Source organism: Miscanthus floridulus, chromosome 18 (assembly GCF_019320115.1).
Source record: "Miscanthus floridulus cultivar M001 chromosome 18, ASM1932011v1, whole genome shotgun sequence".
Taxonomy (NCBI): Eukaryota; Viridiplantae; Streptophyta; class Magnoliopsida; order Poales; family Poaceae; genus Miscanthus; species Miscanthus floridulus.
The window spans coordinates 121,994,669-122,066,757 of record NC_089597.1 but is presented as its reverse complement, the minus strand read 5'-3'; the positions used below and the strand labels follow the sequence as shown (position 1 = coordinate 122,066,757).

The 72,089-nt window shown below is 45.6% G+C and overlaps 1 protein-coding gene and 5 pseudogenes across 2 annotated transcripts; 2 read left to right on the top strand and 4 right to left on the bottom strand.

The window, feature by feature from the left end:
- Positions 1–16,856: 16,856 nt before the first annotated feature.
- Positions 16,857–18,580, bottom strand: LOC136524519 (uncharacterized; annotated as a pseudogene).
- On the top strand, positions 17,878–19,957 carry LOC136521239 (probable mediator of RNA polymerase II transcription subunit 26c). Of its 2 annotated transcripts, none has more exons than XM_066514941.1 (2): positions 17,878–18,813; positions 18,879–19,957. In XM_066514941.1, the coding sequence occupies exons 1-2, from the start codon at positions 18,684–18,686 to the stop codon at positions 19,811–19,813; spliced, it is 1,065 nt and encodes a 354-aa protein (XP_066371038.1). In that variant the 5' UTR covers positions 17,878–18,683; the 3' UTR covers positions 19,814–19,957. The 2 variants fall into 2 exon arrangements, with proteins under 2 accessions (XP_066371038.1, XP_066371039.1); XM_066514942.1 differs by having other exon boundaries at positions 17,885–18,803.
- A 26-nt stretch (positions 19,958–19,983) lies between these two features.
- Positions 19,984–24,528, bottom strand: LOC136524518 (pentatricopeptide repeat-containing protein At5g61990, mitochondrial-like; annotated as a pseudogene).
- A 6,401-nt stretch (positions 24,529–30,929) lies between these two features.
- On the top strand, positions 30,930–33,217 carry LOC136524517 (uncharacterized; annotated as a pseudogene).
- Positions 33,218–48,056: 14,839 nt separating this feature from the next.
- LOC136524516 (large ribosomal subunit protein uL16z-like) lies at positions 48,057–49,693 on the bottom strand (annotated as a pseudogene).
- On the bottom strand, positions 49,554–53,339 carry LOC136520857 (protein WVD2-like 5; annotated as a pseudogene).
- Between the last annotated feature and the right edge of the window lie 18,750 nt (positions 53,340–72,089).

The following is a 72,089-nucleotide window of genomic DNA, read 5'->3' as shown; positions in this document are numbered from 1 at the left end:
TTCCTGTCCAGAGCCAGGTTTCGATCCTGGGATCAATATACCACCATCTCCATGTCATCACCACATCACCCCAATACCATCGCTCAGTCGACAGGCCAACTCCCTCTCGGCACTGTCTCAAGGCCCGTAGCCCCTGGCTACGACCGACACTCTCTCACAGGGGAAGAAGAGAAGGACTCAGCTCATTATCTAGTTTAAGCGAAACCCAGGAAAGGTACATAGCCGACAAGTCAGCACATGTATCGATCGATCAACCATACACTCTGCAGAGGTTTTACATAACCACAAGATCTGCCTTCTTCGTTGACCGTCGTAAACTAGGCTGATTCCAGCCGCTTGCTAGCCTAGGATAATGCCACTCTACCATTCAGCCCTAGTTCACCCCAAGTCTAGTCTGGGGTGGCTGAAACTGTGAGTCATGAGCCAAGTCCACAAGGTCTAAATGAAGTCTTGGAAGGGTGTGGGGGAAATCCTCCGCACCCCATACCTCCTTACACTGTCCGTTATCAACCTAGCAGTAGTGGCAATATCCTACCAAGTAGTCCGGCCGTCCCGCACCATATAGGGCGAGTGGTACGTAAGGCTTTCCGGTGAATCTGAGTACTAGTAAGTCCTTAGGGGTGACCAAGCCAGAATGTCTTCATCAGGGTTTCCATTTACCGTGCCACCACAGCACCTCCATCCCGGGCTCCTCCCATCACAGGTTCACACCTAGGACCACCTTATATACCATTTCCCACCATAGGTATCCATTTCAGGGGTGCCCAGGTAGCACCCCATGGCAAGACTTGCCCCAGGCTTGTCGTATACTCCAACTTGGTCGACACAACCCTCACCCTCCACACACCCAAGTCACACACGTAGCACTCTCCCCATAGTCCAGATAACACCAGTTCCCACCACGCATTAATGTAGTATAAGCGTAGTAGAAGTATGAGCAATGAAATATAGCAGTAAGCGTGTGTCTAGCCTAATAGCAGGGTATGTAGGGGTAAGGTTGCATCAAGGTAAAGGCCATCAAGTAAGCATACTACCATGCAAGTCCTATCATAGTATGATTATAATAGTAAAGTAAAGCAATAACAGTTCTATATTAGCCATGCGTAATAGGTGCTACAAGATTTGGTGGGATGTGGCACCTTCAGTGTAGTCGTCTCCGTTCTCCTCACGGTACTCATGATCCTCGTCCGTCTGGTTCTCCTCCGAGTCTGCAACGATCGCATTATAGTCGCATTAGCGACGTCTATAGAATAGCACAAAGAACCAATGAAAAATCAAAAGAGCCAAATGCACTCAAACATGGGTTCATTGCGTAAAGCTCGATTTTAGATGAATTTTGGTCCTAGTTTCGTATTTTTCTGAGGTCGTATAAATTAGTTATGAATTTCCGAAGTTTAATTCATCTCTGAAAATGGAAAAGGGCCGAATTAATCCTGGGCTGACACGTGTCACGCTGTGACTAGTCCACGTGGCATGCTGACGTCAGCATCTTGATTTCGCGCTGACAGGTGGGGTCCTGCTGACGTTAGCTTGACATCAGCATGACGTCATCAACGTCATCCTTTCCGACAGGTGGGGCCAGGGTCTCTTGGGTCAGTGACCTATGGGTCCGGTCAGAGTCAACGTCAAGTCAACGGGCGAGTCAACGGTCAACGGTTCGTAGTCACTGACATGTGGGGCCAGGGCTGCTGATGTCAGCAGCTGATGTCATCGTGATGTCAGTATGACGTCACCTCGGCTGTGTTGATACTAACAGGTGGGACCCACGTGACGTCGTCATGACGTCAGCATGATGTCACTTACTGACATGTGGGTCCTGAGTCTCTGTGACGCTGACATGTGGGGCCAAGTCAACCATCAATGTTGACCGGTCAACGGTCAACACAGACCGGTCTGAACTGGGCCGGTTGGGCCTGGGTATGGGCTGGGCTCAGCCCGCCACGTGGCCTCATCACAGAGTGCCACGTCGCCTTCCGGGTTTTAGGTCAGGCTCGAGTCTACGGCTCACGGTCCATGGTGGACGGCGTAGTCAAGGCCCATGGACCGCAGACATAGTCTATGGTGGACCGTGTCCACGCTACTGTCTCCTTCGTCTGGTTCATGGTGGACCAAGCGCAGGGCTACGCTGCCCATCTCACCCCTTTCCTCTATTCTCCCACGGTGGCTTACACACTAGTGGCGAGCACCCAGTGAGCCTCGCCAGCGGCGCTAGTGCACGATCGATGTGGGTGAAAGCTCTGCCGAGCCTCGGTGTCCTCATCGGTGGGGTTAACGTGGCGTGTAGGGTCCCGTAGAGTGCCGGCCACAGCGGCGGTCTTACGAGCACGACGGTGGCGGCGGTGAGGTGGCTATGGCCTCGGAGAGGCGACTCGGTGGTGCGTGTGAGCTTCACGAGGCCATTGCGGGCATAGCGGTGCTCTTGTGCTGCCCCGTCGGCCTCCAGTGGCGGCTAGCCACGGCGAGGACTATGGTTGACACAGCGGCGTCGCAGTGGAGATCGGTGCGGCCTGGCATTCTCGAGCCGATTGGCTTGATGTCGCCCTCCTCTTGACTCCTTGTGTGCGCGTGGGACTGGCTTCGATTTCAAGATCATGTTTGGCTCTGCAAATCAGTCATGGCGATCTTCTATGGTACTCGAGTGGCTAGGCTAAGTGCTCAGAGGCAATGGCAGGGTCTCAACGGCGGTGAGCTCGTGCCGATTGGTTGGGGAGAGGTCTCAGTAAGGTGCTCACCGCACTGTGCTAGGCGAGGCTAGGCGATGCAGCGTGTGGTTGACGCAGTGATGATCACGACGACACCAGCTCACGGTACGCTCTGACTTGATCCACGGCAGAGCTCTGAACTTCGGCGTGCTCCCGGTCCTCCTCCTGGTAGCGGCTCTGCCCTCCTTGTTCCTCTCCTCCCCTCTACCCTCGTGCTGGGTGGTCTCGCGGATACTGCATGGCAGCGGCGTGGTTGAGAGGGAGAGGCTAAGGCTCCGGGGTCTTTTTATAGCCAAGCTCCATGCCTCCAATGGCGATCGGCATCGTGTGGTGGGAAGGCACGTGACGCATCCGACGGTGGCGTGAGGTTGCGTGGGCGTGACGCAAGGGGGAACAAGGGCCATGCCCCGGGCGTGACCCCCTGGCCCGCTCCTGCCAACGCTGTCGGCCTCCGGTCGTGCGGGCGGTTGATGCATGGGTGCAAAGAAGATGAATAGGAAAACCGACAGGTGGGGCCTGGCGGGCAGTGAGAGCAGCTCAGCGTCGCAATGCATGGGCGTGGTGCAAGGCTGGGCCGGCATGCTGGGCCTGCGCGAGCTCGTGGGCCACGCGCGTGGGTGGGAAAAAGGGAAGGGGTTGGCAGGCCGGCTGGGCTGGGTAGCTTGGGCCGAGCGGCTGGCTACGAGGCCCTCTCTCTTCATCTCTCTTTTTCCTTTTCTTTTGTTCTTTGTTTGTTTGCTTAAGGCATTTGCCCATCAAAGGATTAATTAGCAAGCTTAATAGTTGTTTGGTGATTTTTAATTAGCACAACATAAGGCAAAAGAAGAATCCAACTCACAAGTGGTATTAATATGCATGCAAGGTTCATTTATTTAGGGAACTTAATCACTTGTTTATGCCAAGAGTTATGCCATGCTTATGTGTTGACTTAGGTTGGGGTTAGACCTAATGCATCTCTTAGGTTGGGTTTCTATATATGACACTCATCAACACATGGGAGTTTTAAGAAAAAATTTATAGTTGATATTTTTGGTGTATGGATTTTTGGGTTGTTACAGGTGCCACCTACCAACGGTGCATGCAGCGATGCTTCACCGACCAAATTGACTCGCCTGACCAACTTGACCAAGTCGAGCGGCCAAAACCAAGAATCGTCGTCTATGTAGATAACATAGTGGTCAAAACGGCTCAAGCTAGCAACCTAATCGCAAACTTGGCCGCCACATTCGCGAACCTCCGAAGGTTCAGCGTCAAATTGAATCCCGAAAAATATATTTTTGGGGTTCCGAAGGGGAAGCTGCTCGAAGACATCGTGTCCGAGCGTGGCATCGTAGCCAACCCTAAAAAAATCATAGCCATTCCAACATAGGCCCTATACGCAATGTCAAGGGCATGCAGAGGCTCATCGGTTGTTGGCCGCTTTGAGCTAGTTCTTCGCCCGACTAGGCAAACAAGGGATGCCTATCTACAAACTTCTCAAGAAGACAGACGCATTCATCTGGACAAAGGAGGCACGGTAGGCTTTGGAAAGCCTCAATGCGTCGCTGATGTCGGCCCCAATCCTTGTTGCTCCCAAACAGGGAGAACCTCTCCTCTACACCACGACAATCAACCACGTGGTAGGCGCCGCCCTCATTGTCGAGAGGGAGGAGCTGGGACACCCCCTAAAGGTCCAATGATCGATGTACTTCATCAATGAGGTACTCGTTGATGCCAAGGTTCGCTACCCCTAGGTCCAGAAGCTTCTATACGCCATTTTGATGGCGACCCAAAAGCTCTAGCACTACTTCACCGATCACGAGGTCATCATCATCACTTCGTACCTGCTGGGAGACATCATCCACAACTATGACGCCGTGGGACGAATCTCCAAATGGGCACTTGAGCTCATGGGCCATGACATCAGGTATGTCCCACGCACCGCTATTAAGTCTCAGGCTCTTGTCGACTTCATTGCCGAATGGACGGAAGTACAGCTCCTAACCCCGTACATCACCCACGAGTATTGGATGATGTACTTCGATGGGTCGGTCATGGCATCCGGCTTGGGGGCTGGAGTGGTTCTGATCGCCCTAGATGGGAGCAGGCTCCGCTACCCAATCCATCTCCATTTTTTATCCTCCAACAATGCCATGGAGTATGAGGCCCTCTTCAATTGGCTACCCATCGCCATCGAGCTCGACGCAACGTAGCTATATGTCTGCGGTGACTTAGAGCTAGTTGTTGACCAAGTCATGAAGGAATCCTCCTGCAAAAGCCTTCTCATGGTGGCGTACTACCAAGAGGTGTGAAAGCTTGAGGGTAAGTTCTGAGGGATCGAGCTGCATCATGTCCCCTGAAAGGACAACGATGCCGCTGACTTCCTCGTGAAATTGGCTGCTAGGCGAGTTTCGTCTCTAGATGGGGTCTTCATCAATAATCTCCACGAGCCATCTGCTCATGTTCTAGAGGATCCGACTTTGTTGCGGCTCAACCCCGACCAAGCGTTCAGAGGCTCTAGCGCTCTGACGCGATCTGACCCCGACTAGGAGCTCGGGGGCTCAGGTCCTGACATTCCTATCGCAACATCGATAGGCGACACCACTGTGATGACGCTTGACCTGGCTGATTGGAGAGCACCACTGCTCGCCTACATCCTCGAAGAAGTCCTCCCACTAGAAAAGATTGAAGCACAATGATTCGCTCGATGCAACAAGACGTTTGTCGCCATCGGTGACAAACTTTACAAACGAAGTCCATCGGGAGTACTCATGAAGTGCATCCCGACCGACCAGGGGAAACAACTCCTCCTCAAGGTCCACGCTGGAATCTATGGACATCACGTGGCCCTAAGGTCGCTGGTTAGGAAAGCCTTTTGACAAGGTTTCTACTAGCCCACTTCACTCTGAGACGTAGAGGAGGTTGTCCGTAGGTGTGAAGGATGCCATTTCTATGCTCGACAAACTCACTTGCCAACACAGGAGCTGCAAACCATCCCCACCACCTTGCCATTCGTGGTCTGGGGCCTCAACATGGTTGGGCCCCTCAAAAAGGTCCTAGGTGATTGTGATAGTGATGATGATGAATTTGAATCACCTTCATATGATGAACTTGTCAAATTGCTAAACAAATATACTAGGATCATTAGAAAGACTAGAGCTAAGAATGACAAGCTAGAAGCTAAGAATGATTCTCTTTTAGCTAAATGTGATATAGTCAAAAAGGCTAGTGTTGAGCTTAGAGAAGCAAATGATGCTATATCATCCAAACTCAAGGAGCTCAAATCTTCTAAGAAAGATCTTAAAGATAAACATGATAAACTTGAGAGGATACACAATGAGCTCATCACTAACCACAAGTTAAAAGAAGAATATACTACTCTTAAGATTAATCATGATAATCTTGTCATTGCTCAAGAATTTCTATCCAATAAGCCACATGATGCTACTAACAATGTTGTTAAGATTGATATAGCTATATCATGTGATGATTTGATCATTGAGAGCATTGAGCAAAGTTCTAGCAAGGGCAAGCAAGTGGTTGAGGCCGATGATTATGATGAGTTTGTCAAGCCTAAGAATGACAATGAAAAGCTCAAGAAAGATCTTGAAGAGATCAAAAGCCACAACACTGTTGTGCTAGAAACTCTTGATCATGATAGTGATTTGATTCTTGAGAATGAGAAGCTCAAAGAAGAGAAAAAGAAGCTCAAGGAAGAGAAAAATAATGATGCTCTTAAGGAAGAGAACAAGAAGCTCAAGTTGGAGAAAGAGCATCTCAAGATTGGATTGAGCAAGTTCACAAGAGGCAAGCATCTTCAAAGTGAGCTACTAATGAACACCTTCATAAAGATGGATAGAAGTGGCATTGGGTACATGGCAAACAAAGAGAAGAAGGCTCAAGCTCAACAAAAACAAAAGCCAAAGCCAAAGAAGTGTTTTGAGTGTGGACAAGAAGGCCACTTTGCCCATGAGTGCCAAACTCCACCACCACAACCCTTGCCCAAGCATGCTAGATCTTTTGCCTTCAATGCTCATTATATGCTTAGAAAGGATTCTAGTGGAAAGATGAAAGTCATGTTCTTAGGACCTCCAAACAAGAATAGGCCTAAGAAAATTTGGGTTGCAAAGTCACTTGTTGAGAAGATGAAGGGCCCTCAACAAGTTTGGGTTCCTAAAGCTTGATCTCTTGTATGTAGATGAACTACAAGACCGGTGGAAGTCATTGGGTTATTGATAGTGGTTGCACACAACATATGACCGGTGATCCTCGTATGTTCACATCACTAGATAAAGAAGTAGATGGACAAGAAAGAATCACATTTGGAGATAATTCAAATGGCAAGGTTAAAAGATTGGGTAAAGTGGCAATATCAAATGATCATTCTATCTCAAATGTGTTATATGTTGCTTCATTGAGCTTCAACTTGCTATCCGTTGGACACTTGTGTGATCTTGGCTTGCAATGCTTGTTTACTAAGAAGAAAGTTGTTGTATCTAAGAAGGATGGTGATCAAGTGATATTCAAAGGATTTAGATACAACAACCTATATCTAGTGGACTTTACCTCCGAAGATGCTAACTTGAAGACATGCCTATTCACCAAAACAACTATTGGGTGGCTATAGCATAGAAGACTTGCTCATGTTGGGATGAGCTCACTCAAGAAGCTAATGAAGAATGATTTGGTGAGAGGGTTGAAGGATGTGAAGTTTTAGAAGGACAAGCTTTGTTGTGCATGTCATGTTGGCAAGCAAGTTGCAAATACTCATCCAACAAAAGCTTTCATGTCAACCACAAGAGTGCTAAAACTCCTTCACATGAACTTATTTGGACCAACTACATACAAGAGTTTGGTAAGAAATCTTTATTGTCTTGTGATTGTTGATGACTATTCAAGATACACACGGGTATTCTTCCTTCATGACAAATCCGAAGTTGCATCTTGCTTCAAGAAGTTTGCCAAGAGAGCACAAAATGAGTTTGAAGTGAAGCTCAAAAAGATTAGAAGTGACAACGGTAAAGAATTTGACAACATAAACATAGAAGCCTATTGTGATGAAGTTGGGATCAAGCATGAGGTCTCCGCAACATATACTCCTAAATAAAATGTTGTAGTTGAGAGAAAGAATCGGACATTGATCACTCTTGCAAGAACAATGCTAGATGAGTACAACACCCCCAAAGCTCTATGGGTGGAAGCTATCAACACCGCATGCTATGCATCCAACCGCCTATTCCTTCAAAAGTTTCTTGGCAAGACACCTTATAAGTTGCTCAATGGGAAGAAGCCGAATGTGTCCTTCTTTAGGGTGTTTGGTTGCAAATGCTATATCTACAAGAAGCGACAACACCTAGAAAAGATTCAAAGACGTTGTGATATTGGTTTTCTTGTTGGTTACTCATCAAAGTCCAAAGCATATAGAGTATTTAATCATGCCACCGGCTTGGTTGAAGAAACATATGATGTGGAATTTGATGAATCTAACAGCTCCCAAGGAGCACATGAGAATCTTGATGATGTAGGTGATGAACCATTGAGGAAGGCTATGAAGAACATTTCGGTTGGAGACATCAAGCCTAAAGATGATGAAGATGATATACAAGTAATTGATCCACCTTCTTCATCAAATGTGCCATAAGATGGTGATAAAGATGGGAGAGTAAAAAATGAAGATACTCATGTCTCCCATGATCAAATGGTGATGCAAGCACAAGATGTTGATGCTCCACAACCTCCCCCTCAAGTGGTCAATAGAAGAAATACACCTCTACTACAAGATCATCCACAAGATCTCATCATAGGGAGTCCATCAAAGGGTGTAATGACTCGCTCACAAAAAACTTGCTTCATTTATTGCACATCACTCTTTTGTCTCTTGCTTTGAGCCTACTAAGGTAGAAGAAGCTCTTCAAGATCCAGATTGGATAAATGCCATGCACGAAGAGTTGAACAACTTCACCTGCAATTAAGTTTGGACTCTTGAAGAGCGGTCAAAAGGTGCAAGAGTTATTGGAATAAAATGGGTGTTCCGCAACAAGCAAGATGATCAAGGCGTAGTTGTGAGGAACAAGACAAGACTAGTTGCAAAGGGGTTCTCTCAAGTTGAAGGTTTGGATTTTGGAGAGACCTTTGCACCGGTTGCAAGACTAGAAGCCATTCGTATCCTCCTTGCATATGCATCACATCATGAAATGAAATTATATCAAATGGATGTGAAAAGTGCATTTTTAAATGGCTTTATTAATGAACTAGTCTATGTTGATCAACCTCTCGGATTTGAGGACCCTAGATATCCTAATCATGTTTATAGGTTGTCCAAGGTGTTATATGGACTTAAGCAAGCCCAAGAGCTTGGTATGAGCACCTTCGGGACTTCCTCATTAAGAAGGGTTTCACCATTGGGAAGGTCGACACCACACTATTCACCAAAAAGCTTGATGGACATATCTTCATTTGTCAAGTGTATGTTGATGATATCATCTTTGGATCATCAAATGAAGATTCTTGCAAAGAGTTTGGTGAATTGATGTTGAAAGAGTTCGAGATGTCAATGATTGGAGAGCTTACATTCTTTCTTGGTTTTCAAATCAAGCAAATGAGAGAAGGGATTTTCATCTCTCAAGAGAAATATACAAATGATCTTCTTAAGAGATTCAAGATGGATGAATGTAAGCCAATCAAGACACTAATGCCAACTAATGGACATCTCAACCTAGATAAGGGAGGTAACACAGTTGATCAAACTCTCTACCGTTCTATGATTGGTAGCTTGTTATATTTAACCGCATCTAGGCCCGACATCATGTTTAGTGTGTGTATGTGTACTAGATTTCAAGCTAATCCTAAGGAAATTCATTTGATTGCCGTTAAAAGAATCCTTAGGTATCTTAAGCACACACCAAGCATTGGCCTTTGATATCCCAAAGGAGCTATATTTGAATTAGTTGGCTATTCCGATTCAGATTATGACAGTTACAAAGTGGATAGAAAAAGCACATCCGGAGGGTGCTATTTGCTTGGTAGATCACTTGTGTCTTGGTCCTCTAAGAAATAAAATAGTGTGGCTTTGTCCACTGCCGAAGTGGAATACATTGCCGCGGTTGCTTGTTGTGCACAAATTCTTTATATGAAACAAACTTTGCTAGACTATGGTGTAGTTCTAGAAAAAGTACATCTTTTGTGCGACAATGAAAGTGCGGTAAAACTTGTAAATAATCCGGTTCAACACTCTCACACCAAGCACATAGATATCCGCCATCACTTTCTTAGAGATCATGTTGCAAAGAATGATATTTCATTAGAAGGTGTAAGGACAGAGGATCAATTGGTGGATATCTTCACTAAACCGCTAGATGATGCGACTTTTTGTCGATTGCGGAATGAGCTCAATGTTCTTGATTTTAGCAACTTCACTAAAAAATGAGCTTATGTTATCCCTTGCATTGCATTGTAATATACAACATGTTTACTTTATGATAATGCATACAGGGCTTGTCTAACATGGTTAAGATAACTGCCAAAAAGCGTGTGAAGAAGCTTAACCTTGGATCAAACTTGACAAGCAACTAGATTTACTTTCAAGTATTGCATTGCATATGCATGAATGTTGCTTTATCGTTTATCTTCAATTGCCCTCTTATTGCCTATTTTCTTAAAAAGAATTATAGCCTAAGGCAAAATATTTTGAAAAAATTGAGGGTTTGAGAGAGGTCACTCACATCAGTCCCAATTAGTGTTTATTTGGATCTTATTGAAGTTAGAACTTGATTGAGAACAGGCAGCACGAAGGACTTTGAAGATTTGCTGGAAAAAGAGTGACCGAACGCTGCACCGAACTCTGAAGTCCAGTGTCCAGTCAGTTCACAGGAGGTGAACCTGCTGCGATGGAGTGACCGTACTCTGTTGTTTAGCGTTCGGTCAGATGGTGGTTCAGCGTCCGATCGATCGAAGACGAAGGAGACAGCTTGCACCGGACTCTGGCTGCGTCCGGACGGGGTTCACCGTACGTGTCCGGTCGCGATTCCAGGGGTTTTGGACCTCTCTGGAATCGATCGGATGCTGGGTGGCAGCGTCCGGTCGCTGCCACCGGAGCATCCGGTCAATAGATAATGTGTGGTTTTTGGATTCTTTTCTCCGTTTCCTTTTCCATCACATGTGGACCACCATATAACCGCCGTACGCATCATGACCTAACCCCGCCTTGCTCCTACCCGCGCCGCCCTACTCCAACGCCCGTACACCGCCGTCGCTCGCTGCACCGCCCTGCTTGCGCCACCACACCCACGCCGTCCACACTCCCCGCGCCGCCGTGCAGCACAGCCCCATGCGCCACCACATCCGCACCACCGCACCTCTGCTCTGCGCGCCGAGCCCATGCCGCCAGCAACACTTTCGCGCCGTGCCCTAGCACCGCTCTGCTCCGCCATCCACGTGCTAGTGCTGCCACTAGACTCACCGGAACCCTAGATGTCCTCCACGTTGGAGACCCTACTACCATCCTTGCGCTCGTGTCCTCATTGCATTGCTCGGCCGTCGAACTTTGCCACAACCCTAACCCTAGACGTCCAGTTGCCAACCCGGTGGTTCCCCGATTCGTTCCTCTTCTCATCGATTCGCCGGTTCGTAAGGTAGCAAGCCCTCGTTTCCAATTTTGTATCTATTGCTTGCTTTCTTAGGGTTTTGTATATCAAGATATATTGTATTTATTTGTATATCCTATCTATTCTATTGTGCAGCGGGTCGGTGCCGTTGTGGTCCCTTTGGTAGTTGTTAGTTAACTCGGGGCCAAGCTTGCGAGTACGGATCGAGGCCAAGCCTCGAAAGTGATAGTTGACAGTTGATTCTTGTTAGGGTAGTTGTTCTTTTTAGCTTCATCAGATGGCTCGTGTCAAGAATGTCGGAGGAGGTCCCGGTGATGAGGATCCGAGGCCCCTGCCTTGCCAACCTATAGATGCAAAAGGAAAGATGACAAAGAAGCTAGCAACGAGGAAGTGCAAGTACCCTGATGCAGATACAGCGAGAGCAGCCGCAGTTGTAGAGGTCACAGAGCACGTAGAGAGAGGAGGTGCTTAGAGTGTTGTTATTGCAGATCAGCTTTCTCCATCTACGAGGGCTGCACTTGAGCAGGTTGAGCGCCATCATGGTGGTCCAGCTGGGACTGTCATGGTTGGAGGATGACATGTGGCTATTGATGAGAGTCAGCCTCAGGGCGGAGTCACAGCAACAGCCACAGCTAGTAGAGAAGACTCAGGAGGGAGAGCAGGCCAAGGAGATAGAGCAGGCACCTCAGCCACAGCTTCGCCGCTCTAGTCATACCCGTGCTCCAATCACACCGAGGTCAGAGACACATCAGAGGGGTTCTCGTCCACCGCCTAGACCACAGGGTCCGCCTCTAGTGACTCACGTGGATTTGAGGGCCACCATGGCCAAGCAGGTGCATCAGCTCAGATTTGTGGACTTTGAGCAGTGGTTCCCGTCGAGGAGGGATGACCGAGCTTCAGAGAATTTCTACACACCATGGCAGGAAGATTTTTATAATGCATATCTTAACAGTGGAGCAGTATTCAAATCTTAGAGGGTGTGCAACATTGAGTCCATTATAGCAGCAGCTAGAGAGCATATTCGCCCTTACCTAGCTTACCTGCCAGGGCTGATAGATTTACTTGGACGGACAGGCTTATATGTTCCATCTTGGGTCCGTTAGTTCTATGCTACACTCTAGATTGACCCGTAGCATAGATTCATTCACTTTGCTTTCAGAGGCAGAGATTACAGACTGATGAGCACTAGGGTCAGAGAGATACTCAGGCTTTAGGAGCAGCTAGTCCGGCTTCATGAGGTTTGCTATGGACAGACAACGCCTCTTAGACGCACTCATGGCGGTATGGTACCCCCTACAGATCTAGTCCACCATTGCTTCATAGAGCCTTCCAGCGAGGGGTCGAGCAGGACACCCAGTGATCTCACTCCTACTGCTAGAGTGCTTGATGCTATTATGAGGACACTGCTTTCGAGGATGAGGTATCGCAAGGGCTTGACTCGCATACAGCTATGACTACTGAACTCTCTAATGCAGCAGACAGTGTTTGACATTTGGGATCTCCTTCTATCAGAGATGGAGGATACTATTGCAGAGGGGTTCAGGGGTCATAGATAGCTGCCATATGCTCACTGGATTACATTCCTGATCCACATGGCAGTTACTGTGAGCCCACCAGAGATGCTGATAGAGTATAGTGGTGCTACTACAGAGTTTCCTGCATACAACATGACTCAGATGATCCGACATAGTGCAGTAAGGACACCCAGCCAGCCGAGCCGATGTCCAGAGGTGCCAGAGACTACAGCTCAGCAGGATGAGACCATTAGGGGCATAGCAGCTATAGAGGAGTAGCTTGATGCTCAGTAGAAGGGGATGGTCGAGAGCGACCCCAGCGATAGCTCAGATGAGGACTACTAGGATATTCCTTAGATGCCTCCTCGACGACATGACCATGAGGCCGGTAGCTCCAGTTCAGCTCCACCTGCACCACAAATAGATCCTGCTCTACTTGCCATACTTGAGCGGATGAGGCAAGGCTGATAGATTTACTTGGACGGATAGGCTTATATGTTCCATCTTGGGTCCGTCAGTTCTATGCTACACTCTAGATTGACCCGTAGCACAGATTCATTCACTTTGCTTTCAGAGGCAGAGATTACAGACTGATGAGCACTAGGGTCAGAGAGATACTTAGGCTTTAGGAGCAGCTAGTCCGGCTTCATAAGGTTTGCTATGGACAGACAGCGCCTCTCAGACGCCCTCATGGCGGTATGGTACCCCCTACAGATCTAGTCCACCATTGCTTCATAGAGCCTTTCAGCAAGAGGTCGAGTAGGACACCCAGTGATCTCACTCCTACTGCTAGAGTGCTTGATGCTATTATGAGGACACTGCTTTCGAGGATGAGGTATCGCAAGGGCTTGACTCGCATACAGCTATGACTACTGAACTCTCTAATGCAGCAGACAGTGTTTGACATTTGAGATCTCCTTCTATTAGAGATGGAGGATACTATTGCAGAGGGGTTCAGGGGTCATAGACAGCTGCCATATGCTCACTGGATTACATTCCTGATCCATAGGGCAGTTACTGTGAGGCCACCAGAGATGCTGATAGAGTATAGTAGTGCTACTACAGAGTTCCCTGCATACAACATGACTCAGATGATCCGACATAGTGCAGTAAGGACACCCAGCCAGCCGAGCCGACGTCCAGAGGTGCCAGAGACTACAGCTCAGCAGGATGAGACCATCAGGGGCATAGCAGCTATAGAGGAGGAGTAGCTTGATGCTCAGCAGGAGGGGATGGTCGAGAGCAACCCCAGCGATAGCTCAGATGAGGACTACCGGGATATTCCTCAGATGCCTCCTCGACGACATGACCATGAGGCCGGTAGCTCCAGTTCAGCTCCACCTGCACCACAAACAGATCCTGCTCTACTTGCCATACTTGAGCGGATGAGGCAGGATCAGGTTCGCCAGGCATAGGAGACCGCTGCTACTTTTGCATAGTTCCAGACTAGAAAGGATAAGTTCCAGCGATAGCAGCAGGCGATCCAGCAGCAGCAGCAGCAGGCCATGCATCAGCAGCAGCTTCTCATGCAGCAGCAGCTACTTGGATTTAAGCAGCATGTTGTGACAGCTATTGGGGCTCCACCGTCACAGCCTTCGCCCTAGCTTGCTCAGCCTGCCACCATTTCTATGACTCTAGCTTTATAGCCCAGTGGGCTTCAGAGTCAGGGACCACCAGTGCCACAGTTTCCTTCACCTACAGAGCAGGTGTCCCAGTGGTTTGCTTCGCCAGTGCCAGTCCCACAGTTCACACCTCTTCATACGGGCTTTACTCCGCCTTAGAGTTCGTCAGTGCTCACACTAGTTTCCAGGAGCCTTGGTGCTTCATTCAGTGAGTTAATAGGGCAGCATACTCTGCCAGAGCTACATGTCCTAGGTCCTTCCACAGTTGCACCTATTACCGGGACTACAGAGACGCTCCCTTCGTCAGTTGCATCATCAGAGCAGGCAGCGCCAGTTCTAGATCCGACCCAGACCGCTTCAGCATCGCTTCTAGCTACAGAGGGTCAGACTGCTTAGAGCTCTGGTTCAGATGATGATGGCACACAGTTCTAGCTCGCTCCTCGTACCTCAGCGCCCGACTCGTTCGCTGTAGTCCCACCGACCGACCCTTAGGTTTTGGTGTTTGACGCCAAAGGGGGAGAGGGATCGAGTATGTTAGACTTAGGGAGAGCGACTTATTTAGGGGGAGTCTATCTATTAGATTATCTACCATTTGGAGTTTTATGTGTGATACATTATGCATTCATGTTTACTATTATGCATTGAACTACTTAAGTGTGATCGTAATCGTGATAATAATGTGATCATGATATTCGTGATATTTGGCATGTGTGCTCTCTACTTTAAATTATTTATATGTCATATCACTTGTGTTATGCTCATTTGCTTTGCTTTCGCGTTTAACTCCGATGCAAATGAGCTTTATTACTTGTACTCATGTTTATTTCATATCTTTTGAGTATATCATATTGGCTTGGGTTATATAAGCTTGCCTAACTCTTTTGTTCTTATTGTTAAAAGCTTATATGAACCAAGCATGTTAAAAACCTCAACTCTTTCACATACTCGAGGTGGTATTGTCATCAATCACCAAAAAGGAGTAGATTGAAAGCATCTAGGCCCCTAGTTGGGTTTCGGTGATTAATGACAATACGTGATTACTGTGACTAATATGTGTTTTACAGAGGCAATTAAGTTAGGTCACGGTAATGGAGATCGATTGGGCTATCAAGGTGGTCATGCCCCTACGATGGAAATCGTTTTGGTTTTCAAAGGATGGACGACAAGGTTAAGGATGGACTAGTTCTAAGTGTCGTTTGGTGTTGAAGAGACACTTATAGTAGTTTAGGACTTTGTTTTTCCTTTGACCATACTATTAAGGGGGTATGGACGGGTAACTTGACCTAGGTGAGTCTAGTGGGTTAGGTGTGGTGCACACTTGCTAAATCTGGCACTAGGTAGCTCCTAAAAAGCCCTTAGATCCATTGGAGCAAACTTCATTCACGTACGATCGAGAGTTGAAAGTGAATGGAGGGTCAAATACTGATCGGACGCTGATTTCGGTGTGACCGGACGCTAATTCCGGTATGACCGGACGCTGGCGCAGAGTCTGGTCAGTTCATTTGACCAAGGTGAAATCGTCTGGTGCGACCGGACGTTGAGAGGTGAAGTGACCGGACGCTGAGTCCCAGCATCTGGTCGACTCCAATAAGGTTCTAGAGAGGGAAAATCACGACCAGACCCGTCTGGTCACAACTTAAACACTGGAGTTCGGGGAGAACTGATCGGAGCGTCCGATCACCCCGTAGAGGCACATAATGGTTTGTTTTCCAGCCATGGTTATAAATACTTCCTCCATTCGTGTGTGGTGAATCAACCCGTAAAGAACACTTGATACTTGCGCGGATCAAGGGAGAGCTACACCCTTGCGCGGATGCTCCAACGAGGACTAGTGGGGAGTGACGACTCTCCGATACCTTGGCAAAACATCACCGCGTTCCTCCTTCTCTTTTTACTTTGAGCATTTACTTTGAGCAATTCAATTCTTGTCATTTACATTTGTAGAATTACCATGCTAGAGTAGGATTGGAACATAGGTTGCTAAACTTTTATGCGATAGATCAATAGAAACACTTTCTAGACACAAGGGGTTAATTGGGCGTATGACTTAATTATTGCAAAGAAATTTAGAATTAGTCCAATTCACCCCCTCTTAGGCATCTTGATCCTTTCACTTATAACACCCCCTTCTCATTCCTTACTCGTCGGTAACCCTACAACAAACTTCGAACACCTAGGCTCTGGAATAAAGTCACCGACCGACTGAAACTGGATATAGGGCACGTTGCCTGAACCAGTATAAATCCTGTATCATCGCGTGTTAGGCCACATCTGATTACAGCGCACGACAAAACTATAAATATTTACTTTTCGACCACATTTCGCACCAACAATACATACAGCTGAACAGCTCACCAGCTCAGGTAGGCATCATAGACGTACGACGAGAACAAAAAAAACATGCTTATGCTTGTCTTTCATGTTTCGTATTGTAGATCATCTGTGTTTTATTTGGTTTATTCGGAATAGCATGAGCACGTTGTGCAACTGTGTGTGTTATCTCTTTTTGAATGACCCTTGGTTCTTAGTACTACACATTTGTAATAGCATACTCCAACAGATGTGAGGAAAATTGAAAAAAAGATTACTTCTGCATACCTGTAATGGAAACTGGCCATTCTTCCAGGTTCTGCAATACTAGGAATAGCCCCTATGAGTATATATTCATCATCAATTTCATCAAATCTAATTTCCCTTAATTCAACAGATTGTATTGGAACCTCGAGATTAAAATTTTCCAGATTAGCCTGGTTCCATTCCTCCTTCCACTGCCTCTTCTTTCCCTTGCTCTTGCTCTTCTACGATTTCTTAGATCATGAAAATGCCTTGCAGAATATACATGACCACCAGTTCACTCTAACCCTGCGGAAAACTTCATAGTCCTCACCAGTGTCATCATCCCCATACTGAATCAGTCTCCCAGAACTTGTGCATGTATTGTGCTCATGACATCTACAATATCAGTAGGTTGCTGGAAATTCTCCCAATCAACTTGCCTAGCAGGATTCCAGGATCAATCTCTGAAGGGCGTGAATCTGGATGCTTTTGTTGCGTGTGCTTCTGAAGCTCATTGAAGTTACCAACAAACATGCAGCACTCCTCTTCACAGCACCTTTTCTTCTGATTAAGATGCAGCTGAACCTCACCAATAGCAATCCACCCAATAACATCACCTCTACACAGAGGGCAGCTGGGGCGGTTGTTTGCATTAGATGGCACAATATGAAAAATGCTATCAAGAGGAGGCACAGCTAACGATGAAACTTTCACATTGGAAGGCAGTTCATATGCAAATTTAATTCTCTCAAGACAGTTTGAGCGGGTCTGGTCTTCACAAACAAACGGCCTGCATCCTTTCTCATAAGACGTGCATCTCAGTAGGACTGCATTGTGAGGGTACATATATATGCATGATATTACAGTTGAAGTCCATGTTCACATCAATATTTGAAAAAAAAAAAACAGAGTTGGTAAATCTATGGTGGTACTTACGCTACTGCAAGTCCCTTTTCTAAAATTCTTTTACATAAATTAAGTAGTGAGAGAATAGAATGAGTGGTAACTGATACAGAATAAGAGAATGCGACTCTGGGGGACAGGAGCATCAATTTTGAACTAAATCCATAAAGAATGCACGATCAAATGAGAATGCCCTGGATGGTGAAAGTAGACTGTATGTAATGAGAAGATTAGCCTAGATATCAGAGATATCAAAATATACAGATTTCATTTATCTAATTCCAAGTCACAAGTAGCTGAACAATGTTGATCCATATACCTTAATGCAATATGCACTATTGAGAGGAGAAAAATCAAATCATAGAAGCATACCAGTTTGGGCAACAATCTTAGGCTGGTCTATGGATGATGATGTCTCTACAACCGCCACAATTTTCTTGCAAAACAGTAGCCGCAGAAAACAAAATCGGAATGAATGGAACGAAACTAGTTGGGTTTGCTTGGCCGCAATCAATCACATCAAGACAAGGGAATCACACTCCGCATGAATTAGTACCAGAGGGGAAGTGCGGAGGCACACGTCGTGGTGCGTGCGGCCACCGGTGGTGGCGCTGGATCTGGCGGCACCTCAGGCCGACGGCATCAAACACAGGGACGGGGAGGGGGATTCCGTCTCCGCTTGCACTGGGATAGGGAACCATCGGGGAGGATGAGCATCGAGTTGTCGTCTGCGAGGAGGATGGCGGCGGCTGTGTCGCGTCAATCCCGGTTGGATGGGCACCCGTCCCGTGGCGAGGATCCCCGATGGCAAGCGCTAGAGGCATGGCTCAGCTGGAGGAGGACGGAGATGCTGATGGGGCAATGGTCGATGGATCTAGCACCCCCAGCCCCCATCCTGGCCCGGTGCAGTGCCGCCTTCACCGAGTATGGCGCGGTGCGTATGTACTGGACTTTTTTTTTAGGAAAAAATAAGCATTTTTGCGTATTTTTTTGGCGCAGAGAGAGTCGGATTCGATTTCGAAACGCGTCCACGCACCCAGTCGGACTCGATCCCACCTTCTCATATATTCACTCCAATCCACGACTCGAATCTCGCAAGGTTACGCTCTTACGCTGCTTGCTCGCATCCCGCCGCCGCCATGGCCAACGAGGAGAGCGGGAGCCCGCTCCGACGCTGGAGGCCGTTCTACAGTGCTTTCGGCGCCATCGACGAAGCAATCGAGGCAGCCGGCCACCCGCGCGCCGCGTTCCGGGGGGTGAGGGTCCGGATCGTCCAGTTGCTCCGGGGCGCCGTGGACGACGGCGTGGCCGAGCAGCTCTGCGCTGCGCTCGACGACGCCATGGTGGAAGCGCTCCAGACTCTGCGGGTGGCGCCCGTCCCGCACGGTGCGCTGGCGTCCACCGACCTCGCAAGGGCCGTCGGCGCCCTCGGGAAGCACGGGTCGGCCCGGATCCGCACCCTCGCGGGCGACGTCGTGCGCGGGTGGAGCACAGCCATTGACGGCACTAAAGCTACAGCAGAGGAGGAGCTCGACAAGCTCTTTGATGATCGGATCCCACGCCAGGGCATCTCTACAGCAGTCAAGAAGCCGGTCGACGCTCAAAGCGAGAAGATGAAGGCCAAGAAGCTGATTGTCACTCAAAGCGAGAAGATCGAGGCTAAGAAGCCGGTCGCTGCTCAAAGCGAGAAGATGGAGACCAAGAAGCTGATCGTCACTCAAAGCGAGAAGATGGAGAATACTAAACGGAAGCTACGTGAGGGTTACGAAGAAGCCAAGAAGATCAAACGTCTTCACACGATTCAGAAGATCGAGGATAAGGAGGCACCAAAGCTTTTGGAGCAAAGCCAACGGAAGATGCATAGAGTTCCAGCAAGATGTAGGATCTCCTCAGGCGTTCGTCGTTCTTTGCTTCCCTCTCTTCAGCTGATTTAGGGCTCGGTCTAGTTCTTTGATAACTATTATTAGTTTATTGATGTCTGTTGACTCCAAGGCGCTCTAATGCGCCTGATGACTTCAGTCAGGCATGCGTGCATCATTCAGCACATAAACGTATCATATAATTCTAAGCGGGCACGGTGCATAACACTTGACATGCTGAAATGAAAATGATTCAGTACAGGATTTGTTGAAACAGCGCTACTCAGACGTTATAACCATTACAGTAAGCAAATTCGTGTTTCTCGAATATAACCGAAATAATAGATACAAACTGCAGCCAGCGTGATTTCTTCGGTTGCCGGTGTACTGCAGTAGTGATAGATAATCTGCTCGGCCCAAACTGCTTGGGCTAGGAAGGCCTAGATAAGTGCATGGGAAATCCTTGACCGGGCATGACAGAATTTCTGAAGTGAGTAGCAAATCAGTTTCAGAACAATGAATAGGAGAAACTGAACTTTTTGCCCAATTTATTCGGAGACCAGAGGCATGCCCAAAATAATCAAGGATGAGTTTGATGGTCTGAAGATCAGTGCAGGATGGTCTCAGAAACATCACAGCATCATCCACAAAGAAAGAAACCCGGTGACTGACATGGTGCATGGCAAGCTGCTGCAAGAGATGAGGCGACGGGAGCATTCCAGTTCTGCTGAACAGCATCCAGAAAGCCAGGGATTTTTGTCCAGAAACTTCCGAAATGAAAACACCGCTTGCCATTTGTGCTAACCTTCAAACCGAGAATAAGAGGGCAATGATCAGAAACAACTGAGGCGGTGCTCTGCAGAACAGCATCAGGGAAAATGTCCTCCCATTCTGAGCAAAAGAAAGCCCGATCCAACCTAACGGGCGTTGAAGACCTTTCATTTGACCAAGTATATTTGCGTCCCAGGAAGGGGATTTCCTTGACTTCGAAATCATCTAAGAATCATCGAAATCTTCCCATCAAAGCCCTGTCCAGATTAGCAAAGATGAGAGATCAATTTACTGAGGGGGTCCACGCATTAAGCATCTCCGTTTTGCAAATAAATAAATGAATAGAAATTGGCAGGCCTACATCTACAACATGAAGAACTGCTTGTTTTCTGGTTGATCAAAGGCATCACCAAACTCAGTAGTCACTAGCACTGATGCATCTGGAAATCAATTGATCAGAATGAAGCTGAGAAATAGTAGTTATTTTTTTTCTTGATCACGCAGTAGAGCTATGTATCTTTGTATTAAAGAGAGAAAAATGGGAAAGAATCCCATACAAGGCAATCCTATAGTTGGACAACAAACGAAATCAGTTAACCAAACTAATTACACGGGTAAATCAAAGCAAGAAAATTTGTTAATCTGCAGTTATGTCCCTTCTCTGATTATCAATTCTAGCATCATTGTTATGCAGTTGCACTCTTTGCATTACTCACAGACACAGCCTCCTCTCACCATCCACCAGTAATACCTGAACCAGAAGTGCAGGACCACTAAACAGATTAACCTAAAGCTGCACAGGCATATAGTTTCTGATTTGCAACAAGAAGAAAGCAGACGGATTCTATGGAGTGAACTAATCCGTTCAAACTATTATCTATCAAAAAGGGGTTCATAAATTTGCAGTCTTTAGTTATTCTGCATTCACAGCTTCCTGACTATTACAAACCGAATTACAGAATTTGCTTTCCTTTTGTAACCACTGGTAAGACAGCACAGTATCAAACACTTTATTGTATTCTTGGATGAATCCTGATGAGTGAAGACTATTTAAGAGTGTCATGCACTGATCCTCAGAAGGACAAATACCCATCTCTTTCATTTCTTTTAGCAAATTTAAAGCTTCAATCAGTTTGCTCTTCCTGCAAAGGCCATCTAATAAAGCAAGATAAGATGTGCAGCCCACAATAGCACCTTTTGCAACAAGAGCATCATGTAGCATCAAAGCCTTATCCAAATAGCCTTGTTTGCAATGAGACTGGATTATGTTATGTATCACATCTAGAGGAACTAGTCCATGATTTATCATGTCTGTAAACAATGAGGACAAATGATCTGTATCACTATGTGAAGCATTCTTCTGTTGCAGCTCAACAAAAATTGTGTGCGCTTCACTGAGTTTCCCAGCCTCACCGAGTCCACTCACAATATTTTCAACAGTCAGCAGGCTAGGTACTATGTCTTTGTCCATCATCACATGGAGAAACTTCACAGTTTCCTGTAATTTTCCACGTTTACAGAAGCCATGGACCAAGGTGTTGAAAGAAGAAATACTTGCATATCCCCGAAAAATCATTTCCTCAGTTATAAACAGAGCTTGTTGAAGGTCTCCGGAGTTTGAGCAGCCAGCAGCAAGCACACTATAGACAAAAGCATCTGGAGTTACCCCATCTGTAAGCATTTCATTATACAGATCAATTGCATCACGGATATCACCAGCTTTGCAGTATCCATCCATCAAAGTTGTATATGTCACAATTTGGGAGTAATCCCTGACGTGATATGCTATTGAAGATATTACGGGCATGAGAAATATCATCAGACTTCCAAAACCCATCGATCAGGGCATTATAGCATGAAATACCAGGCTCTATACCTTTTTTAGCCATCTCATCAAGAAGACCAACAGCTTTCTCCATGTCAGCTGCCTTGCAAAAACCAGATATCAAGGAACCGTATATAAGCGAATCAGGAACTAATCCATTCTTCTCAATCACTGAGAGAACACTAACAGCAGCTTGCATATGTCCAGAGCTGGACAGATTGTGAATCACGATTCCATATAAACGGTTGTCTGGCATTAACCCCTTTTCTAACATGGATTCAAGAGTAGAGGAAACCTTTTCAAGATTGTCAGATTTGAAGTAAGCTTCTAGGATGTGGGCATAGATAAAATCCTTGGGGTTTAGTCCACTGTTTCGCATCTGATGGAGTAACTGTTCAGCCTTTTCTAGATCCCCAGTCATACTATAGCCATGAATCAGACCATGATATGTGAATTCATTAGGCTGAAACCCTTTCTCCAGCATCTGGTCGTAGTACTCTATGGCTTCACCCATCTTTCCCACCTTAGACAGTCCAATTATAAGAGAATTGTAGCAGTACAAATCAGGGGTTAAGTTTGCCCTAGTCATCTTTTTGAGAGTTTCACAAGCCAATGAGAAACTACCTTCCCTGCAATAGCCTGAGATAAGAGGTGCATAAACAAACGCATTGGGCTTTAAACCATCTGCAATCATTTGCTCAAGGAGACCACTTGCTCTTTCTGATTCACCAATTTGGCATAGCCCGTTGATGATTATGCTGTAAGTGTATACATTAGGTGAAATACCACCCTTCCTCATTTCATTAAGCAGCGAAAAAAGCTTCTTCTTTGTTATGCTGTAGGAGATTACCTTCAATGATCAGATTATAAGTCATAGTGTCAGCCATATAACCAATCTTAGCCATTTGCTTCAGAATCCTGGAAGCCCTGCCCATCTGCCCCAGTTTACAGAGACCCCGGATGAGATTGTCATAGGTGATCTTGTTCGGCTGCACCCCAGCAGCAGACATCTCCTTGACTATCTTAAAAGCTTCGTCTGCATTGCCCTGCCTCATGAACCCATCAATCAGAGTTGAATAAACAACCACGTTAGGCATCAACCCAGCACAAGACATCTCGTCCAGCAAGCACTTTGCCTGATCCGGCCTGCCACGCTTGCACAGGCCGTTAATGATTGCGCCATAAGTGAACCCATCTGGAACCAGCCCATAATCCTCCATCTCCTTCTTGTATCCAAACGCCTCTTCAACGGCTCCAGTTCTGCACAGACCACCAATCAATGTATTGTAGGTCACTCACCTTCTTGGCAGACTCCAAGTCCCGGACCTTTCAGTAAGCCTCGATCAGCGTCGAGTACGTGTAGACATCGGGCGAAATCCCGGCGCCGTCCTTGAAACCGCGCACCTTCCAGAGCAGATCCAGGGCGTCAGCGCGCAGCAGGTCCTTGAGCAGCCCGTTGCAGCAGCGAAGGCTGGGCGCCAAGCCGAGATCTTTCATCAGCAGGACAACCTCGGCGCTTTCCCGGACCCTCCCGGTCTTCTTGTAGGTGTCGACGAGCACGTCGAGGATGACAGGCCGGCGTTCCTGGTCGGAACCAGAGAGCGCGCGGTGGACGGAGCTGAGGACGAGGGGAGGGGTGGGGTAGGCGCGGATCATCTGGTCGAGGAGCCCGCTGGCCTGAGGGTAGAGGCCGGCGGCGCAGAGGGAGACGGCGAGGTGGGCGAAGGCGTCGGGGGCCGGTGCCGACGGCGCGAGGCGGGTGCGGGACCAGTAGAAGAAATCCAGCAGGAGCTTGGGGTGGAGGCGAGGGGAGGAGGTGTGGCGGCGGAGAAGGGAGGATAAGGCATCGGGAGAGAGGCGGGAGGGGATGTCGGAGGCGGCGATGGCGAGCTTCCAGTCGCCGGAGCAGCGGGAAAGGAGGGTGGCCACGTCCGCGGCCACGCCGTCCGGGTCGGGGGCCGTGGACGAAGATGTATCGGTGGTGGAAGTGGTGGTTGTGAAGGGCGCGGGAGGCGGCCGGATTGGGCGGATGGACGAGACGACGGCGCCGGCGGCTGGACGCCGCACTAGAAACAGAGGATGCAAGGATTGTTTGGGGAGCACTCGCTTGATCGTATTGATACAGTGTTTTCTCTCTCGTGACAAAATAGTATAAAGAGGCTTATAAGCGCGACAGAATCGATCATACCAACATGCGCTGTGGCTGCTGCGGCAGCAAGCCTGAGAAACACCTTGATTCCGTCACAAAATGTCAAGATCCAACCTGCAAGGGCTGCTTACAAACTTAGGCCACGTTTAGTTGGTCACCAAGTTGGCGCCGACTGATTTTGCGAAGCACTTTAGCTACAGTACTTGTTCGTTTTTATTTGGTAATAATTGTCCAAACATTGACTAATTAGGCTCAAAACGTTCGTCTCGCAAAGTACAACCAAACTGTGCAATTAGTTTTTTATTTCGTCAACATTTAGTACTCCATGCATATACCACAAGTTTGATGTGACGGGAAATCTTCTTTTTGCATAGTGTCAAAGTTGGTATTTTGGATGAACTAAACAGGGCCTTACTTTTTTTTTTTTTAAAAGTGGCTGCTTACAAACTTGATTTGCAATTTTGCATGGATGATGCTCCTTTTTGGATCAGTTATTAGGCAGGGAGGCGGTTGCCTTGTTCCCCTCTGACGGTTTATTTGAATTCTGTGCACTCCTACGATAACCGAAGTTTCAGCGCACTGATACTGGTAGAATAATCATCCTCTTGTATTTGATATACATTTTAGAGTTTATGGTAGTGTGTTCGTACGTTGCTACGAGATAACTAAACTTTTGTATTAAAAACACACGGATCGTACGATAAGATAACAATACTGTAAAATTAAATACCAACGCTAAAGCGACATTTAATCAAAAAGCAGAATCCGTGAAATTAACGCAGTCATGGAGAGCACGGCGTCGCAGGCTTACGAACTCTGTTGTATGTCTATATAGGTAAGATAATATTTTATATCGATCGAAAGAAATATCCGATATTCATTTCTTCCGTCCGCCAATAAATCTATGAATAAGTTCTACCACATCACAAGGCTCACATTTTAGTGACCCTTGATCCTAAGCAAGTAATGCCCTGTCATGAATGGCCATAAGGATCACCACCATTCGCCTGCCAACCTCTGAGCTGCCCATGAGAATTCAGACCGGTGAAGAATGTATATTGCCCCGGGCTAACACCATGATCACATTTTAGGTGATGCAAAGTAACAGCCAAACGCGGTATAAAATAAATAGATTGAAGATTCATAAAAAAATGAGTGATACAAACTTATAGGGTTATTATATCATTATCCAAAAATGATCAAACTTATGTTGTCCAATACAACAAGGATTAACTTAATTTATGCCTCGATATATATTGTGTTTCTCTCCCCGTCCAACCTAAGACCAACTATCCCGTTCCAGTTAGCAGATGTTGTCGAGCTTTCCTACATTGAACCATTTTGTTGTTGAGACAGAAACAACTCAAGGCTAGATTTGCAGTGCTGTGCATCGAAATACGGTTGATATTTGTATTTTCTTGAGTGAGAAGTGGGAAAACATGCACGTTGCCCGGTGAACAGTCATATGGTTCCATTCCCATGGTAATCGTTTCTTCTTGACTCAGGAAGAGAACATAAGCATTGATTTCAAAGACGAAAAAACCACAAGCAGAGTCCTTACCATAATTCCGCACTTCCGCGGGCTAGAACCTGAAACCTCTTGCAGTTAGCTAATTGTTGCTGTGTCTTTGGGCATGTCCACTGGCCAGCATCTAACCACTTCTGATACTTCTCTCTTTAGTCTGCAAATCAGGTGAAATATGGACTGTGAGACAATAAATCCCGCTTCGCAATCAGGGAACATGAATGGCATAGCACAAAGCATACCCTCACGCTCGCAATGATGACAAGGTCTGTAATGATCTCCGGTGATATTGGACAGAGAAATTCATTTGAGATCATCAAAGATGGGCATTTCTCTAGATATTTTGGTATGGAGACATCCCAAGGATGTTCTTTTCGTCGATGCCTGCAATCTCCTTGAACTTGTTGAGGAGTTCTATTATGTGCTTGGTGCTTTCTGGTTGGTGGCCATTCCTCTCGTTTATGAGCTTTTTAATGGCCATAGTCTCTGCTATAAAATCCACCAGGCTTTGCAGCTTGAGTTTCTTGGCTAGCGTTTTCAATATAGCTCTATCTGCATTTGCTTCCTCCTAGTTCTGGAGTATCATCGTAAAATCCATGGAGAGTTCCATGTCCTTGTGCATTGATGAGGTCAACCTCAAATCACCAAAGCAGTTGCGGTTTGCATCAGAAGAGAGAACAAGATGGATCATTTCATTTTACCAAATGTTGGCAAATAATGCACGTATATTACGTGTTCCTTGACTTCATCGAAGATGCCAATCTCAGAGTAAGGCATCCCATCCAATGCAAGAGTGAAAGCTCTAGTTTGGTTTTGGTGAATTGATGAAACCCTTAGTGCTAACCTAGTTCATCAAGTGATCATGACATAGGTAGCACACTTCAAGTAGAAGAAGCTAATGAAGATCATAGCATGACAATGGTGATGGCATGGCGATGATCAAGGGCTTAAAATTGAAATGAAGAAAGAGAAAAACAAAAAGCTCAAGGCAAAGGTATAAACCATAGGAGCTATTTTTGGTGATCAAGACACTTAGAGAGTGTGATCACATTTAGGTTTGATAGCCGTACTATTAAGAGGGGTGAAACTCGTATCGGAATGTGGTTATCAAAGTGCCACTAGATGCTCTAACTCATTGCATATGCATTTAGGATCTAGTGGAGTGCTAACACCCTTGATAATATTTATGAAAATATGCTAATACTTGTGCACAAGGTGTGTGCAGGATTGAGATGGGTTTGGGTCCCTCTCTCCCTCCCGCCGAGCTTGCGAGGCGGGATTCGGCGCTTTCTGGGAAATGAAATGCTTATTTTCTATTGCGCCGGATGCAAATTCTTGGTGGTTGGCACATTGGAGCAAGGGTGGAGATGATAGAAGTGAGAACAGAGCTGATGCCAGCATCGGTCCAGTGACCGGACGCTGGATCCAGAGGCACCGGACGCTGACTGCCTGCGTCCGGTCGCGTTGACTGTCGGTACAGTGGCCAGGGTTTACCACCGGACGCTGGCTGTGTCCGGTCGAGGTGGACCGGACGCGTCCGGTCGAGGAAAACCAGGTTTCAACCCTTACTGTACTCGACCGGACGCTGAGGTTCCTGCGTCCGGTCAGTTTTAACCGGACGCGTCCGGTCGAGGTCGGTACCTTACTGGAAACGACCGGACGCTGGGGGTTCAGCGTCCGGTCAGTTGAAGCTGCTGCGTCCGGTCAGCGTCATAGCCGTTGGAATCTGATGAACAACGTTTGAAGGCGATGACATGTGGCGTCCATCGGACGACCGGACGCTGAGGGCCAGCGTCCGGTCAGAGCGCGTTTTGCCCAGTGAAGGGGTATAACGGCTCTATTTGATTAGGGCTCTATTTATAGCCCCATGGCCGGCTCAAGGGAGCACTCTTGCATATTTTCATTGACATAGCAACCTTGTGAGCCTAGCCAAGGGACTCCCACTCATCTACATCATTGATTCATCATCATAGTGAGATTGGGAGTGATCCAAGTGCATTGCTTGAGTGATTACATCTAGAGGCACTTAGTGATCATGTTTCGCTGCGGATTTCGCTTGTTACTCTTGGTGGTTGCCGCCACCTAGACGGCTTGGAGCAGCGAGGATCGTCGAGCGGAGGTGGTGATTGTCTCCGGCTCCGATCGTGGTGATTGTGAGGGGTTCTTGACCTTTCCTCGGCGGAGCGCCAAAAGGTACTCTAGTGGATTGCTCGTGGCTTGTGTGATCCTCATCTTGTGTTGGTTGTGCGGCACCCTATTGAGGGTTTGACGTGTGAAGCCAATTAGCGCGTGAACCTCCAAGTGAGTGAATCGCCACAACGAGGACTAGCTTGCCGGCAAGCAAGTGAACCTCGGTAAAAATCATTGTGTTCATCATTGACTCCGAGGTGATTGGTCATCATTGTTATTCATCTTCGTGATTGATTGGTTCATTCATCTACACGGCGGTATAACTCTCTTGATCACTCTCTTTACTTTACCGCAAACTAGTTGACAAGCTCTTTAGTGTAGCTAGTTGTGAGAGCTTGCATGCTTGGTTGGTGTGGCTCTTTAGTTAGCCTTTGAGAGCACACTAACATAGGGTAGTGTCATTGCTCTTGTGTGAATTGACACTATCTAAACTAGAATTGTGGTAGGTGGCTTGCATTTTGAGTAAGCTAACGCAACACTCGCTTCGCCTCTTAATTGTCTAACCATTTGGTTAAGTGTTGTTGTAGAAATTTTTATTAGGCTATTCACCCCCCCTCTAGCCATTAGGACCTTTCAAAGAGTCGGGATGATTACTTCTTCTCATGCACGGCCTGGACTGCTCGAGCACACTGTAGCTGAATTGAGCCTAAGGAATTTCACTGTGCAGATGCCAACAAGTTTTAAGTATGGAACTCACAATACTTCTTATAGCATTGGTTATGTGATCCGATAATGCATGACTTTTTTTATGATACTTCTTTTCGCAAGTGCTTGGATCTCCAACTTGTTGTCACTGGTCCTTTACAACATTGACATGCAACAATTACCTCCTCATGTACAATCAGTTGTTCAGATAGAACGTTAGTAAAGCCAAATTATATCGAGGACTGAAAATTAATGGAACCTATCACCATGAACAAGCAGTGCAGAGTAACAAAATATGATAAAAGATATCCCCTTAAAATTCATTTAGGCATTACCTTGACAAATATAAACCATAAGGAACCAAACAACTATTACGTTATTTCTTAGTAGGGAAAACTAAAAACAAATGGAGGGAGTGTATAGGTTCTTATTCATGCAGATCATTGTCAATTCAAAAGAAGAAATCATGGCTGACTATAAAACTACAAGCGATGCAACTAAGGACATGTAGGAAACCAATAATTAACTACATGAAGACAAAAGCAAGTGTAGTAGTGCCGAGGCTGAAATTAGACTGCGATGTGGGTTATGATGCGGCTGTGAAAGGTGCAAGTGTAGTAGTGCATCCCGGCTCACCATGACCACAAAACATAGTAGAGGCCAAAATCCTACTGTAATAGCACTAAGTTTAACCGCAGATTAGAGGCCAGCAAACAAAACATAGGAAGCAAAGGAGAAAATCCACCCAGTAAAAAAACATAGAGACGGTATTAAACATTGTTCAGCAGCTATGATATTGAACTATGATCCATTAAGCCATTGATAGATATTGGTCTACTATATTTATTAAAAGTACAATTTCAAATGAAATTAGAACAGATTTCCGTGATGACTGACAATGACAAAGATCTGTCAACAAATTAAAGAGGACGTGCACAATGCACCAATATTTAGAGAATGGACATGCCTCCGTTTTTGACCGACAGCGGATGGTTCTTCGATTGTGCACATATCAGTACGGAGGACTTTTTAATAATGACAAGCATAATACAATTTGTATAAAATCTAAATTGTAGAGAGTAAAATATCGAAAGGCAAAAAGGTTTATTTTGTGTGACACTACAGAATCTCAGTAAGAATAGACATGATTATCAAAAAAATTATTCAACTCAAAGTCGTCATCTCATCCCAAGAATTCTCTCTATCAAGCTTATAAAAAAAAATGTTGTCAGAAACTGCTGCAGCATGTCACTTGAAGGTTCGAGTAAATTAGTAAAATCACGTTTAAGCAGTTCTTTGGGGTTTTAAGCATACTTAGTGATGACAGACCTGATCCTAGAAAATAAATAGCATGTGACACAAACAGTTCATCCATTGCTCTCCATTCACCTATCAGCTTGTAAAGGATTTGATTGCCTATCAGCCTATGTGATCGACCTAAAAGAGGAACAAAAGCACAGACCTTTTATACAAATTGATTAACAAGAACCGAAACGAAACATTACAGTGAGCAGATTGTAGCTTTTCAGCTTGTTCGTTTGTTGGTTTCGGCTAGGGGTTATCAACCACTCACAACAAACCAACACCAGCCGAACTTATCAGCCCAGAAACCAACCAGCGAACAGACGTTTAACTACATATTAGTGGTCAATCTCAAAAACAACAAATTAGCTGGCCTTACCTTGAGGGAAGGCCGATGCCAACCAGGGGACAGGCTTCGTGCTACCGCAGCGAATATCTGGGCGGAAGCTTAGCGATGGTAGTGGCTCCGGCGACTTCATGTGGCCAGAGGGGGCAGGGGCGTAATCCACGTCCCCCTCTGTCGGCGTGGAGAGAGGAAGGGGAACCGTGTGTTTAGCACCTCATCCACGGCACAAGTGCCTTTGAGGGCTCCACTCCACTGTGAGCCCGCAAAGGCCTAGTCTACATCACACCCCGTCCCGATGCACGTGCGGCCTCCTGACTATCGACGCCACCCACCGCGCGGACGTGGCAACATGGGTCACGCCGCCGATCCAGCGCCACCGCCACCGGCCATTGGACACCGCTTCTCCCTCCCTTTGGTGGCCTCCCTGGCCACGGGCCCATGGTGCCAGACCCCAATGACCACCGCAGTCTGTGGCACCGCTGCGGGTCGTCGGATGCTGCCTCTCGGCTAACAGAGGTCTAGTCGGCCGAGAGCCTAGCCCTCACTCTCTCTGTCAGGTCTTGTTTACTTCCTCCCAAAAATTTACACCATATTTTATCGAATGTTTGAACACATACATAAAGTATTAAATATAGATTAAAAATAACTAATTGTATAGATTGTGACTACTTTACGAGATGAATTTTTTAACCCTAGTTAGCCCATATTTTGACAATAAAGTACTACATTATACATGCGCTAATGACGGATTGATTAGGTTTAATAAATTCATCTCGTGGTTTACTGACGGATTATGTAATTTATTTTTTTATTAGGTTAAGTGGTCAACACATTGTACTACAGTATACATGCGCTAATTTGTTTTTTTATTAGTTAGCCCATGATGTGACACTCCAAAATTTTACATCCATGGTAGTGTTTAGTTCCCAAAATTTTGCAAATTTTTTTAAGATTCCCCGTCACATCGAATCTTTGGACGCATGTATGAAGCATTAAATATAAATAAAAAATAAAACTAATTACACAGTTTAGACAAAATTCACGAGACGAAGATTTTAAGCCTAATTAGACTATGATTGGACACTAATTGTCAAATAACAACGAAGGTACTACAGTATTATTTTCAAAAAAAATCGCCAACTAAACGAGGCTCATGAACTAAATAAGGCGGCCTAGTCTATCTGTAATCTAGGTTAAGTGGCCAACTCATTCTAGATTTTTGGTATTTCTTTATTATCAGGGGCCTAAAGCCTTTAGGCCTAGGCCCCAGTTGTGTCCTAGTAACATTTACTAATATTTATAGGGAAAATTGGTCTCATAGCATCGAAAGATCGTTGTCTCCGGAAAATACCATCGAAAATTTGCCGCTCCGTAAAATACCATCGAAAGAGTACAACGTCACCTGGATTTAGCATTCCGTCACGTTTGGAGCAAGCGCCGTCGAGCTTCTCGTCCCTGCCGTCGAGCTGTTGTTGCACCTACGACGACGGCGACCTGCATGGCAGCGACGACGATGGCACGGCCCTCATCTCCATACCAGACGACGCTCTCTCGCCCGTCCTGGCCAGGCTCCCCAGCGCGGCCGACGTGGTACGCGCCGCCGCCACCTGCCGGCGCTGGGCCCGCGTCGTGGCCAAGGACGCCGCCGTGCTCTCAGGCGCCCTGCCTCTGCCGTCGTCCCTGCCCGGCCTCACCCTAGGCTGCTTCTACCAGGGGAGCGGCGGCACCAGGGCGCGCAGCAGGCGGCGACCGGTCTCCTCCGACGCCGCGCAGACGACGTAGCCTTGCTTCGTCCCGACGACCGTTGCGGCGAGGCTGACCGGCCTGCGGTGCCCGTCCTGAACCGCGCTAGCCGATGCCGTGATGGGCGGCGATCGCGGCCGCGAGCTGCTGGAGCACGCCCGGCCCGTCACGGCCCGCAACGGCTGGCTCGTGCTGGAGCTCCAGCAGGAACGGTACGGGGTGACGCTGTGCGTGTGCAACCCCGTGAGGGGGCACATGGCGGCCTTGCTCCCGCCTCTCGCCGGCGCGGACAACCCGGGGGACTACGCTTGCGCGCTCTACACCAGCCAGGACCAAGACCCGCCACGCCATTGTCGGCTTTCTTCCGGCTGGTCATAGTCTACAACCGTCCCAGCTTCACGGCGATGCGGTCCTACTCGTCGGACACCCAGCGCTGGAACACGGAGGTTAGAAGGTCGGGCCCAAAGATGGCGAGCCATGAACCGCGCGAACTTGGCCAGAGCATCGTGATCGGCGGTGTGGCCTATTGGCATCTGAGACACACGGCGTTCGCAGTGCGGCTTGACACCCCGAAGCCTGCCGAGGTACCCATGCCACGGACCGGCTTACGAAACTTACGCCCGGGCTTGGGAGCGCTCGGCTTGGATGCCCATGGCAAGCTTATATTCATCGATGTTGGACATGTTACATATCATCCTGCTCGTTCAGAACACCACCTTGCCGTGAGGACAAGCAAAGTCTTTTGTCCCAGCACCGGCACTGGGGACGAGGATGACGATGATGGTGGCCACGGCAAGTGGGAGTGGACGAACAAAGTCGGAATAACCTCCGATAAGTACACACAGAGAGAGAGAGAGAGAGAGAGAGAGAGAGAGAGGAGAGAGAGAGAGAGAGAGAGAGAGAGAGAGAGAGACAGACTAGCAGCCAGCATAAGGGAAGGAAAGAAGTACCACCTCAGCTGTTGGATGTCGACGATTAGATAATCAGCAAGCTCCCAGTGGCAGGCACAAGGGAATAACCTCCGATAAGTACCCTGTGTGAACTCCCTTGGTGGGCTTATCCTCCTGTCCTTGAAGCAGTAGATGCCCAAGTCACACCATTTCTGGTGGCGGTAGTTGAGGTACACCAAATTGGGAGCAAGTTTTGGAAACTTGTCAGTAGGAAGCATGACAGAATAAGTCTTACCAACGAATGCTGCATATTTGCCAATGCCGTTCAGTGGGATCAGCCGCCTCCCAATAACGTCCACCTCGAAGACCTCCATGCGGGAGCTAACACCATCCCGTGTGGTGAATAATTCTTCCGGCGGGTAGCGATCATGTGCAAGGTCAATGCAGGCCAAGAAGCGTACCATGAGCATCCTCCGGTGGTCTTCTTGGGACCGGACAAGGTAGGAGTAGGAGCCCGTTTGAGAGCTGACCGCCATCTCCCTTGACAGGTATACCATCCGAGGCCCGCGCAGATCCACCCTCATCACATGGCCATTTGATGTTGTGACATAACAGTGCCCTCGGAAGGACAGCAGCGTGTAGAATTTAACCTTGCCTTGGGCGTTGTACAAGGGTTCCCGCTGCTCGCCAAAATGGACAGACACCCAGTACTGATCCCCGGGCTTTGCGCAGATGATGCGATTCAACCTGTGCCTGAGGGCGAGCACGAGGGTCGGGGGGCTCGTCGAGTCGTCGATCGCAGCACCATTGATTGCTGAGGGGTCGGGGGGCTCGTCGAGCCGACGACGCCGAGGACGACGCGGCGCCGTGCTTCGCGCCGCCGGCGCGCGAGCCACGCTCACCGGCGCAGCCCCTTCTACTCCGGCGCCGCGGCTTCCCCGCGCGGCCCGTGAGCCCCGCGCACACCCACCGCTGTGGCCTCTGCTCCTCTGCTCCCGTCCGCCAGCGCGGCCGTTGCTCCCGCTCGCCGGCGCGGCCCCTTCTGCTCCGGCGCCGCGGCTTCCCCGCGTGCTCGCGCCACACGTGGCCCGCGCTCGCGTCCCGCATGGCCCGTGGGCTCCGCGCGCACCCGCCGGCACGGCCGCTGCCGTTCCTGCTCCGGCGTGCGATAAGCTTCTCCTCCTCCACGTGATGCTGCCGGGGTGAGAGAGATCAGGCGGCGACCGGGCTCGTTCGTGGGGCCGCATCGGGGTGAGCCGAGCTCAGGAGGGCCGGGACCCGAGCTCGCCGGAGGTCCTCCATCTACGAGGTGGCGGAGCTGCTGAGGCTCCCGAGGCTGGTCCTCCGCACGCTGCCGATGTCTGCTAGCAGGGAGGGGAAGGAGCGGGGAAGCTGCGGCGCCGACGAGCGGGAGCAGAGGAGCAGAGGCCGCGATGGCGGACGGGAGCGTGCGGCGCGCGCAGGAAGGGCCCACAGACGAGCGGGACCGGGCGACGACACGACGAGATGAGCCGCGCCGGCAACAGTAGCTCGACGGTAGGGACGAGAAGCTCGACGGCGCTTGCTCCAAACGTAACGGAATGCTAAATCCAGGTGACGTTGCACTCTTTCGATGGTATTTTATGGAGCGGCAAAGTTTCGATGGTATTTTCCGGAGACGACGATCTTTCGACTACGAGACTAATTTTCCCATACTTATAGTATTGGCCAACGAAGATAGGCTCAAAAGCAATCAGTGGGCAGGCAGAGCCTCCTGAAGCCGCGAGTCCACGACTCGTCCCGATGCCTCCCGATTCCGCCGCGTCTCCGCCATGCCCGTTTGGCCTCCTGAGTCCCAGGCTCTCGACGTGCGGACGCGGCGACGTGAGTCACGCCGCCAGTTCAGAGCCACTGCCACTGCCACTGGCCCCCGGATCGGACGCCGCTTCTCCCTCTCTTTGGTGGCCTCCCTGGCCACGAGCTCACGATGCTAGGCGCCAAGGACCACCGCGGTCTAGGGCACCACTAGCAGCAACCGGATGCCGCCTCTCAGCTAACCGAGGTCTAGTCGGTCGAGAGCCTAGCCCTCCCTCGCTTTGTCGGTCAGTCTGGAATCTAGGTTAAGTGGTCAACACATTGTCGATTTCTTTTTTTTCTTCGAAAGACACATTGTCGATTTCTGGTATCTCTTTATTCTCTAATACTCTATTCCGTTATAGATATGTAGATCAATAGTCATGTGGGCAGTAGATTGTAGTCTTGTAGAATGTATGCTATCAATTTTTCTGTGTAATATTTTGATTTGATTGATCATTAATCTAAATATTACAAATTGTTAAGAATAACCAAAACTTTAGCATCGTATTTTCTCGTGTTGACGTCACACAACCACGTCTAGTTCAAGAACCATAAACATCTCAGTCTCCAACTCCAGAAATAACTAAACCTCCACCTCCATCTCTACGTCAAGAACAAGAAATAGTTGGAACTAGAGCAATAAACAATTGGAACTAGAGCTAGTACGTGTTGCACAAGAAGAACTAGAAGTAGTATTCCTACCATAGCCAGACTCCTCCACTTGACCGCACTGAAGATGGTACTTTTGAGTAAGATTCCAATCATATGCGAATGCAAAACGAAGGGTGGAGACCTGCTGAAGTGGAAAACGAAGGCTGGAGACTTGCTGAAGTGCAAAACGTTGATCTAAAAGACAGGGTTTCCAAAGTTTTTAAAGTGTGAGGGGGGCACCCCTAGTTCCGCCACTGGTCACCTCTGCATGTGAGTACTAATGTACCAATGGATCTAGCATGACCAAGATACCCTCAGATATATATAGCAAATAAAGGGAAACAGCCAGAACTTTGTAAAAAACTAGCGTCACCAGGACCATAGACCTTGCCAAGGAATCCTCATGATCGCATTTACCGTAACGCTGGAGTAAAACCATTTAGTATTCATCTAAGCCAACACACATGTATTTTATACTTTCAAGATGCTATTTTAACGAAGTAAAATATATCTGACACGATTTCCTCTCTATTTTACCAAACACCAGAGTAAACCACAGTGAGCGGCCATCCTTGACTTTCCAAATAGCCAATTTGCTACACCGTCCAATCAGTTTCAAGTGAAATTTTCAGAACTAGTAGTTGTGAAACTCATCGCATTTTACATACCACTAAACTGTGGCTACAGGAGCAATCGCTGAACAGCCTCCAAACTACGGTGGAAGCCATGGCGCCCCCAAAGTTTGCAGAGGATGAAAAGAACAACTCACCATGCCAGTTCATTTTTTTTGAAACGGCGTTGTGAGATAGCAATAATATCCCGGCTTTCTATGACAGTTCATCAAATTAGACGGTCATAAGCAGTATATCAGCACTCGATCAGATGGTCACGAGCACTATCAGCAACTGGGTGAGACCTCTTGTCGGAGGCCAGCGTGAGAACCGCTGCCATGGCTTTCCCGCTTCGACGCTTCGTCGGGACTCGGGAGGCGGGGGGCCGTCCGTGGGCGCGATGGTTCGCTGGAGTCTGGAGACGGAACGGTTGCGAGTGCGTACCGGTGCTGGATGGGGGATCCGCATCCGCAACGGAATCAACGGCGCGCGTGAAAAGAGGAAGGAGCGGATCGGAGTCCGGTGCAAAGAAGGAAAGGACCCAATAGCGTCTAGAGTTGCGGGGGCTATATATTGCGACCCCCTTCCTTCCCTGTACCAACACAGACCGCAAGATGGCGGTTGCGAGGAACAAGGACGTCGGCAGCTTCATCGGCGAGATCGGCGTCACAAAGGCTGAGCTGGCGAACAAGAAGGCGGCCGGGACAGGCATGGTGAAGGCGGCATCCTGGAGCGACTTCGGGACCTGCGGCACCAAGCCTGCAGCGGGGAACAAGACGGCGCCTGGGAGCGAGCCGGGGCCAAAGGAGGAGCGCAAGGCCGAGCCGGCGGTGGCTATGATCACGAAGGAGACGGTGCCCGACTCCTTCATCGACAGGATCAAGACACGTCCCTCGCCGAAGCTGCCTCCTCTCTCCCAAGAAGAAATCGAACTCTACTCCGAGTTCTTCCCCGAGGAACCCGAGGCCATAGCACTCAACATCACCCGTTGTAATTACTTCGTGGACCTGGAGCAGGACTGCCTGAGGCAGCACGCGCAGAAGGGGTACGCCGAGGTGGGCGTCGACTTCACCAACGGTATCAAGCAGATCTTTATCCTTCCCCAGGAGTAGGTGGGCATCGTGAGGGAAGTGTGTGCATCCTACGAAAGTGAGTGCAGGGTTTCGTTTCGGTGGAGCAAGGTTGTCTAATTGTTATTAAGTCGCCCCTGTTTAATTATTTATCATCTTTAGTACTGTGCCGTCGATCTTTAGTACTGTGTCGTTGTCTTTGTTTATCAGTATGTGAAGATGTTGGCTATCAGCATCTGATGATGTTGGCTACTCGGATATCAGCATGTGATGTTCGTATTGGGTCTGCATTATTGATGATATGATATATTGGGTCTGCCTGTTCCTTTTTTTTTTTTAACATTGCATTCAACTTACACTGCCGATTTTAGTGTAGAAATTCTACAGAGCAAGCACAGCATAAGATGATTTCAGTGCTAGAAATTAGCACAGAAATCCAGTCCATCTGTGAAATGTTTGATAGTCGCGAAATTCTACAGAGCAAACACAGCGTAAGATGGTTTTAGTGCTAGAAATTCTACAGAGCAAGCACAGAAATCCAGTTCATCTATGAAATGTTTGATTCAGGGCAGATCGAGCGCGATGGGACGCATATGCCGACCAGTGAAATGAGATTCCACAGCTACGGATCTATGCCGCCTTCGATCTTTCAGGAATGTTGTAACTTTTTTAAATTGAAACAGAATGATAATGACATTCAAGGATAGATAAAACATGTCCACTGAAATGAGAGATGTATTGTTGAGTGTTGACAACGATTATATAGAAAGGTTCAAACAATCTCTATACATGAATTCTGCTTCCAAAAGACGGGTAGTGGATCGGACCACGTCGCCCGTTAATTCGATAACCGTTGGATCGAACCATCACATGATCTGGTCCGTCCGATGTGGATCGGTGCGGGTCCTCAACCTGTTTCATCATCTACCCGAGCCTTCACGAAGCTTCACGGGCCGACGCTCGTCCCCTCCGCTTCTTCGCATGCTTTGCCGCCTCCGCTCTCCACTCCACCCTCTGCTTGCCGCGCCACCTAAGCGGGCTGGAATTGCGGACACCAGCGAGCCGGCGGCACACTGGCACGATGGCGAGCTGGCGCTGGCGACTGGCCCTCGGTGCGGCAGCCTCCCGGCCACCGCGTGAGGCGCTGGCGTGGCGGGGATATGGCGGCAGGCCCTCGGCGCTCAACCACCGGCGCGACCGGCGCCGCTCAACCCACCGGCTGAGTCCCTTGGCGCGGCAGGCCACCGGCGAGCTGGCGAGGCAGCAGGCTCCACGCTCGCAGCATCTAGGGGCAGGATCGACTCGTGGCGGCGGCTCCCTAGGACCTGCCTACGGCGCTTGTCAGCCGCCGGTAGCGACGTCGAACCAGATTTTGACTTTGAGCTCAAGATGGATGATGGCCACCATGTGTTCGATGGAATGCTGGCAAGAGGAGAGAGAGCCGCGCAGCGCGGGCGGCGAGGCAGCATGCCGCGGATCCGATACAGTGGCGATGTGGGCAGCACAAGGCCTCTCGGATGCGATACGCCCGGCAAGAGATGGCCTATGCAGGTTCATCAGAGTTCCAAAGTTTGTTGTTCTTCATCAGGTTTGAAGCTTATCTCTCATCAAATATCATAAAATTTTGGTTCTGAGCCCTGGGGAGCACCGGAGCAGCACCTTGCTCAACAGAATGTCGTGGCCACCGAGCCTTGTGAAGAGCCGCATTACTTGGAGATGGAGACGCAACGCCGGCTCACAAGCTCCTAGCTTCTGATACCGATTCACCACTTTCGACCTCCTGCGTGCCTAAGCAGCCAGCAAGGACACATTCATACTACAAAGGGAAGAAAGCTTCCACGAGTATGTGAAGAGTAGGAAGCTTAGCTTCGGCCACTTAACCATAGTAAGCAAGCTAAAGAGCTGAGAGAAACAAATATTTTGACATTTGGTTAAGTAAATTGCCAGGTTATGCAGGACGCATCCTTGCCAGGAGTAAGCACATGCTTTGATTGTATTTATCCTCTTTTATCTATAATATAATTAATAAAAAATGTGTTCATAAGAAAAATCTTTTAAAAAACTGCTAAATAAACTAAGTTTAGGGGGGAAAATGGCATCTGCAGCCTATCTGATATTATAACTTTTTACGATGCACAGGCCCGTCTGATGCATCTTCACTTTTCACATGCCTCACTGATGGAGTTGACTGTGCTGTCAAATCAGAGGTAATAGAGTGCGCATATGTGATATACTACACCACATTCAATTTATTTTTAGGAATGTGTATAGAAGCTACATACAGTTATTAGTTATAGACATATACCTATTCTATTTGTAACTGTTGTGGTGAGTAGATGGCATGTACAGCAATGTTGTACCTTGCCCTGTAGTAGGCGTAGAATTTGGAATACATGGTCTTCACCGTGGCCCATATGGCAAGCTCATCTTGTACTAACTTTATTCTCATATATATATGTAAAGGTAAGGCCAGCAGCAAAATATCCTAGAAGCAATACACTACTTGTATCCCTGTGTGTTCTAGAGCTCACCTTGAGCAATTCTAACATGAATTTGAACCCTATGAAGCTTATAACGTAACCTGGTCTTTTCTTTCTAATAGGTATATCAACATTTAAAATATGTGGTTGATTTTAGAGAATTAGAGATCAGTCATTGTATACTGGGCTAGTAATCTATGTGGGTCATCCTAGACTGGCCAACTCAACGGTGGGCACGGATAGTTTGTAGAAAACAGAGTTAGTTTCATTCACAACTATTATGATTGTGTAGACCCCAGATAGCATCTGATTCAAATTGACTGTAATGGGAATCAACTGATTTTATCTAGACGTCGCAAGTATTTGATGATTGCATAGAGAATATATTTACTTATTATCTGTAACTGCTAGAGCATGCAATATTTCTTTCCTGGAATTAACGTAAGTGAGAGGAACATGTGTGTTGTGCCATTACAAAATAAGATTTCCCACTAGCACTACCTTACCCTAAACAAGCTTTCACGTCTTTCAAAATTGGACCAGAATTCTTACTAGTAGAGAACAGACCTTTGATCCTCGGCCAAAATGGGCTCTAGTCCCGGAATTTTTTGCGCCCGGGACTAGAGATACCTTTAGTCCCGGTTGGTGGCTCCAACCGGGACTAAAGGTCCCTACCCAACGGCTACTGCGCCAGACAGAGGTGGCAGGGACCTTTAGTCCCGGTTGGAGCCACCAACCGGGACTAAAGGTATACTTTTACTCCCGGTTGGTGGCTCCAACCGGGAGTAAAGGTCTACTCCCGGGCCGTGGCTACGCCCGGGGTTGGAAAGTTACCTTTAGTCCCGGTTGGATCCATCAACCGGGACTAAATGTTCTCCCTTTATAAATCGGCTATCTCCTCCTTCCTCCCCGAGCCCGAGCTCAGCACATTTTGAAGCTCACTGCAGTAGTGTTCTTGCTTCCTCCCTCCCTCCATTGTTCCTCCATCCATTCTTCGATTCCTCCATCGATTTCTTCGATTCCTCCGTCGATTCTTCAGTTGTAAAGGTTACCAATCTCATACTCTCATTTTTCACCATTTTCTTATGCCATTTTGTTCACTATATATATTTATGGTTCTTTATTGTTGTTTTTTTCATTTGTAAGCAATTTGAGCTCAAAATCACTTCAAGCTTGCAAATTTACATGAAAGAAGGTTAAAGTATATATAAATATAAACTTAGAAAATAGTTAGAAAATTATAGCAAATCCGTACTAGTTGAACTTGCGGACCGTGTTCAGCTCGGCGAGCATGTTCTCTGCCGAGCGGTAACGGACATCAAGGAGGAGCTTTGATTCTACGAGGGAGAGCGACAACGGTCGTGGAAGACCGTGTTCCCTTCCTCATAGAATCGGAGCTCTTCCTTGACCAAGTACGGTGCCGTCCGGTGGAGAAATGCTCGCCGAGATGATCACGTAAGAAAGGTCAAATAGTACGAATGGTTATTTATTCACATGTCCCGATATCGTCGTAGTAGTCTGTCAATCACCGTACCTAAACGTAGTATATATAAATAAAAACTTAGAAAATAGTTAGAAAATTATAGAAAATCCGTACTAGTTGAACTAGCGGACCGTGTTCATTTCGGCGAGCATGTTCTCTGCCGAGCGGTAACGGACGTCAAGGAGGAGCTTTGATTCTACGAGGGAGAGCGGCAACGGTCGTGGAAGACCGTGTTCCCTTCCTCGTAGAATTGGAGCTCTTCCGTGGCCAAGTACGGTGCCGTCCGGTGGAGAAATGCTTGCCGAGATGATCACGTAAGCAAGGTCAACTAGTACGGATGGTTATTTATTCACACGTCCCGATATCGTCGTAGTAGTCTGTTATGTGTGTACACTCCCATTCTTCTGTTAATTTGCGGAAATATCATGTGAATTACTTACCTGCCGCAGTAAAAGACGAGAACACAATGACCATTAAAAATATTATTGTTTAGAGATCTAGATAATTTTATAGTTTGTTAATTTTATTTGTTTATAAAAGGAGAAATTTATAGTGTATTAAAAAATGAGTATAGAGAGTAGATGGCAACTGCTTCCGGGTCCTCGGCCTCTCATGGGTTTCCAAAGCGACTTAGGCCGGGCCTTTCTCTCATTCCATGCGGCAAGTGTCGTGATGAGACGAAGATTGTGATGGAGTACCGAGTGAAGAAGGAGGGTCCCAACAAAGATCGTATCTTCTACAAGTGTCCGGATCGCAATGTGAGTTATTTTATCGTATTTAATGATTATGGTTAGTTTATACCTATTTTTATAATGGTTGTGATTAAAATTCTAATTTTTTGTTTTAATTTCAGTGGGATGACAGTGGACGATGTTCAGGCTTCTACTGGGAGGAAGAGTATGTTGAACTCGTGCAAAAAATATCTTGCACAACAGGCAGATACGGTGGCTAATGAGGCAGTGATCCAGCCGAAGAAGCCCAAAGATGTTGCACAATCGGAGGATCTGTCTGTTTTAGTTGAGATTGGTTGCGAAATCCTTGTGCTCCTGAAATGTATTTTAGCTTTAGTTCTTTTAGTGGTAGTTGGGATTGTCTACATTGTAGCGATGCTTTCATAAATTTGTATCTTTTGTGGTGGCATGCATGTTGTATAAATAATTAATTATGATCTAGGTTTTAATATGATATTTATGTCATGTAATGCAGATGAGCCGTTATTGGATGTATAATGCTAATCGCCGCTCCCAAGAGTTCATTGACGGCGTGCATTCTTTGTTACGTGCGGCCGAGGCAAACAAACGCGACGGTTTCATGTGCTGCCCATGTGCCATATGTAAGAATACGGTGGAATATCCTTGCTCAAGGACTCTTCATTCACACTTGTTCAAGTCGGGTTTCATGCCAAACTATATTTGTTGGACAAAGCACGGAGAAACCGGTGTTGTAATGGAAGAAGGTGAAGAAGAACAATGGGACGACAATGATATTATTCCTGATGGTGCGTGCTTCAATAATACTGCAATGGGAGAAGCTGAAGAAGAGGTAGCCGCAGAAGATGAGCCGGCTGATGATCTTTGTCAGGTCATTCGTGACGCACAAAGAGAATGTGAAAGTGAAAAGGAGAAGATCAAGTTCGAGCGGATGCTAGAAGATCACAAGAAATTATTGTACCCAACTTGTGATGCAGGGCAGAAAAAGTTGGGAACCACACTAGAATTGCTGCAATGGAAGGCAAAGAATGGTGTATCTGACAAGGGATTTGGAGAGTTACTAAAAATCCAAAAGAAGATGCTTCCAAAGTACAATGAATTGCCCGCCACTACCTACGAAGCAAAACAAGTTGTCTGTCCTATGGGGCTAGAAATAGAGAAGATACATGCATGTCCTAATGACTTCATCCTGTACCGTGGCAAAGAGTACGAGAAATTGGATGCATGCCCGGTATGCCATGCGTCGCGGTATAAGATCAGGCGAGATGACCCTGGTGATGTTGAGGGCGAACGTCCGCGTAAGAAAATCCCTACCAAGGTTATGTGGTATGCTCCTATAATACCACGCTTGAAACGTCTGTTCAGAAACAAAGAACATGCAAAATTGTTACGATGGCACAAAAAAGACCATAAGGTAGACAATATGTTGAGACACCATGCTGATGGGTCCCAGTGGAGAATCAATATGTTGGCACAAAATCAATATGTTGGCACAAAATTGATGACTGCCATTAAGAAGTGGAACAAAATGAAAGTAGACCTTCTTGCCAAGGGTATCAGACCAGAATCACTCGAGTGGGGAGAACGTGCAAAGAATTGGTTTTTCGCTCATGGGGGAACACTAGACCAGGAGACAGGGAAGTGTGTTTATGGCGCAAGACTGCAAGAAGCAGCAGAAAGATTGTTTTATGCTCAGAGAGCTACTGCTAGTGGTGCGTTCAGGCCCAATAGAGAGAAGGATGAGCTGACATACGCCATCGGGACTATTGAACATGGTGGCCGAACTAGAGGCAAAGGAAGTGTCTCATGGGAGCATGGATTCCCTCAGGACAGACCTTCCTACAGAAGTTGCCAGAGAAAGAAGGAAGAAGAGGCACAGCAGCTCCAGAGGTTGGAGGAAGCGGTGCGTGAAGCACAGGAGCGGGAAAAAAAACCTTGAAGCGAGAATGCAGGAGAAAATCAGAAGGCAAGTGCAAATAGCAGTGAGTGCAAACAAGCAGGCATCAGAGCCAGGAATCAACATTAGCCAATCTGTTCAGTTGAAAAGCAGCTGCGCTTCCACGGAGATACCAAATCAAGGGAACACAGGACTGCGCTTCCCTGTGGATGACGTCACTGAACCTTGTACAACGTGTGAGCTACACATTCCGAAGGAGAATTCCACAATCAAGGTGGCTATCGGTCTTGTTAATCCTATCGACCGAACCAAGACACCAAGAATTCATGGGAATAAAATCCAAGAAGGATATGCTACCATCTCGGTAGATAAAGCTGAAAAAGGTTTTAGTGATTTGCCTCTTGACATTCCTGGAGGTGATGGCGAGAAGACTCTAGGAGATGCGGAGAAGACATTTATTCTATGGCGCAAGCGCTACATCATCATTCCAGGGATGTCGGCTCCACCTCCTCCTGAACTACCTCACCATAGGTACGTGCGGATGAAAACACTATATCATTAATTTGTATTGGCTTAAATAATTAACAATCTGCTCATAATAATATATTATTTCTTTTTTTGTAGCAGATCCTCCCCCAACCTAAATCCAATTGTTCAATCGCCAGATCATCATAGTGCTCTGTACGATGACATTGTGTTGGAAGACGAGGCTGCATCCACACCATATCCAAGGAGGTCTCCAATGCCGCAGCCGCCACCTCCAAGGAGGTCTCCAATGTCGCTGCCAACACCTCCAAGGAGGTCTCCAACACCTCCCTCGCCCCCGCCTACCAAGAAGCCTAGCAAGAGGCCAGCCCCTCAAACAAAGAATCAGTCCCCGCATGCAAAGAAAGCCACCGTGAAATCAAGGGCTATTCCCAAAATAATATCTGAAGAGAAGGAAGAAGGAACTGATGTATATAAAAAAGACATGTCTAGATTCTATGACAAACTTAAAATGAATCAAGAAGCAAGGAGAAACCCGGAGAAACCGTACTTCTTCGTAGCTCCAGATATTCTAAGAAAAAAGGTGACTTCTTACCAGCAACAACAGCGGGAATCTCGTAAGCCATCCAAATCAACGTTATCAGACTATGACCGCACTCTCACCAAGTCAATTGAGGCGGCACAGAAAAAGAAGCGGGCAGGGAAAGGAGTTGCCCAACTCGGACAACAAGCGCACCAATCAGTCCCCCCCGCTAGTTGTTGGTAATGAATATGGTTCGAATTTAGGATTAATGCGTCAGGCAAACATACCTCCGGATGTCGATTTGGATCACCTTGGTGAATTTCTTGATGAGACTAGTCTCGACCTTTACCAGATGTTTGGTGATGGAAACATTGAGAGTGCGGCGGAGGTTGATATTTGGAAGAAAAAAATTTGTACTAGGCCAGAGTCTATACAACCCTCAAGCCTTATCTGATCTGGGGACGCAAATGTACCTGCTAAACAAGTGGTACATGCAGGCGTCTACCAGTGGAGACTTCTACGTTGGTGTTAGAATTAGAGACAAACATTGGTTCCGTGGCGATGATGTTATGTATGTTGACTTTGCAGAATTTCATCAACTATGCCACCTGACCTCTCTGGACAAAGTTATCATTAGCTGCTATTGCCTGTAAGTAATAATTCTTTCGATCTATTATTAAACTCATCATATGTGTGTATATGCATATAAATTATCCTAACAAGTACTATATATATGCAGATTTACAATGACAGAGCTCAGAAAGGAAGGCTGCAATGAAATTGGTTTTGTTGATCCCCATATAGTATTCAAAGACCCAATTACTCCAAAGACTAATTGGAAGTCTGAGTCAGAGAGTAACCTCATGAACTTCTTAGTGAACCAACGCCACAAGAAGGATATACTCTTTCCCTATAACTTCAAGTGAGTGTTAATCATGTCGATCATATCCTTAATGGCTCATATGTTGATTCTAGTTAATTAATGAGTGTTATGCATTATATCCTATAAACATATGCAGCAATCACTGGATATTGATGGACATCGATCTGGTGAAAAGTCACTTGATAATCTATGACTCGATGAGAAAACCACAACAAGACTACCAAGATATGATAGATATTATTCAGAGGTAATTTCAGGATCTCTAGCAACTATATATACACACAAACATGATGATTAACTATATCTGATGACGTGGCAAATTTTTTATTGGGCAGTGTTTGGAAAACCTTTATTGAGAAGCAACACATGGAAAAATGCAAAGCGCCACTGAATGTAATCCCTTTAAAAGTAAGTCCCCTGAATCGCATCATCTTTATTAATTAAACATATAGCTTTCACCGGATCACCAGATTGGATGACAAATCTTTTTCTCGTAAAGTGATGTCTGAGGCAGGAACAGGGGAACAACTACTGTGGTTACTATATTTGCAAGTTTATCAAGGTGCTCTCCCAAAGAACTCCTACAGAGAGACTCAAAGTACGTTAAAAATACACTATATATTCATTTAATTATTATTATTGATTGTGTTACTATATCTTTATATATATATATATATGTACATATATTAATTTATTTTCCTTTAATTCAAACCTGTAGACTCGATGGTTGGAGGAAAAGGTCATACGGCAAGACCAAATCAAAGCAATTCAAGAGTCTATAGCCAGATTTTTTAATGAGTAGGTCATCGATTCCAAGGGCGAGTTCTACTTCGACCCAACACTGTCATTGAAGCCAAGCTAGAGGATGAGAGGAAACTTGTTATGTCACAACAACTATAATGCAATCTTTTGTAATATATGCACATGAAATAATATAATGTAAAATACACATATGCATGCATGCATGTAAATATATATATGATACATGCATGCATATATATATATATATATATATATATATATATATATATATATATATATATATATATATATATATATATATATATATATATATATTTCTATGCTTGAATTGTGTGATTTAATACGTTCATTGTGCTTGAACCGAAACATACTATATGCGCGTATAAATGTATAATTAGCAGCGTACAATACGACTTCGAAAACCTATTTTGAAAAGAAAACAAAAAAAAATGAAAAGAAAAGAAAAAAACCTTTAGTCTCGGTTCGTATTACCAACCGGGACTAAAGGTGCCGGCCATCGTGGCATGTCAGGAGGCACCTTTAGTCCCGGTTGGTGTTACCCACCGGGACTAAAGGTCCTCCTTTAGTCCTGGTTCCTGACCCGGAACTAAAGGACCCCCCCTTTAGTCCCGGGTGGAGAACCAGGACTAGAGGGGGTTTCCCACCGAGAGTAAAGCTCGATTCTCTACCAGTGTCTTTTTATTTGTATTAACGGAAAAAGAAAGGCTTTCGTAATGTAGGTGAGTCCCTGCCCCTGGATGTGGTTCTCATGCTATCAACAACATTTCTACAGTGAGGCTATACTTGTGCTAAGCTGCAGGTAGCTTCGTTGGCTAGTAGCTGCTAAATGCATCAAATGATTGGTCAAAGTCCGCATCAAACCACCTGCTTGCTTTGCTTGCTACTCGCCTGTGTGTTGCTGTATTGGTATGGTAATAAACATATCAATATGATGGAATCATGAGAGTACAGCTTTCGTTTTAGTGTTACTTCTGATTAGTTTGTTATCTGCAAATATCTTGTGAAAATATTTTCGCTTCACAGAATATGATAATTGTGACTCTTGATTTCTCCCGCACAAATGCACGGGTGCCATCTATTATCTATTAATATAATCTATTCCTAAGCTAAGCCTGAAACTACAAAAAAAAATACTAGCTGGATAACATCATAATATGCGCAACACTGAAATAACCACCGGTGATCTTAAAGATGGCGCGGCAATGCCGCGCCCTGAGTTTTCTAGTCTATTCTGAATATTTAACCACCATATGGAACTGGGCTAACTAAGCAAAATCTCTGGAGTTCTGTCTACGCAGCTGCACAAAGGCCAAAAGAAGAACCCCCCAAGCAGCTGCACAAAGGCCAAAAGATGAACCACCAAGCAGCTGCACACAAAGGCCAAAAGATGAACTAGTATTATAAAATAAGATAGGCCAGTTATAAACAAGCCCATAAGCCGAAAGGGCATACTCCGTACATTGGAATTACATCAAACAGTACAAAATTATTCAAGATCAGTTCTTCACATGTGAAGCATATGATGCTTAAACAGGGACACAAATAAATGAGCAACTGGAAAACCTTTTCACCATCAGGTGTGAGTGCGATTCTACCCTCTCTTGTACTCGAGATGCTCAGCGCGGGTGAACTTGGTGAAGCCACTGAAAAAACAAGGCAATGAACCAAACAAGTCAGACTCAGACCCTTCATCGATGCTGTGACATGGGTTCAACAGCAAAGCATCTTCATTCCCACATACCACTTTCTGCTCTGAATGATCTTTTGGCAGCCAGGGAACTTGAACTTGGCACGGCGAAGGGCTTCTTCAGCGTTATTAGCATTGCTTTCCTTGCAGCGCACAGAAAGTAGGACCTGACCAATGTCCACACGAGCACAGGTACCCTGGGGCTTGCCAAAAGCACCCCTCATTCCAGTCTGGAGCCGATCAGCTCTGGCACATGAAAGCATCTTGTTGATACGAAGGGCATGGAACCGATGGACCCTGACCATCAGGAGGAAGGCATCCTTTCCAGCACTCTTGGTCATGTACTTGTTGCAAGCAATGTGGGCAGCCTCAAGAGTCTCACTAGAAACATTCTCCTCCCAACTCACCAGGTGGACACAGAAGGGGAACTCATCCACTCCATTCTTCATCCCAATCATAGATCCTGATCTTGGGGTCAGGGACACCACGGCAGTACCTGGACTTTGGGTATGGCTTGCTCTTGATCTGGCAGTAGCTTCTTGCTGGTCCTGGTCAGAGAGATAACAAAGGACCTAGTTATAACCAATGTGCAGAAAATGACATTGAAGCATAGCATATCATTAGAAACACAAGTGCAGACAAGGAAAATAAAGCACACACAGACACCTTATCCTCTACATCATTATTTCATTATATAGGTGCAAACTCCACACAAATCAGAACTAGAACTTCAACCTCGAAAACCATTTTTTAATGATTCAGTGCAACTAACACATAGTCCTTCTAATTCTATCAAAACAAATCCTGTGGACCATGATACAGATACTCAATCAAGTGACATCATTGCTCAGGTTTAGGGAGAGACAAAATTAGTCCATAATTCATGCAAGATGGTCACAGAGGGCCGATTCACTGTAAACAGAACCCACACATCACACAAAATGAAAGCCAAGCCAATAAGATATAAATAGACTATTCAGTGCTCTTAACATAATAAAGTTATAGTATAAAACACGCTCTACTCCTTGTTAGATGTCCACAGAAAGGGAATTATTTTGCTTGTAATAACAAAGGCATCCACTAAAACAGAATGGAAACAGACCATAAAATCAGAGATCAAGCATTCAATGTTTTAGACAAGAAGATGTAGCTCCGAATCAGCGACCCTAGTACAGACAAACAGGCCGCACCAAATCACAGAGCTTTGCAAAATCGTGTACATATTTGTACTAGGACGGCAAGGAAATTGACTCGGAACCCTGGAGATAGGACATGATAATATGAAATTCTGCCAACTACAAACACCTCGTATGTCAATAGAAACTAAGAAAAACAATACAAGGGGTCATTTGCCATTCTTCAAACTCCTGGTGATGAGACTAATTTTAGTACATAATACCAGCCAGCAGTTTACTGCAGCAGTAGCAAAATGTGATAAAGGAAGCTGAGGCACAGCTCTCTCCTTTCATAGGAGTCGGCTTGATAGGTTCCTACGCGCTGAGTCCAGGTTCATCAGGTGTAACTTGAGCGCGGATTGGCTCTCGAACAAGACCCGTCGACGATGAATTGTTTTCTAGCTCTTCTGTAGAGGAAACAGATGCTGCAATGTCAACTTTCATTGTTTGCTCTGAAGGCAATTTAGGGAGAGATTTCCGTTGGGGCTTCTTCACTGCATTTGCAGCAGGTACTTTCTCGACACCATTTTGGGAGACCCTTTCATCGAGACTCAGTTGAGCTGAACGAGCTGGAGGATTTGAATTTCCTTTGGTCCCTCCTGAGGATGTGTTCTTGGAGCGACCAAGCTTTGGTGATCTAGCTCTTGTTGTAGGGATCTAAGATCAACAGAAAATAATATTGGGAGCCATAACCTTTATACCTAGTGGCAAGCTGGGTAAGAAATTTTTAAGTGTGACATAGCTGTTATTGGAAATTCAAAAGCAACAATCCAATGAAAACAAGACCAAACTAGGCTTTGGGAGCCTTCAAATTTATTGTTTTCTTATTCATATAGCTGCTAACTCCAGCAAAATATGGATTATGGACTTGCAATGAATTTAGCATAGAACTATTAATTAGATTGCAAACCTAACAATACAACAAATGCCCCAACTAAAGACAAGAATAGCATGACCATGGGGGTAATCGTTCATTTTATCCATAAGCTATGAATTAAGAACCTTGTTTACAACTGTACAAGTTACAGAAAATTCAGGTGCACAAAGTGCATGATAAATCTTAAATATTGTATAGGCAAAAGACTGTAATTGGATTTAGCTATTACAAAATGTGATATGTTATATTTGAGTACAAGACTGCAAAGCTCTTTTGCTGTATGACTCAATAGAGTAAAATTTTGTAGCTACAACAAAACAAAAAACTCCTTTTATTAGCTATTTAGCTTGTTAAAAATATTATACCAAGATTAAGGTTTTCAGTTCAACATGATGGTAAACTGAATTAAAGAACTATTGCATTTTTATAAGTCATGTTAAAACTTAGGCAACATATCAGGTGCAAACCAACCAACCTGTGCAAACTTGGAAACTACCAATCAGGACCACTAGATGTTGATCCAATGGATGAGGTGAGGGGGCTTAAGCGCAAAAAAAAAGGCCGGCGGGTGGGGGGCTTAAGCGCAAAAAAATCCCACCTCTCACCCCATCCATTGAATCAGCATCTAGTGGTCCTGATTGGTAGTTTCCAAGTTTACACAGGTTGATTGGTTTGCAACTGATACGTTGCCTAAAACTTAACAGGCAGAAACTTGAAGGATGATTAATTGATTAATATAATCTTTTCAAGTTGAATTGTAATGCAGATAATTTTTTCCCCTTAGCAGTAAACTGAGATATTTTGTGATTTAGATATAGCATATATCTACAGCCCGCAATTCAATGGAGGAGAATAGGAAGAAGAAACTAAGCCATAAGTAAGGGGGGGGGGGGGGAGGGGGGACAATTACCTTCTTCAACTCAACCTTGGGGGGAGGTGGTTCCTTATAAAAGCTAGGGCATTGGTGTTGCCTTGAAATTTAAACTCTTTCTCAGCATTTTGAGTTCAGCTTCTTCAGTTTCCTGCACAGAAGTAACAAATGGATAAAGTCAACATTATAATCAATGTCGCAACGAGCAATTATCACTTCCATAGTAATATGAAAATAGAATAAGGGCACAAACCTTTGATTTTGCCTGCAAGTTCCTTTTCTCCAGTTCCTGTGCATGAATCTTCTCCTCGAGCGTTGAGTAGAACTATATCATTGCAGAACAGTGTAAGCAAAGAAATGATGCCCATATGTTCTTAAACTAAAACCAGTGCTAAGTTATCTACAGTGAGTTACCTCTCTTCTTTTTTCAGTTCTCTCATCACACTTAAAACTAAATCCATATGATGGAGTGCTGCCAACCCTTTGAGGTTTCACACTTTCATTTGATTCTTCTTCAATATCCTTTTTGACAGAATGCTGGTTTGATGCCTTCTGAGTTTTGTTCTTCTCTCTGGATTGGAATGAAGCACATGATATTGCAAGAAACTCTTTTATACCTAAGTGCGCTAGGTAAGAGAATAAATTTACGGAGAAAAAAGTATAGGGTATGACTTGGTTGGAAACATATATATATGTAGCAAGACTTGGTTTCACAGCGCAGTTTCAATTATCACAAGATGGAAGTCAAAGCAAACAGTAGTTTCCAAAATGGTAAATGCCAAAGCATGAACAAATTAAAAAAAATACTGTGTAACTATAAAATGTCTGTGGTACATGCACAGACAATAATAAATGTTCAAATAAACAAGATGATCCCAAGGGGGAAAACTCCTTTGCTTATTTGACGGAACGAACACTTCAAAAAACTCATTAAATCATGCTATACTCTTATGCTACCAAAAAAATCTAGCAAACATAGTTGTACCAATAATTCATAGCATTTTCACACTCAAGGTAATGTGGGTAATTAAAACACTCATCCAACCTAGGAAAAAACTAGTGGTCTTTTTAATTAAGAAATAGGCACCCAAATTCGCCCCGACGAGGACTTGACTTAGGTGGTCTAAGCGTACATCCATATCAACCAACTGAGCTAGGATTAGTGTTTCAAAGACGTCGCCTAGGCGTCCAGGCATACCCAGCTCGCCTTGTGAAACAGTGGCGCCTTGTCGCCTAGGCGTCCAGGCGGACCCAACATTCACCTGGACCCTTAGTCGCCTTTTAAACACTGGCTAGGATCAGTTCCTCACAATCTGAGAAGTTAGTAGGCCTGGCTTAATTGGATGCTTAGAGCGCTGATTTTAAGTTGAGAAACAGAAACCATGAAGCAACACGGAATCACAAAGTGCAAAACGAAGAACCAAAACAGCTTACTTTGAGTCCTCAAGTGATGGGCTCTCCTTGGCAACTGGACGGAAACTGCTCTTTTCGGCCTTCTAATGAAATCACCAACAACAAAAATGTATAAGGTTCAAACTTCAAACGGCAAGGCACATAAACATTCCTAGAAGTAATATAGTAGCAATCATGCATATCACTATAAGCACTATAAAAATATAGATGGGCACATCGTAACTCATAAGCTATAACAAAAGTTTAACTTACTTTCTTACTGGCACCAGCATCACCATTGCTTGAAGAGCTATCAACTAGATCTGGATCAGAAACCCGTGCAAGCCTTAGGATAAGGACTGGGAGAGCTTTTCCTAGCTTGACTCTTATCCCCGCCTCGAGGGCTCTGTCGCTGAGATTTAGTAACAACCTTCAGTGAATGGCCTAGAACACATGAAAATGCCAGAAAACACGTGACTGTCAGCGGACCACTGATTGAAGTCACCAGAACTGGCAATGTGTGAACGTGAAAACCTTACCTCAGGAACTCGGGGCTTTATGTCCTGGGATTGCGAGGTGGCTTCCATTTCCACTTCTTCAGATGGGTTGATCACCTCGCTCTTGCCCGAATGCACTCCATCAGCCAGCACGTCGTGTTCTTCTGCGTGGCCCTCTACACTATCACTGGGCGTCAACTTCCCCTTGGCCCCATTGTCAATGCCCACTGCACCAATAGCATCAGTAACCTCCGTATTCGCATCCATGTTACGCTACCGTCTCAGGATTTCTTTAGGCCAGATTAAAAAGAGAACTCCCAAGCCACTAGCTTGCACAAGCTATCCGCAATCACCGCAGGATCATGCTATGCCGGACAGCAAATGAATTCGCATCAAACTAGACTGAATGCAGAGAAAGAAACATGAGACTTTTCCCTGTGTGCCATTATAAAAGATCGTAATTCCCTATGTGCCCCTGGAAAAATTTAGCGGTCTTCAGTGCCACTACTCTAACTTTTTCGTGTCATCTATGCCACTTCCGTCAGTTTTAGCTCTAACGCCGTTAAACTGTAGGTGTGAAAAGACGAAAATACCCTTAAGTTCAAATATGTTATTAATTTTTTTTGAGCATCTTAACGACTTCAAATGAAAAAACTCAAAACTAGAAAGTTGTAGATCTCGTCGAGATCTATAATTTTCATATAAATTTTTTTTTTCATTTAATTTCGCAAAAAAAAAAAGATTTGATATGATTAATATATCTTAGAAAAATCATATTTTTTTTTTTTTTTGCGAAATTAAATGAAAAAAAAATTATATGAAAATTATAGATCTCGACGAGATCTACAACTTTCTAGTTTTGAGTTTTTTCATTTGAAGTCGTTAAGATGCTCAAAAAAATTAATAACATATTTGAACTTAAGGGCATTTTCGTCTTTTCACCCCTGCAGTTTAACGGCGTTAGAGCCAAAACTGACGGAAGTGGCATAGATGACACGAAAAAGTTGGAGTAGTGGCGTTGAAGACCACTGAATTTTTTCAGGGGCACACAGAGAATTACGATCTTTTATAATGGCACACAGGGAAAAGTCTCAAGAAACATTTGGTTTCAGCGCTCACGGCAAAGCTGAGATTTGCAGAATAACACGAGCAGTCCATCCAAGAAAGCAAGGGCGTCCTTACAGTGGGGACGAAGACAGCGAAGAATCCAACCGGAGGGGTAAGGCAGGCGCGGTCTCGGTCAAAGGACACCTGGATCTGGATCGAGCCGTGGCTCTTGAGCGCATGAAAGGAAATGGTAAGGGAAAGGTGAATGCGGGAGAGCAGCGACGGTGGCGAGAGACTCCGGCGGTGGCGGTGGCGGCGGTGGGGCGGGACGGTGGGAGGGATACAGCGGGGGCGTGCGTGGCTCGTGCTTTGTCTGGGTTCCCGGGTGGTGCCTTACTAATGAGCCACTTTCTGCTATAGCACGAACGGATAGGTCAGCTCCGGTTTCCGATAGAGTGATCTAGGTTCTAAAAAGAGAACTTACTTCGACGGCTCAACCCACCTAACTTTACTTTGGCCGCGTTTAGTTCAAACACAAATTCCCAATAAATGCTACAGTAGCTATCACATCGAATCTTGCGATATGTGCATGGAGTATTAAATGTAGACGAAAAAAACTAATTGCACAGTTTGGTTAGAAATCACGAGACGAACGTTTTGAGCCTAATTAGTCCACGATTGAACACTAATTGCCAAATAAAAACGAAAGTGCTACAGTAGCCCGAATTTCAAAATTTGGCCAACTAAACACGAGCTTTGCTTTCTTTTGACAATAACATTTATATGTATACGGCCGAGGGAAGAATCAACGGCTTTCTTCGCCCTCCTACTATCCATTGATATGGGATGGGATCTAGCTCTAGACATAATTTTGAAGTGCCATCGGTGAAGGCAAGGCCAATGAGACTGCTATACGTGTTTTCCGTGGGCAACCAAAGATTTAATGCTCTAATTCTTCTTAGTTTGTCTTTCTCCAGCAGATTTCTCATGAGTAGATGTTGTTCTGTTGGTTTTATGTAATCTGTGTTCAAATGAGTTTTGCCCAAGTTTCACTTACTTTGACCTTTGTTTCTCTGGATTTCAAATGAGCCTAGCACGCCCGCCGCTCGCGCCCCTCCACTCTCACACGCATGCATGGAGGCCCAGCAACTCAAGCAGGTGCCTATGGTAGATGGGTCCTACTACAACATTCAAATACCAGATCTACTTTTGCAATATTCAGATAAAACATTTGAGACATACTCCTTCGGTCCCTAAATAACCGTCGCTGTTGATGTGCGTGCCGCAAGTTTGATTCAATCTGTGGAAAACACGTGCAACATTTGGATCTCCAAACAAATTTATTAAAAACTAGATTAAAAAATCTTTCCAATTATAATAATTATGTACCATAAATATTAATATTTTTTAATATATATTTAGTCAAAGTTATTTCTCGAGAAGCACAAACGACAGATATTTAGGGACAGAGAGAGTAGAGTTGAAACACCATTGCAACATGTGCAACATGTAATGTATTTTTGAAACATCTAGATACAACACTTGCAACATACAAAAAAAAAGACAGATAAAACACTTAAGACATGCGTCTGAAACACTTGCAACATAACCATTGCAACATGTGCAACATCCCAGTCTACTTTTGAAACATCCAGATGCAACACTTGCAACATATAAAAGAAGACAGATGAAACACTTGAGACATGCGTCTGAAACACTTGCAATATATGTGTACAAAAAAATAGATAAAATATTGGGATAGACGCTTGCAACATACGTGTACAACTATTGAAATATATGCAACATCCTGATCTACTTTTGCAACATCCGCATGAAGCAATTAAAACAAACATCTGAAACAACTGAAACACTTGAAACATAGACTTGCAACGTGTCTGAAAAAACATCCAGAAACACTTGAAACACAACGTCGCCGTGCGAGCATGACCTACCTCTTGGAGAACTACGGTGGCGCAGGCCTCCCCTTTCTGCCGACGACGCGAGGTGGATGGGGAAGCAGGCGCAGGCCTCCCCTGCTTCCCCTTCCACTACGGGAGAGGTGGATCGGCGCGACACTAGATGGTGGCGCTTCCGATCTCGTGCTAGCACGAGCTGTCGCCGCTCTGGTGGATCGAGAAAGCCGTGGCGGGTCTACGCGTGAGCTGTCGCTGGTTCGGTGGACAAGGCGGTTGACGAGCTGGAGAAGACCGCGGCGGGCCAGAGGCGTGGTGGAGAGAGAGGAAGGCGGGCAGCGGGGAGGTGCGATGGAGAGGGATCAAGGTGGGTGGCCGCGCTCGGGCAAGGTGGAGATGCTCGCTGTCGAGCCTTGGTCACCGTGGAGAACGCCGGGCGGTGCGGCAGAGTGTGGTCGCAGCGGAGCGCGTCCGCTCGAGCTACGGTGAATTTTTTCTGGGGAATGGAGACAGCAGGCTACGGGCGTGGGCGAGAGGCTACTATCACTGGGCCATTAGGCTTTCCATTTAGATTTTGAGCCAACATAGAGTCTGTTCGTTGGTTGATTTCTGGGCTGATAAGCCCGGCTGGTGCTGGTTTATTGTGAGAGGAAAATACTGTACTATTGCTGATAAGTCTTGGCTGAAACCAACAAGCGAACAGGCCGTTAATCTTCTTCTTTTTCTTCTTTTGCCAATTAAAAAAAGAAAAAGGTCTAAATAACCCTTTCAAGTTTGGGTGGTTGTCTACTTAACCCCTAGGACTATAAAACCATGTATTAAACAACCTAAACTTGTCTAAACCAGACATATGATCCCCTAGAGTGGTTTTGTAGGTTAGTTTTGCTGACTTGGTAAGCCACGTTGGATAGAGATACCACTGTAGAGCTTGGGCCCACTTGTCAGTTCTTTAATTCATCCACCCACGCCATTCTCTCTCTTGACTCATTCTCTCGATCTCTTTTTCCTGGAACCAGCGACCGGTAACATTGTCATCTGTCACGGCATACCTTCCCCTTCCCTTCCTCTCCTGCGACGCCGCCCGCTGTCACCTAGCTACAGCGGGGAGTGTCCAAGGCCAGGGCTCCCGGTTTCGCAGCGTCGTGCTCAGCCGATACGTAAAAGCAACGACGGCGGCGGCGTGACGTAGAGGTGCGGCCCTATCCGCGCAAGAGAGGAGCCCGAGGCGGCGACGTGGCCATCGCTGGCACCAAGCGCGTAGCTGCCCATCTCGTATGGAGGGGTAGCTGGTGGTGCTCGATAACGTCCGCGCAGACAAGGGGAAAAAGGCTATCGAGCTGCTCCCGCTCGCGGTTGCTCAAGGTGCACAGGTGCTGCCGCACACCGGGGGAGGACGACCCGCCCATGGCGAGGAAGGCGTCGCTACAACGCTTCATGGAGATGCGCAAGGGACGAGCCGCCACGCTCTCCTTGCCGTCGCTGCCGTGCCGACCCTAGCACCGCTTTGCCGTGACCCTTCGACCGTTCACTCATTCACGCCAAGTCTCCATCAGTCACATGCCTTGTCGTTGACGCCGTCATGTTCTTTGGCCGGCTTTGATGCCAGCAGGGAGATCGGCGTGCATGTCGTTGCATTCCTGACCATCAGCGCCTGCGGCCTTATCGAGCTGGGCCTCGCGCCATTCAAGCACGACTACACGAGGAGGCCTCGGTTGCAACCTTTGGAAGGAGCAGGAAGGCATCCCTGAGTGGCTTGCCGGTCACGCGCCGTGGTTCGTGGTGCACTGGTGTACATGAACATGACACTGGTAGAGAACCGAGCTTTACTCCTGGTGGGAAACCCCCTCTAGTCCCGGTTCCCCACCCGGGAGCAAGCATCCGGGACTAAAGGAGACTAAAGGAGGACCTTTAGTCCCGGTGGGTAACACCAACCGGGACTAAAGGTGCCTCCTGACATGCCACGATGGCCGGCACCTTTAGTCCCGGTTGGTAATATGAACCGGGACTAAAGGTTTTTTTTCTTTTTTCTTTTCTTTTCATTTTTTTGTTTTCTTTTCAAAATAGGTTTTCGAAGTCGTATTGTACGCTGCTAATTATACATTTATACGCGCATATAGTATGTTTCGGTTCAAGCACAATGAACGTATTAAATCACACAATTCAAGCATAGAAATATATATATATATATATATATATATATATATATGCATGCATGCATCATATATATATATTTACATGCATGCATGCATATGTGTATTTTACATTATATTATTTCATGTGCATATATTACAAAAGATTGCATTATAGTTGTTGTGACATAACAAGTTTCCTCTCATCCTCTAGCTTGGCTTCAATGGCAGTGTTGGGTCGAAGTAGAACTCGCCCTTGGAATCGATGACCTGCTCATTAAAAAATCCGGCTATAGACTCTTGAATTGCTTTGATTTGGTCTTGCCGTATGACCTTTTCCTCCAACCATCGAGTCTACAGGTTTGAATTAAAGGAAAATAAATTAATATATGTACATATATATATATATATAAAGACATAGTAACACAATCAATAATAATAATTAAATGAATATATAGTGTATTTTTAACGTACTTTGAGTCTCTCTGTATAAGTTCTTTGGGAGAGCACCTTGATAAACTTGCAAACATAGTAACCACAGTAGTTGTTCCCCTGTTCCTGCCTCAGACACCACTTTACGAGAAAAAGATTTGTCATCCAATCTGGTGATCCGGTGAAAGCTATATGTTTAATTAATAAAGATGATGCGATTCAGGGGACTTACTTTCAAAGGGATTACATTCAGTGGCGCTTTGCATTTTTCCATGTGTTGCTTCTCAATAAAGGTTTTCCAAACACTGCCCAATAAAAAATTTGCCACGTCATCAGATATAGTTAATCATCATGTTTGTGTGTATATATAGTTGCTAGAGATCCCGAAATTACCTCTGGATAATATCTATCATATCTTGGTAGTCTTGTTGTGGTTTTCTCATCGAGTCATAGATTATCAAGTGACTTTTCACCAGATCGATGTCCATCAATATCCAGTGATTGCTGCATGTGTTTATAGGATATAACGCATAACACTCATTAATTAACTAGAATCAACATATGAGCCATTAAGGCTATGATCGACATGATTAACACTCACTTGAAGTTATAGGGAAAGAGTATATCCTTCTTGTGGCGTTGGTTCACTAAGAAGTTCATAAGGTTACTCTCTGACTCAGACTTTCAATTAGTCTTTGGAGTAATTGGGTCATTGAATACTATATGGGGATCAACAAAATCAATTTCATTGCAGCCTTCCTTTCTGAGCTCTGTCATTGTAAATCTGCATATATATAGTACTTGTTAGGATAATTTATATGCATATACACACATATGATGAGTTTAATAATAGATCGAAAGAATTATTACTTACAGGCAATAGCAGCTAATGATAACTTTGTCCAGAGAGGTCAGGTGGCATAGTTGATGAAATTCTGCAAAGTCAACATACATAACATCATCGCCACGGAACCAATGTTCGTCTCTAATTCTGACACCAACGCAGAAGTCTCCACTGGTAGACGCCTGCATGTACCACTTGTTTAGCAGGTACATTTGCGTCCCCAGATCAGATAAGGCTTGAGGGTTGTATAGACTCTGGCCTAGTACAAATTTTTTCTTCCAAATATCAACCTCCGCCGCACTCTCAATGTTTCCATCACCAAACATCTGGTAAAGGTCGAGACCAGTCTCATCAAGAAATTCACCAAGGTGATCCAAATCGACATCCGGAGGTATGTTTGCCTGATGCATTAATCCTAAATTCGAACCATATTCATTACCAACAACTAGTGGGGGGATTGATTGGTGCGCTTGTTGTTCGAGTTGGGCAACTCCTTTCCCTGCTCGCTTCTTTTTCTGTGCCGCCTCAATTGACTTGGTGAGAGTGCGGTCATAGTCTGATAACGTTGATTTGGACGGCTTATGAGATTCCCGCTGTTGTTGCTGGTAAGAAGTCACCTTTTTTCTTAGAATATCTGGAGCTACGAAGAAGTACGGTTTCTCCTTGCTTCTTGATTCATTTTAAGTTTGTCATAGAATCTAGACATGTTTTTTTATATGCATCAGTTTTTTCTTCCTTCTCTTCAGATATTATTTTGGGAATAGCCCTTGGTTTCATGGTGGCTTTCTTTGCAGGCGGGGACTGGTTCTTTGTTTGAGGGGCTGGCCTCTTGCACGGCTTCTTGGTAGGCGGGGGTGGGGGAGGCGTTGGAGACCTCCTTGGAGATGGTGTGGATACAGCCTCGTCTTCCAACACAATGTCATCGTACAGAGCACTATGATGATCTGGCGATTGAACAATTGGATTTAGGTTGGGGGAGGATCTGCTACAAAAAAAAAGGAATGACATATTATTATGAGCAGATTGTTAATTATTTAAGCCAATACAAATTAATGATGTAGTGTTTTCATCCGCACGTACCTATGGTGAGGTAGTTCAGGAGGAGGTGGAGCCGACATCCCAGGAATGATGATGTAGCGCTTGCGCCATAAAATGAATGTCTTCTCCGCTTCTCCTAGAGTCTTCTCGCCATCACCTCCAGGAATGTCAAGAGGCAAATCACTAAAACCTTTTCAGCTTTATCTGCCGAGATGGTAGCATATCCTTCTTAGATTATATTTCCATGAATCCTTGGTGTCTTGGTTCGGTCAATAGGATTAACAAGACCGATAGCCACCTTGATTGTAGAATTCTCCTTTGGAATGTGTAGCTCACACGTTGTACAAGGTTCAGTGACATCATCCATAGGGAAGCACAGTCCTGTGTCCCCTTGATTTGGTATCTCCATGGAAGCGCAGCTGCTTTTCAACTGAACAGATTGGCTAATGTTGATTCCTGGCTCTGATGTCTGCTTGCTTGCACTCACTGCTATTTGCACTTGCCTTCTGATTTCCTCCTGCATTCTCGCTTCAAGGTTTTTTTCCCGCTCCTGTGCTTCACGCACCGCTTCCTCCAACCTCTGGAGCCGCTGTGCCTCTTCTTCCTTCTTTCTCTGGTGACTTCAGTAGGAAGGTCTATCCTGAGGGAATCCATGCTCCCACGAGACACTTCCTTTGCCTCTAGTTCGGCCACCATGTTCAATAGTCCCGATGGCATATGTCAGCTCATCCTTCTCTCTGTTGGGCCTGAACGCACCACTAGCAGTAGCTCTCTGAGCATAAAACAATCTTTCTGCTGCTTCTTGCAGTCTTGCGCCATAAACGCACTTCCTTGTCTCCTGGTCTAGTGTTCCCCCATGACCGAAAAACCAATTCTTTGCACGTTCTCCCCACTCGAGTGATTCTGGTCTGATACCCTTGGCAAGAAGGTCTGCTTCCATATTGTTCCACTTCTTAATGGCAGTCGGGTAGCCACCTGATCCCAAGGTATGGTGGTATGTCTTCTGTTGGGCATTACGTTGGTTCTTTATCACCCGACTCACACCCTCTTCCGAAGTCTTGTACTGTACAAACTCATCCCAATAGGGCCTCTGCTTTGAGATCGGGCCTGGGACAGTAAAATCTGGTGCTATGTTCTTCTTGACATACGTCGTGTATAGGTGTTTCTTCCAAGTCTGAAACTAGGTGGCCATCTTCTTCATTGCCCAATCCCTAATTCGCTCCTTCAATTCAGCACCATCTATTATATCATCATAACCATCTGTTTGGAGCATGAAATGTACCAAGACATCATTCCAAATTAACGCCTTGTCACTATCGGAGACAAAACTGATATGAGGAGCATTGGTCTTCTTCTTCCATTCACGGGTACTAATCGGGAGCCAGTCCCGTACAAGGTAACCACAGTGGTGCACAAATTTCATTTTATTCGGCCCCCCCCGGTTCTCCTGTATCCACATTGAACTCCGAGATGATGAAGCGGCCCTCCAATGGCTTTTTGGGACCTCGAACATTTTTACTCTTCGTTGTAGTTGTTGATGTCGATCCAGAGGGCTACAAAATATAAACATTATTTTTAATGTCATGAGCACACATAAGACATATGATAATATATATAGCTAATAATAAAAAATATATACTTGGCCAATCTGTTGTTGCTCATTTTGTTCAAGAGCTAAGTACTGACTCCCGTCATCTGCATCCTCTTGCACGTTATTTTTAGCACCATCATCGTCGGCAACTTGAGTGCCAGTGTTGATCAAATTCATCATCAACTCCTCCTCATCCATATTTCTCGGGTCGGCCATCTAGCTTCAAAAAAACAAAACCAATATATAGTACGTCAAATCTTTGCTTATTACATGCGTAAAATCTACGAACAATATGCATTATTAAATCTTGCCCCTCGATCACGGACGCAATTCGCCACACTAGGACGAACTACGTCGGTACTAGGGCGAATTAGGGCTATACATAAACGGCCAAGGGCAAATTGCGTCGGTGACTAGGGCGAACCACGTCGGTGACATCAACAGCGCGGTTCGCCCTGGTGTGATTGTTTAGCATTAACGATAACGATAATACGAATGTTGATCAACTAGGCCACGAGAAAGAGCGGTGTGACAAGAGTGGCGGTGCTCCACTCCGCCGTATATATGTCTGTACACATGGGTGAACGAGGGCGGCGGTGCTCCGCCGTATACATAGAAATGCATGGACGAAATGCATATGAATACAAATGACGTATATATACGTGTCGGCGCGGTGGCCGGTGTGCTGACGACGATGACGTGAGGCGGGCCGGCGTGCTGACGACGACGACGACGTGAGGCGGGCCGGGGCGGTGTCGGTGCGTGATGTTGTGATCCTATGTACCATGTGAACCATGTAGTCATTCATCATATGAGAAAATTCTATAATAATAATGTAAGTATAAGTCATTATGAAATGTAAGTATATGTGTCTTATTGCTCATATAACCATTACTATTTCCGAAATGATAAGAATTTATTTTCTTCTTCTACAGGCGATCTCTGATGCTATGATATAAAGTTTGAAGATAGTCTTCCCGGAAAAAAATATGTAATGCTCATATTACTTTAGCAACATTAATATATTATATCTGTATATTCAAAATTCACAAATGAAGAAACATTGAAGTTTTCCTTCATTTGTCAGTAGCCATGCATGCAAGTCCAACCAAAACTGCTAACATCATCACATGTGATATTTTTGATAAACTAAAAAACGCTTAGTTTACAAACTGGGTATCAAAATTGAGTTCCTATTTGACCATTATATATCCTACAACAAATCCTTCAAAAAAAAGACCCTACATGAATATATTTGGATAAAATTTCGTTAACAAACATTGATCTATGAAGATAGAAAAAATTCTTCTATTGAAATTGCATCTTGGATATACAAAGAGATCGACGAATATATCACCTCGATCGAGCTCGGCAGTGTGGAGGGCCTCGGGCGCGGTGGGGCAACGCGCGGTGGAGGGCCTCGGCCGCGGAGGAGGGCGCGGTGGAGGGCCACGGGCGCGCGCGTAGGAGGGGCACGGGCGCGCGCGGTGGAGGCCGCACGAGGAAGAAGAGGGCGGCGCCGGTGTCACGGAAGGCGAACGGACGCGGCGCGAGGAAGAAGAGGGCGGCGGTGTTCGACGAGGAAGAAGACGAGCGGATCGATCTGCGCCAGGCGCTGGAGGTTATATATCAGAGAGAATTACTCCCGGTGCCAGCCACCAACCAGGAGTAAAAACCCTTTACTCCCGGTGCGTATTACCAACCGGGAGTAAAGGTACCTTTACTCCCGGTGCGTGTTACCAACCGGGAGTAAAGGTATACCTTTACTCCCGGTTGGTAACACGCACCGGGAGTAAAGGGTTTTTTTGGCGGGCCACGAAACTGCAGCCCACCTTTACTCCCGGGTGGGCTTCCCACCCGGGAGTAAAGGTGGCCTGCAGTTTCGTTTCCCGCCTGTTTTAAGCAATAGTCTTGTTAAATACAATAGAAATGCAATAGTTTTTGTTAAATACATAGTAAATTAAATAAAAGGCATAAAATTATTTTGTTAAAAATATGGATTTTCTTTTTGTTTATTGCACATAGGAAAAATCTATAACCTAACTTTTTTTATTTTTTGTTAGAATTATAAAACATAATGTAACTAATATTTATTATTTCGTTAATGCAAAAATGTAGTGTTTAATTAAAATTATTAAAACTATTGGTTTTGGACAGGAAATTTGTTTTCACATCATTTTAACGTTAATATTTTAATTTTTCATCACTCAGTATCCTAATTTACCTTTTTGAGAGAGAAATCCCACCAAATCAAACATTGATTTAATTTGAAACATGACATAATAAACATCTGAATTCACAATTATTACATAATATCTCAAACACACACTATATTAAATCACTATATCATCAAGTGGGCACAACAGTGAACTTCTTCTTTACGTATGTCCCTTGGTTATGATCGCTTCGTAACCATAGAGTGTCCTCATCATTTACCAAGATGCTAGGGTCTTTGTTCACTTTGAAGGGCGGAATTCGGTCATCCTTTTCATATTCTTCTGACATGTCCGACTTGTCCTCAATTCCCACGATGACTCTTTTCCCTGAAAAAACTATGTGGCGCTTTGGCTCTTTGGTTGAGTCATTATCGTTTTTCCCTCTTTTTGGTTTGGTAGACATATCATTGACATAGAACACCTGATTCACATCCTTGGCAAGGACGAATGGTTCGTCTTTGTACCCAATATTACTAAGGTCTACTATTGTCATTCCATACTCGTTGTCTACTGTTACCCCGCCTCCGGTCACCTTGACCCATTGGCACTTGAACAATGGGATCTTCAAAGTAGGTGCATATTCTAGTTCCCATATTTCATCTATGCATCCATAATATGTCTGCTTATTCCCATTCGGGTCTGTGGCATCTATGCGGACACCACTATTTTGGTTGGTACTCCTTTTATCTTGGGCTACTATGTAGAATATATTCCCATTTATCTCGTCCCCTTTGTATGTGACGATATGCCATGATGGTTGCATAGCCAATAAATACAGTTGCTCATGGATGCTCTCATCACCTTGACATTTTTTTCGCAACCAACCACCGAAAGTCTCCATGTGCTTATGCGTAATCCAAGCTTCAGTCTTCCCTGGAAACTCGGATCGTAAGAGATCCTTATGTGTCTCAATATACGGATCTACCAAAGAGGAGTTCTGTAGAACTGTGTAGTGCGCTTTATTGAAATAATCATCATCCGTACCAATATATGTTTTCCTCCCTAGTGTTCCCTTTCCGCTTAGTCTCCCCTCATGTCTCGATTCAGGAACACCAATCGAGTCAAGGTCGGGAATAAAGTCAACACAGAACTCAATGACCTCTTCTGTTCCATAGCCCTTGGTGATGCTTCCTTCTGGGCGAGCATGGTTGTGAACATATTTCTTCAGGACTCCCATGAATCTCTCTAAGGGAAACATGTTGTGTAGGAACACAGGACCGAGAGTGAAAATCTCCTTGACTAGGTGAACTAGGAGGTGTGTCATAATATCAAAGAAGGAAGGAGGGAACACTAACTCAAAGCTGACGAGACATTGAACCACAACATTCTGTAGTTTAGCTAGATCAGTTGGATCAATTGCCTTCTGAGAAATTGCATTGAGGAATGCACATAGCTTCACGGTGGCTAGACGTACATTTGGAGGTAGAATTCCTCTTAATGTAACTGGAAGTAATTGCGTCATGAGAACGTGACAGTCATGGGACTTTAAGTTACAGAATTTCTTCTCTGGCACATTTATAATACACTTTATATTCGAGGAGAATCCAGATGGTACCTTGATGTTGTTTAAGCATTCAAACATGATTTCCTTCTCCTCTTTGCTTAGAGTGTAGCTAGCAGGACGTAAGTAATGGCGTCTATCATCTATCTTCTCTGGATGCAGGTTGTCTCTTTCTCTCAAACAACGCAGGTCCTATCGTGCTTCAAATGTGTCCTTAGGCTTTCCATACACACCCATAAAGCCTAGCAGGTTCACACAAAGATTCTTCGTCAGGTGCATCACGTCGATCGAGCTACGGACCTCCAGGACTTGCCAATAGGGTAGGTCCCAAAATATGGACTTTTTCTTCCACATGGGTGCGTGATCGTTAGCGTCTTTCGGAATAGGTTGGCTTCCATGTCCTTTTCCAAAGACGACTTTCACATCATTGATCATATTGAGTACATCCTCACCGGTTCGGTTGTGAGGCTTGGTCAGGTGGTCTGCCTTCCCTTTAAAATGCTTGCCTTTCTTTCTTACGAGGTGATTTGCAGGAAGAAATCGACGATGGCCAAGGTACACGACCTTTCGACATTTTTTCAAGAGTACACCTCTAATATCACCGAAGCAGTGTGTGCATGCATTATATCCCATGTTTGACTGTCCTGAAAGATTACTTAGAGCAGGCCAATCATTGATTGTTACGAACAACAATGCTCGCAGATCAAAGTGTTCCTGTTTGTACTCATCCCACACACATACACCTTCTTTATTCCACAAAATGAGAAGTTCGTCAATAAGTGGTCTCAGGTACACATCGATGTCATTGCCAGGTTGCTTCGGGCCTTGGATGAGCACAGGCATCATAATGAACTTCCGTTTCATGCATAACTAAGGAGGAATGTTGTAGATACTTAGAGTAACAGGCCAAGTGCTATGACTACTATTCTGCTCTCCAAAAGGATTGATACCATTTGTACTTAAAGCAAACCTTAAGTTTCTTGCGTCATTTGCAAACTTCAGGAATTCTCTGTCGATTGCTCTCCACTGGGACCCATCAGCAGGGTGTCTCAACATATTGTCTACCTTACGGTCTTCTTTGTGCCATCGTAACAATTTTGCATGTTCTTTGTTTCTGAACAGACGTTTCAAGCGTGGTATTATAGGAGCTTACCACATAACCTTGGCAGGGATTTTCTTACGCGGACGTTCGCCCTCAACATCACCAGGGTCATCTCGCCTGATCTTATACCGCGACGCATGGCATACCGGGCATGCATCCAATTTCTCGTACTCTTTGCCATGGTATAGGATGCAGTCATTGGGACATGCATGTATCTTCTCTATTTCTAGCCCCATAGGACAGACAACTTGTTTTTCTTCGTAGGTAGTGGCGGGCAATTCATTGTACTTTGGAAGCATCTTCTTTTGGATTTTTAGTAACTCTCCAAATCCCTTGTCAGATACACCATTCTTTACCTTTTATTGCAGCAATTCTAGTGTGGTTCCCAACTTTTTCTGCCCTGCATCACAAGTTGGGTACAACAATTTCTTGTGATCTTCTAGCATCCGCTCGAACTTGATCTTCTCCTTTTCACTTTCACATTCTCTTTGTGCATCACGAATGACCTGACAAAGATCATCAGCCGGCTCATCTTCTGCGGCTACCTCTTCTTCAGCTTCTCCCATTGCAGTATCATTGAAGCACGCACCATCAGGAATAATATCATTGTCGTCCCATTGTTCTTCTTCACCTTCTTCCATTACAACACCGGTTTCTCCATGCTTTGTCCAACAAATATAGTTTGGCATGAAACCCGACTTGAACAAGTGTGAATGAAGAGTCCTTGAGCAAGGATATTCCACCGTATTCTTACATATGGCACATGGGCAGCACATGAAACCGTCGCGTTTGTTTGCCTCGGCCGCACGTAACAAAGAATGCACGCCATCAATGAACTCTTGGGAGCGGCGATCAGCATTATACATCCAATGACGGCTCATCTGCATTACATAACATAAATATCATATTAAAACCTAGATTATAATTAATTATTTATACAACATGCGCGCCACCACAAAAGATACAAATTTATGAAAGCATCGCTACAATGTAGACAATCCCAACTACCACTAAAAGAACTAAAGCTAAAATGCATTTCAGGAGCACAAGGATTTCGCGACCAATCTTAACTAAAACAGACAGATCCCCCGATTGTGCAACATCTTTGGGCTTCTTCGGCTGGATCACTGCCTCATTAGCCGCCGTATCTGCCTGTTGTGCAAGATATTTTTGCACGAGTTCAACATACTCTTCCTCCCAGTAGAAGCCTGAACATCGTCCACTGCCATCCCACTAAAATTAAAACAAAAAATTAGAACTTTAATCACAACCATCATGAAAATAGGTATAAACTAACCATAATCATTAAATACGATAAAATAACTCACATTGTGATCCGGACACTTGTAGAAGATACGATCCTTGTTGGGACCCTCCTTCTTCACTCGGTACTCCATCACAATCTTCGTCTCATCACGACACTTGCCGCATGGAATGAGAGGAAGGCCCGACCTAAGTCGCTTTGGAAACCCATGAGAGGCCGAGGACCCGGAAGCAGTTGCCATCTACTCTCTATACTCATTTTTTAATACACTATAAATTTCTCCTTTTATAAACAAATAAAATTAACAAACTATAAAATTATCTAGATCTCTAAACAATGATATTTTTAATGGTCATTGTGTTCTCGTCTTTTACTGCGGCAGGTAAGTAATTCATATGATATTTCCGTAAATTAACAGAAGAATGGGAATGTACACACATAACAGACTACTACGACGATATCGGGATGTGTGAATAAATAACCATCCGTACTAGTTGATCTTGCTTACGTGATCATCTCGGCGAGCATTTCTCCACCGGACGGCACCGTACTTGGCCACGGAAGAGCTCCAATTCTACGAGGAAGGGAACACGGTCTTCCACGACCGTTGCCGCTCTCCCTCGTAGAATCAAAGCTCCTCCTTGACGTCCGTTACCGCTCGGCAGAGAACATGCTCGCCGAAATGAACACGGTCCGCTAGTTCAACTAGTACGGATTTTCTATAATTTTCTAACTATTTTTTAAGTTTTTCATTTCATAAAAAGTATGCAAGCTTGAAGTGATTTTGAAGTGATATTTTCTAACTATTTTCTAACTTTATATTTTCTAACTATTTTCTAACTATTTTCTAACTTTATATTTTCTCGCCGAAATAATATTTTTTAACTATTTTCTAACTTTATATTTATATATACTTTAACCTTCTCTCATGTAAATATGCAAGCTTGAAGTGATTTTGAGCTCAAATTGCTTATAAATGAAAAAAACCACAATAAAGAACCATAAATATATATAGTGAATAAAATGGCATAAGAAAATGGTAAAAAATGAGAGTATGAGATTGGTAACCTTTACAACTGAAGAATCGACGGAGGAATCGAAGAAATCGACGGAGGAATCGAAGATTGGATGGAGGAACAATGCAGGAAGGGAGGAAGCAAGAACACTACTGCAGTGAGCTTCAAAATGTGCTGAGCTCGGGCTCGGGGAGGAAGGAGGAGACGGCCAATTTATAAAGGGAGAACATTTAGTCCCGGTTGATGGATCCAACCGGGACTAAAGGTAACTTTCCAACCCCGGGCGCAGCCACGGCCCGGGAGTAGACCTTTACTCCCGGTTGGAGCCACCAACCGGGATTAAAAGTATACCTTTAGTCCCGGTTGGTGGCTCCAACCGGGACTAAAAGTCCCTGCCACCTCTGTCTGGCGCAGTAGCCGTTGGGCAGGGACCTTTAGTCCCGGTTGGAGCCACCAACCGGGACTAAAGATATCTCTAGTCCCGGACGCAAAAAATTCTAGGACTAGAGCCCATTTTAGCCGAGGATCAAAGATCTATTCTCTACTAGTATGAACTATGAAAGCATCACGGTGATGACAAACTCGCAGCTGCCAGCTGCTCGAGTTCGCCCGGCGGGGTCTGGACCTTCCCTCTGGCCGATAGTGGGTACCCATTCGTGTGAACATCCGTCTGGACCTAGTCAAGGTGACTCCACCGTGCTGCCACCAGAGTTCGTGTCCGCCGTCGAGAGCCGCGTGCTGCTGACTAGTGTGCACAGGAGGCGGTGCTCCAGCACGAGGCAGCTAGCTGCATCGGCAACAGAGCGCTCTCATGCGGCGGCAGCATTCAGCACAGCTTTGGGCGTGGCAACATGGCGTTTGTGTTGGCGGCGTGGTCGGCGATGAACACGGTGCAGCTATGGTGCGGGTTGGGACTTGGACGATGCCGCCAACTTACGTGACTGCAAACTCCCTAGCCCGGCCACCTAGGGAGCAGCACGTACCACCGAGACAAGGGAAGGTATGGGTGGCTCAGCTAGTGGAATTTGGTGCCAAGGAAGCCAACGAACAAGGGACGGGCGATGGGCATGGCATAGCAGAGGCGGCAGAGCAAGGAACAGTAGCATAATGCAACGGCCGGAAAAAGAACATGTGCCCGGCCTCACACCACGATAGCATCTGATGCCAGCTAGGACTGCCGCCTAATCAAAACTGGATACAAAACCACTATGAGGGGTTAAATATCTGGTTTTCAAAAGTTTAGGGGCCCTTTGGATTGCAGGGGAACAAAGGAATTTTGGAGGATTGAGTTTCCTAAGGATTGATTCCTATGTGTCTCTTTGGTTCACAGGGAAAGTAAAGGAAGAATTCCTTAGGATTCCATTCATGTGCCCTATTTTACAGGAAACGAAGCATGAGCTCTTGAATCAGCAAGTAGTTGCTTCTCACGCAACTTATTGATCAAAGCTTGGAAAACACTAACTTCCATTCGGAAGTACCTTTTACTTAGGCTCTCGTGGCCTGTTAAGATTTCATGAACACGCTCAGCTCCTAATAGTTTTGATGTATGTATGAGATTCTTACTAGATGATGGCTGTGATGATTCTTGTATTGTAGGGACAACAAACAACATGAACTCATCTTCATTTTGTGATCGTCGTTGATAGTTTGGATCCATGACTAACACAATGGAAAACCAACTAGGGATACTCAAATATGTTGCAGGTTCACTTTACAGATGTTTACCACCTAATATATAGTAGAGACCAAACAAGGAATTAAGTTGTCCATCCGTACATAAATAAAAGTTCATATATATTTGCAAAAATTGAAGTTCAGTTATGAGACTTGTGACTTACCAACTGAAGTGTTTATGCCAGTCAGATCTCTTGCCCTGCTTTATCACCGACCAGATTTGGAAAGGAGCAAGCTGTAACACCCTAGGTGTTAGGCTTGCATAATTTCACTTGCATTGCATGAGCATAATCATCAAGCCTTCATATTTAAGCTTTTACATGTGAAACGTACAATTGAAACATGTGAAACATGCCTTGTTATTTTATGTTTCCATATGTGTATGCTTATGATCATGTGTGAATAAGTGCAAGTGGTTGATGTTGGTCACTAAAGCACCTTAGCTACATTTAGGATGACTAATGGAACAATGTTCATGTAGATCACTTTATCTAATTAAGCTCATAAGTGATGATACGCTTGTTGACCTAGGAAGTATTATATGTATTCAATATATAAAATGCTTGTGTGACCTTAGGAATACCTTAAACATGTTTAGAATGTCACTATGAATAACTTTGGTATTCATGACTAAGGCTAGTTTGGTCTCTAAGTCATAGTTATAGTGTAAGTCATCATTTTCAAGTGGTATATTTGACCTAGGTTGAACTATATTATAGAGCCTTTGCATGGATGAGTACCCTAAAGCAAAGTTGTAGCATTTGAGTAGAGCAACAACTTTTATTTTTGGGTCTTGAGCTAATTCAGTGCCTAGCTTGGTCATTTTGAGCTCACAAAAATCAGCAAAACACTAATTTTGGCACTTAGGAAATTTTCTAAGTCCTAACTGAGTTAACAGTTTGTTGTGGCTGACCTTGGGATGAATTAACTCCATAACCGTTGTGAATTAGGAGATGGTTACTGAAGCAATGTTGTAGCCCGTACATAGCTCTACAAATTTTGTTTTTGCATCGTTCACTAAATCGCCGTGGTTTAGGAGCTTAGAGGCATCGAAGTCGCGTTGTCAGACCTACGAATCGGGCTCTGATGGCCGAGACGCGTCGCGCCATCGTGGCTGACCAAGGCAGAGCCTAGCCACCGCTGGCCGATGTCGGTGAAAGCTCCAGTTTGGTTTTGGTGAATTGATGAAACCCTAAGTGCTAACCTAGTTTATCAAGTGATCATGAGATAGGTAGCACATTCCAAGTGGTGAAGCAAATGAAGATCATAGCATGATGATGATGATC

Excerpts from the sequence above, each read along its gene's own strand:
- LOC136521239 (XM_066514941.1), top strand. The coding sequence starts at position 18,684 with ATGGCAAGCGCTAGAGGCATGGCTCAGCTGGAGGAGGACGGAGATGCT. Across the intron at positions 18,814-18,878 it reads CCTTCACCGAGTATGGCGCG|AGAGAGTCGGATTCGATTTC; the intron begins GTGCGTATGTAC and ends TTTTTGGCGCAG.